The 69157-nt window shown below is 56.2% G+C and overlaps 2 protein-coding genes across 2 annotated transcripts; both read right to left on the bottom strand.

The window, feature by feature from the left end:
- Positions 1-259: 259 nt before the first annotated feature.
- HCK (HCK proto-oncogene, Src family tyrosine kinase) lies at positions 260-33372 on the bottom strand. Its single transcript, XM_044455466.1, has 13 exons — positions 33251-33372; positions 17722-17830; positions 16689-16740; positions 15989-16082; positions 14069-14167; positions 13015-13118; positions 11012-11164; positions 10603-10755; positions 9543-9725; positions 7220-7296; positions 5065-5218; positions 4552-4683; positions 260-3868 (listed from the first exon to the last, which is right to left on the bottom strand). Exons 2-13 carry the CDS (start codon positions 17827-17829, stop codon positions 3666-3668), a joined length of 1512 nt encoding a protein of 503 aa, XP_044311401.1. The 5' UTR covers position 17830; positions 33251-33372; the 3' UTR covers positions 260-3665.
- A 14286-nt stretch (positions 33373-47658) lies between these two features.
- Positions 47659-63949, bottom strand: CCM2L (CCM2 like scaffold protein). The gene is made up of 10 exons (XM_044455814.1): positions 63817-63949; positions 61071-61235; positions 59066-59149; positions 57381-57564; positions 55271-55767; positions 53359-53494; positions 51977-52040; positions 50472-50619; positions 48820-48958; positions 47659-48299 (listed from the first exon to the last, which is right to left on the bottom strand). Exons 1-10 carry the CDS (start codon positions 63844-63846, stop codon positions 48001-48003), a joined length of 1746 nt encoding a protein of 581 aa, XP_044311749.1. The 5' UTR covers positions 63847-63949; the 3' UTR covers positions 47659-48000.
- Positions 63950-69157: the final 5208 nt, after the last annotated feature.

Here is a 69157-nt window from a genome sequence, read left to right on the forward strand (position 1 = left end):
GCATGGCTTTCAGCCTCACAGGCATGCCAGGAGAAGCGCCCAAGCCTGGGGGAACTCAGCTCCTTGTCCCACCACTTGCTGTTCAGTACAATGTCTGAACACACCCGAAGAATCTGAGCGCACGGCTAAAGGATTGTACTGCTTTTCATGTTCAGTATCTGCTACGCTAGTCTTGTAAACGGCCATTAGGAGCACAATGTTTCCAAACCCACATTTCAAACACATCACTGCCCAAGCCAGAAAACACATCACAAGCAACTGAACTTCTCAAAGCCTTTTATCACAAGAAAATCAGTTTACGTCAAACATTTTATGTCAAAGCATTTTATGTTTACGTCAAAGCATTTTAAAATATACTAGGTAAATATAATTAAACCATCATATTTGATTTCTTATTGCCTTTCCTTTTTTCAGAGCTGTACGTTTATGTACAGTACAAACAAGAGGGTGCTTTGGTTAAACTGGCACCGCCTACACTAATGTTAAGAATGCAGGCCTCCCAGGTGCCTCACTACCCTATTTTGAGAACTGCTTGCAGAAGATACAGCAAGACAGACTGATAGGATGGTTAGAAAGTGCAAGGCTTACTGCTCCCATTCTTTCTTTCTACACTTGAACAAAAATAACCGGAACTTCAGATTTGCGACATTTGGGATATACATTTTGCCTTAATTAAAGAAAATTACAAACACAGAGAGTGAACTTGTAGTGTCTTTCCTGAAATATTCTTCGCCTATTTTGCTTATGTGAGGACAGAAAATTTGACACAGAATATGGATTTCTTTTTTGATTCCAAACAATTGCTCCTAGAAATAGAGATATGTGACCAGCCAAGTTCTGAAATTTTAACCTGCTCTTCTCTCTGCTATTTCCATTTTTATGCTGTTTCTGCACCCACTTATTTTTTGAGGAGCACAACATTTTAAGGAATGTTCTATACACATTCTCTGTGTTTTACTGTTACCGTCTTTGAGATGCAATAGTCGAGAAATTACCCAGATAAATAGATAAAACGGAAATGAAATAGTGAAAATGTGGTTCTGCTGTTGTGAACGGATAAGGCTGTTAAGTCATGTCCTTTCTCCAGTATCAGTAGATACAAATTTCCTGCTTCTGCACAATATTCATAGAAAGCTGTCCTCTAGTAGGATATCAGATCTGCTTGCGAAGTGTTTGCGAAGTGATGGAGGCAGTTGTGAAATGCAACTGGCTGGCTGTCTGTCTGTCTGTCCCGTTAAATTAAAGAGTGCCACAGCCGGTGTCCGTCCTTTGGGGATGGGTGCACCACCTTGAAAGAGGGTTATTTTTAACGTGATTGGATGAGGGAAGGAAAGAAATGGCTTTCTACCATTTGGAGACTTAAAGGGGTGGGGAGTAGCTGAAAATGCCAGTGTTGCAATACAGAAGATCCCGGGGGGGGGGGGGGGATCAAAACCATTAAATCTGCCAATGTATCAATGGCACAAGCTTTGCAGGAAGGAGCAGTGAGCGAATTTACTTAACAGTGCTGGGGTTTTCCTTTTTCCAGAAAAAGGAGATCTCTAAAAGACGCTGAGCTGTTTAGCAAAACTGCCTGAAGTCTTCCACATGTAAAATAGTCTTCCCCTATTTTGTGGTGTGTCTTTTCTTCTGCTCTTTAAATGCGGCAGCCATTTTGCAATTGGGAAGGGCTCCGTGGCAGTCCGTTTCCAGGACATGAGGGCCGTGCTGGATCAGACCACGGAAGGGTCCAGCTTGCTGTCCACACGGCGGCCCACCGAGGGATCGGCACAAGCAGAGGTGCAGAGCCCTGGGCAGGTCAGCCAGTCCGTGCTGGCGATTTCCCCACAGCAGCACAACTGACACTGCTTGAAGGAAAGCCTGCACTCCCCTGCAGCATAAAATATCGCGGGCCAGGTGCCGACAAGAGGTTGTTCCTGCACCAGATTTTCCAAGATACCCGATTTGCCAAGGATGTGTGAAGTAGAACCCCAGATAGATGGATGTGGCCACTCAGGATGAAACCTTTGCACTTCCTGCGGTCCCAGCGACGAACAAACGGTGCCAGTGGCACTGAATGCCGGAATCCCCGTGGCTCATCCACCTCGCCAGTCTGTTGCGTTGTGCAAGCCACTCGCCCAGCCACCACTTGGGGTTAGACTCCTGGGCATCACACGACAGCCCCCCCTCCACCCCCGGGGTGGCAGCGATGTGCACACCTGGTCGCTGACAACCGGCTGTGGATTTGTAATGTCACGAAGGCATCACCTGAGGGCAAATCCAGGAAGATCTGCAGTTCCCAGTTCTTCAAGAATTTGAACGCACACACACACACGGCACCCATCCCTGTCACTGCTGTGTCCGTTTCACCCAGAATGTTGTGAGCTACTGCGGGCGTGTCCCAAGGAAGAGCACGGAGGGGCTCTCTGTGTTTCTGCTGGCACACAGCTCTTTTTGTAGAATAGTAAACTCGTTCTCTCATGCTGGCTACTAACTTGGGGATTTGTAATTAATTAATAAAAGCTTCTCTGTCACCATGAGGCTTACCACCTGTCCCTCACTTTAGGGCACAGCTCCTTATTTCGCATTATTATTATTTTACTAAAGAAGGAATTGTCCCTTGCATTAGGAAACAGGTGGCAAGCCTCGTTACAATGCTCCTAATTAATGGTTAAAATAACAAAAGTCTTACAGACCACAGAGGGTAATGCGGTAATAGATTTGTTGGTCTTTAAGGCATGCCGAGACTTGTGTTCCCATTGGAACAGACGAACGCGAGTATAATGGACTTAAAGCATTACTTAATGAGTCAGTAAGGAAACCTGAAAGGACAGGCATGTTTAGCCTGGAGATGAGAAGACTAAGCGGAGCTAAGAGAGCACTTTTCAAATACCTGAAAGGCTGCCATGCTGAGGAGAGCTGGGAACGCTCTTGATCATCCCTCAGCGCAGGGCTTGCAATAGCAGGCTCAAGCGACAGGAAGCCGGGTTCTGGCTGGACGTCCGGAAGGGCTTCCCAGCTGCTGGGACAGCCCGGCAGTGGAACCGAAGCCCCAGGCCTCCAGCCGCCCACAGCCATCATGCCTCACCTGTGCTTTCGCTCCCGAGGTGTCTTCCGCCCCCGAGAGAAGCCCTCGAAATGGGGAGGAAAGGGGGCTGGGCACTGAGAGGTTGGCGGCCCCACCTGTTCCTCTCCCAGTCACAACGCATCCTGTCTCTCTCTCTGTGGCCCACTCCCATGTCTGGGGGGCCGGCGGTAGCATTATTTCTGCACTGGCAGCACGGGGGCACCGAAGCATCAAGGTCAGAGGACTGCGAAGGGCCTTAACAACGTTGGAGTTCACCAGTCATGCACTGGATGAGTCAACGGGTCAAATAAAGAACCTCCCCCCCATGCGCGCACAGGGTCTTAGAATAACACAGTGGCTTTCCAACAGTAAGTGAGACAAGGAGCACATGCCTCATTCCCTTTGAAATGGCCTCACCGCCTACAGTTTGAGGAGCTCAGGACACAAGACCCAGCCCGGCACTGACTTTGCTGGCAGGAGACAAGGCACCTGCTGGGTTGCTCCCAAGACGGTGCTGCCTCGGTAGCGCCCTGCTCCAGATTCAGCTGCCAGCGCCCCCCCGTCCAAACGTTTGCTCCCCGCAGCCTCATCTGGCAGGGCCGGTCGCTCTCCGCCAGCCTTAAGGCTGCTGCTGGTATTGACCTTCCGTGGCAATGAAGAAATCTTCCAGAATGCTCTGGTTGGACTCAAACGTGGGCCGATTCTCCGGCTGCTTTTCCCAGCACCTCATCATAACCTCGTAGAACTCTCTGGGGCAGCCCTCTGGGCAGGGCATCCGGTAGCCCCGCTCGAGAGCACGGATCACTTCCATATGCGACATTCCTGCATTTGAGCAAAGAAGGAAGAGGCCACGCGGTCTATAAAATCAGGGCTGCCAGCTCATAAATATGCTCCAGAAAGCAAAAAAGCCTGAACTTGGAAGAAGACGGATGCAGGGCACCTCGCTGATCTTCCTTGAAGCTCTCTGAAACGGAGCAGGTCCACCATTCTGTCTAAGCTAACGCCAGGGAGAACTTACCCCAGGGCAAGAGAGGAGGACGTTTATCACGCAGCCTTCCCTGACCTCAGCCCTCCAGATCTGCCAGACTACAATACCCATAATCTCATAGGCAGTGGAGCTGGGGATGAACAGGGGTGATCTGCTGCTTTTACAGCTCTCTTGGGGGCTTTCTGGAAGCCTGTGAGGGACCGCTAGTTGGAACATGACACACTAGTGGAACTGGCCTGATCTAGAAGGACTTTCGGGAGATGCGAGCTCACCAGCCGAAAGTCGGTTGCAGCCCTTGACTGCAACACAGATCTGCGGACGGCACAAGGACGGCGGAGGTGCTTTCAACCCCCTGCGCCCCTCTCTGAATCAGCAGCTTTGGCAAGAGGACTGAAGAGCCCGTGGGGGCCATCACCTGCCCCATCTCCCTTCCACAAAGTATTCCTGCTCTTTTTCTCCCTCTGCCAAGAAATGAGAAATGCAGAGGGACGGCAGGGAAACACTTGCCGCAGCTCACCTGGATACGGGGTCCGTCCGTAAGTAATTATTTCCATCAGCAGAACCCCAAAGGACCAGACATCAGACTTTATGGTGAAGGAGCCGTAGTTGATGGCTTCGGGCGCAGTCCACTTGATGGGGAACTTGGAACCTACCCAGAGGGGCCAAACAGAAGGCGAGACTCAGCAAGAAGGCGAGGCCTCGATCCCACAGCGCGCGGCTCCCTCCCCTCCCCTCCCCTCCCCTGGCGACAAGCGCAAAACGCTCCGAGCGGCTTCTAGACTGCAGGCAGGCTCCTTCCGGGGATGCACGGATGTATTTTTGCTCTGAAAATGCAGGGCCCTCCAGCTCCGGAATGGATGGGAACATCTCACAAACTGAAGTGGAAGGGCTGAGCACATTTATCAGTGGCCGTGTCCTGCCCCCCGTGTCCAACGGTGCGAAGCCTGAAGCCCAGTGTGTATCGCACACAAGCAGAGACGACAACTGGTGGAGTGTTTTGGCAAACAGCCCCGAAGGCCTCTCTACCCACCTTCCCGAGCCGTGTATTCGTTATCGTCGATCACTCTGGCCAAGCCAAAATCGGCAATCTTGCACACCAGCAACCCTGACACCAAGATGTTGGCAGCTCTCAGGTCCCGATGGATGTAGTTCTGCTGTTCGATGAAAGCCATGCCTTCTGCTATCTGCCGCAACGAGAGCAAAAGGACTGCTGTTATGGGGGGGAGGGGGTGGGCACAAAAGCCAGGCTTAGAGGGGCCGGGAGACGCAGACCCACGGCCCGCTGAGAAAGACACGGTAATCCTCTTAAATCAGGTGCTGGGTTCCGTGCCAAACTCAGCTGCAGCTTTGGGGCAGAGTGTCCCGATGCAATGTTGGTGGCGCTGCACCAGAGAGGACCACTCTCAGCTTTCCTGCTTTTCCCTGTCCCCCCGGCAGGCACGAGAGACGCCGCGCCAGCCTTCCCAGGGGCCGAAATGGCTCTTCCGGTGCTGCACCTCCTGGCCCTAAGAGTCTCAGGCTGAGCCGGCCAGGCGGTTTTGCCATCCCGAGCCCACCTCTCTGCCTTCGGTGCCGCCCAGATGGGAATATCTTCTCAGAGAACTACTCTGCCATTGTCACAACAGCCCAGCAAGGAAGGCTGGCGGTGTGCGGGGCTGAGGCTAAAACGGAAAGCCTTCCCCCCAAGCATAAGCCTCCCTACAAAGCCTTCTGCCAGCAGTCGCTTCGTGTTCGTTGTTAAGCGAAACAGGAACCGGCTGGTGTGTTTCCTCTGTTGCTCTGTTTTACCTTGTATCTTAATTTGATGATGTTTTAATTGGCTTCTCTTGTTATATGCTTGTAATTGATTTTTTACGGCTCTAATTGTGTGCTGTCTTTGTGCAGATTTTGCCGTTGTGAACTGCCTTGGGCACAGATCAAATAAGAAACGGATGAAATCGTCTCCCAGCGCACACCCTGAACGCAGCGCTCGGCGCGATCGTCGAAGGGAAGAGCAAAGACGGCCGCAGCGCTGGGGAATGGGGGGGTACTAAGAGGCTGAGCGCAGCATTTCAAAGCAACTGGAGGAGAAACGGCTTTGGTCAAGACCAAGTGGCCCCCAGCTGGCGTCCCCCAGATGCGTTGGATCTCGACTCCCATCAGCACTTCGCTGGCACAGCCACCTCCGAACGCTCCTGTGTCTCTGGAGGGCGCCAGGTTTGCGAAGGCTGATCTAAGGCAAGGGTGTCCCTTTAGGTGAGGTTGGACTGCACTGCGTGTCACCCTTGACCATTGGCCATGCTGGCTGGGGTTGATGGGACCTGGAGTCCAACAACATCTGGAGGGCCACCTGTTCTCCACCCCTGCACACCTGGGCAATTCCGCGATTTAGCAGGACATATTCGAAGTGGGAACGTCCTGGTTCAGGCTGTGCTGTGACTCGCCCGCAACAGGTCTCTGAGACTGTGCTGAAGAGAGCTGTGAGACCCTGAAGCCGAAGGGGTTGGAGCCACCCAAGAGGCACCCTGTGCTCTTTGGAATGGCTGATTCTGGCCAGCAGACCTTGGGAGTTGATTCCACAAGGCCCACAGGGAGGAAATGCCCGGGCCCCTTCCAGGTCCCCCCCCCACATTCTAGTGAAGAAAAGGAAGAAGCCAGCCACACAAGCGCCCGCCCCCCAGCCATACACTGTGCCCCCCCCCAGCCCGTGCCCAGCAAATTTGCCTAGTCAAATCTTGGCTTACACTCCGTGGCTGGGAACAGGGCGACCCTCCTCACGGCAGGCTCAAGCAACGCTCCACCTTCTCCCACCCCTTTTCTGTGGAAATCCAAGGCTCCGAAAGGCGCCTCCCAGCGCTCAAGTGGGGCTAGGAATTCCACTCGGGGGCTGCAGGCCAAAGGTGCCCTTCCAGGGGGGCGGAGGGGCCATCCCAGCTCCCCAGGCCACGCGGCCATCGCCCTGCAAACGGGCACATGGGCTTTGCTGGACAGAACCCGCTCGGCGCAAGGGCAGCTCCCTGCGTTTCTGGCACGGTCTTGGGGTGCATCTGCGCACGCAGCGGGTGCCTGGCACACCCGGCCTGCCTGCCTCTCCCAAGAGACGCCGCTCTGCATATGCTCAGGGGCACTCTGCAATCCCTCCCCGGGCCGGACCAACCCAGCCACCCAAGCGGGTGGGGGGGGGGGCGTGCAGACCCTGCGCTCACCTGGGAAGCGAAGTCGATCAGCCTGGGGAGCGGCTGTTTGCGCCCTTCGTCGCTTTTCAGGAAATCCAGCAAGCTGCCTGAGGGGAAGAAAGCCGTTCTTCAGGGAGGGTGCGCAGGTCTCACATTTCCGGGCCCTCACGCCTCTCCACGGAGAGGGACCAGAGCGCACACTCAGTCTGCCGGCAGAAGGCCGCAGGGTTCGACCCCCGCAGGCAGCTCGTCACAAACGGGAACCGAGGAGCAAAGAGTTTCCATAATCCCTCGTGAGCTCAGACAAATGTCGATCCTCAGAGACGTCTGGAGAATAAGGCTTTTTACAATCCCTTTCATCTGCATGGTGTCCCACCCCGCAACCCTCCAAGCCGACTCGGATGTTCACTGGCTCCAGCATATTGCCATAAATGGTCCCCACGTTTGCTCTTCGGTTCCCTCCTCACTTCCCATCCTTTTTCATTTGGGATCCTGTCCGTAACCTAAAAGCCTGAAGGAGGGACCGTCACCCGGCGATTCTCATACTTCGCACTCGTCACACCACACAGGCGCAGGGAGGCAGCGTTCGGGGTTTGCCTGCTCGGACCAGAGCCCTCAAACTGCCACTTGGAGCCCCAGAACTGGGGGCGGGGGGTGCTGAATGCCCTGGCTTTGTGCTCACCCACGTTCCACCCCCGGCTACTCCCGGTATCCTGGATCTTTCTGTTGCTCCCTGCATCTCCCGTCCCCATAACCCTTGTTCCAGACGGGGGTCTCCTTGGCCGACAAGATGCTTCCAAGGCGCCTGGAATGAGGCTGTGCTGAATTAGCGGATGCACTGGGGTGCTTTGTTCCGTTCCTCTGGCCCCGTGGGCCTGATCACCAGGTCCTGCTGGCCCCTGGCCCGGCCCCTGCGGTCCCTACGGCCGTGGAGAGGTGCTGCTGGCCCGTGGGGCACGAAGCCGCTTTCTGCGGAGCTCGACCCTCTGTGGGGCCCTCTGTCAGCTCTGCCTCGCAGCGCCTCTTCGGTGTCCCGGGAGGAGGCAGGCCGCCCAACCCCCCGCCACCGCTTGCCTGGATCCTTTTGTGTGAGAGACGCTGGGAGGGGACCCCAGGACTCCTGCACCCAGCGGAGGGCCCCCCTTTAGAGGAGGCAATGAGAGACCGAGGGCTCTGACCCGGCATAAGCCACTCCTCTTGTCCCCCCCACCAGCAACAGGGGGGCCTTCAGGCACCAGGGCCCCCGTGGCTCCGGGGACATCAGCCTTCCAAAAGTAAGGCGACCCTGAGCACTCTGCACAGCCCCTGGAGATAAGCACGCACAGCCGCTGCCTGGGTTCCCACAACACGACGACCTTGTGTGGGCTGTGGCCCGCAGGGGGTTGGCACCTCATGCAACCCTGGACCAATCCCTGCAGCACGGCTTGTCTGAGGGCGCCGTGGGGCTTGTCCTGCCCATGATGGGTTGTTGTGCCATCTGAACCAACCCTGTTGCGGCAACCGGGAATGGCTGGCAAGCCACCTGGCACAAGCCCGGCTTTCCTGGACACCTGCCAGTCTCAGGCACCCCCAAGCGGCCCTGGAGTGGGGGGGGGCACTGGCTTGCCTCCCTCCTCACCACGGCTGTGAGCCACCCCGGCTTGCTGAGACTCCCTCCCCTCCCCACTTTCTCTTGAGATTGCAGAGTCAGGCCGGACAGGCAGTTTCTGCAATCTCCGTTTCGACAGTCACTGACAGTTCCTTCTTAGAACAGTCATATCCTGCCCCCCTTCCTCCTGCAAGGAACCCAAGACAATCTCCCTCCGCTCCATCCAATTGTCACAACAACCCTGTGAGGTAGGTTAAGCTGAGAGTCAGAGACTGGCCCAAAGTCAAGACTTGAGGCTCTTAAGTCCTGCTGCCTCTCAGACGTGACATGGAAGTGGCCCTGGAGTCCAACTTTTCTCAGGAGAACACTGGGGTTCAAAGCAAATAAACCAATAAACTGCTCCCCCCGGTGTTTGGTGGAGTTTCTTCCCCGGAAAGCTGCACACGGGATTCCAAAAGTAGGAATAAATACAATTCCACCCCTTGCTTGTGACTGCGCCTTGGCCTCTTCTCCACAGGCCATATCACATCTTGTCTCCATCACACGTCCCCTCGGCTCTCCACCGCTCTTTCGCTGGCGTTGGCTGCTGCTTCCGTCGCACCTCTGAACGCGTGGGGCTCAGGCAGACCCAGAAAATGGCTGCACACTGACTGTCTCTCCCCCGGGGATGCTGAGAAGGGCACGCAAGGTGTCTGTCCAGCACCATGAAGCCACCACATCGCCAGGTCGATGCTGCCCGAAGCCAGCTCTGAGCGAGGCCCTTACCTTTCTCCATGAATTCGGTGATGATATAAATGGGCTCCTCCTTTGTCACCACGGCGTGCAGCTTGACCAGCTTGTCATGCTGCAGGGTCTTCATGATGTTGGCCTCTTCCAGGAAGGCTTCCACTGACATGCTCCCCGGCTTCATGGTCTTCACTGCCACCTTTGTATGCGTGTTGTACGTCGCTGCAGAAGCGGTAAAGAGATGCTTGAACACCACAGCACCCACTGAGCCGCATTGCCCCGCATTCGCTGCCCTCCTGCCAGCACCCCCCTGGATTTGGCGAATCCAGGCAAGCACCGGAAGGAAGAACCGGAAGGCAGTCCCTCACATGGAAAACCTCAATGTTAATGTGTTGTTTTTAAGTTTCCAGTCCTTATGACAGCAGTACTGAACCTTAGTCCCAGGGGAAATCAAGGGGCCAAGTACAGCCCTCCATGGGATGCCCCACTCCCTTTCCCCAGCTTTGTACAGTTGTTTATTCATGAGGAGAGGCAAACATGCTTCCCCCGAGGCCCAGCGTTGGAAGTAAAGCTTGTATGCTAAAATGTGCAAGTATCTGGGGCATCTTGACCTCAGCCCTTTGCGGGGTTCTAGCCCTGGGTCAGCCCTGGAACCCACCTGGTGACTTTGGGCAAGGCACCCATGCTCAGCCTAGCCAGCCCCACAGGTTTGCTGTGAGGATAAAACGAAGAGGAGAAGCGTAAGGTAAGCTGGGCGTGGGTTTCTTGCAGGAGTAAAGGGTTGAATGACCCACAGAGAGAACCCCTGGTTTGTTGTTGTGCTTCGAACTGTGGCTTGTTCACTGTGGTTTGTTATCTGGCTGGGTTCAGACAACACAAGAACCCACGTTTCAGTAACAAATCATGGGTCAATGACAACCCACTCGCTTCTGGGATGTGGGGTGTTGTGTTCTCCAGACCCAGTCAGTCCACCAAGCCAATGCCCCAAGGAAGAGGAATGTTGCCCTGGGGGGCGTCCCAGAGACCCTGCCGGGGGCCATGCTGGAAACAGGATGCGGGGCTCAATGGCCCTCTCGTCCGATGCGGCAGATAACCTTACCCATCCAGACTTCTCCAAACTGTCCAGCTCCCAGTTTCTGCTCCAGCTTCAGGGAGCTGCGGGGGATCTCCCAGGCGTCTTTCTCCCAGGGCTGCTGAGGCTTCGGCGCAATGCAGGGGAAGGTCAGTGTCTGGCACAGCCCGTCGCTTTGCCCTGAAAGGGAACAGAACAGGTCTCCCCCTCAGGCATTTCCACGACGCAGCACGCATTCTGGACAAACGGCAAACACAGGCCGTTTATTGCTGATGCTTTCGGGTAAGGATGCCCTGGCATGGCTGCCGGATTCTGGCAGGAAGGAGCCGGCAGCACGTGGATTGCGGAGGAAACTTGTGCGAAGGGCTGAGCCAGAAGACAAAAGACTTCTCGGCATCCCAGGAGGAGCCTCAGTGCAAGAAATCCCGGGTCTTACCCTTGTAATAGCTGACTAGTTCCTGCAGGCTCTTAAACGTGCTTCGCGGGGAGACGTAGTAGCCCCCACTGTCCAGCGTCCGGATCCTGTAGTGTTTCACCTTTTCCACTTTGTTCTGGCTGTCAAAATCTTTCACGGACAGGGAGTAACACCCTGCACCAAAAGGGAGAAATCGGGGCTTCAGCAGCTCCCCCAAACCGCCAGAGCTTCGATCTCACGTCCAGCTCATTGGGGGACAACGCGCTGATCTGTCTGCTGCAGCGAGAAAATCCCTGCCAGGACAGGGTCCCAGGCTGGGAACAGGCTCTGTTTCCCACAGGATCAAGCCACGTGTGACACAGACACGCTTGTGTCTTCCCCTGCCGCACCTGTTTGTCTTCAGTGCGGGGCGAGGGATGCTTTTTGTCCAGGGCCTGCAGTGCCCTTCCTGGGACCAAGCCAGCCAGCCAGATGATGTTGAGGGAGGTCACCGTGAAGGGGTGCTGCATGTAAGGCGAGCCCCCCCCCCCCAGGCAATGGGGCGTAGGGAGGAAGGGCTGGGAATCCCGTGCAGGCGGAATTTGGCCTGCAGGCCAGAGCATCTCTGACTGTTTTAAAGGAAGGCCTGTGCTTTTCTGCTCAAGATCGCCCTCCCCAAAGCTGCTTGTCCTTCTCATGGGAGAAATGGATTGTAACTGGGTGGGATGAAAGAAATTTTCTTGCCTCTAAGTAAAACATCCATTTTCTCTGTCCTCATGCATTAGTTTTAAAAGAGCCCCAAAGATGTCACCAAATGAATTACACTTTGGTCAATGAATCACAGAAGAATTAGTTAGAGAAGCAACTTGGTGTTTAAACCATGCAATCAACCGATCACCAGCTTTTAGCTGATACTCTGCACATGAATAACATAAATATTCGATCATGAAAGGGTCCTGTGAATGCATAGTTTCCAGGGAAACAGGTGGTTCATGGCCTCGGAAAGAATAGCCATTAACAAAGGGCAGAGAAGATCCCTGCATCTTGGGGCAGCGGATTCCTGAAATTGTAGGACCTCCACACATCCAGGAACCGCGCTCAGCAAATGTGAGGAGGAAGCGAGAGGGACAGCCAGCCCAGGCTGCGCACTTGGGGCCGTGGGCCCGAGCCCCTCTGCTCCCCGGATGCGCCCGGCTCCATGCCGAGAGTTTGTCTGGCGAGCAGCAGCCAAACCAAGCCAAGCCATGGCCGGGCAGGGCAAAGCGTGAGAGCCGGAGACCTTCTCTGCATCCCAGCCCTGGCCTGCCTGACCGTCCCAAAGGTCACCACCGGGGGTGGAGAGAAACCCAGGCGTCGGGCCAGTCAGCCCTTGCATGTCGAACGGGGAGGGGGCCATCTTATTCAGCCGCTCCCAACCTGCAGCCCTGGAGGTGTTCAGCTCCCATCATTCCCAGCCTGTGGCCATGCTGGCTGGGAATGATGGGGAAGGGAGTCCAACGCATCTGGAGGGGCCCAGGTTGTCGTTCACTTCGGGCTGCAAAACGCCCAGGGCTGCCCAGCTGGTTACCAAATCTGCTCGAGAAGCAGGTAAAGAAACGCCCCATGGGGGGGGGGGGCTGGTGGATTTAAAATCGTCTGTACTGGATTAAAAAAAGATACTCTGCCCCAGTTCACTGCTTCATGGTATCAAGAGATGGTTCGCTATTTTAAAGGCAAACATGTTTTGTCGCTGCATCGTCTCACACTGATCTTTTGCATTCATGTATCTTTCCCAGTCTGCCAAAATAGGATTTGGCCTGCTGAGCTCTGTGGAAGCACCTCTGCCAGGTTTGAAAGCTTACGCTGGCACCACATGCAGGCTTTCTGGCAGAGCATCTGGAGATTTCACAATAATCAGACAGTATATAAGAAATTATAAACAAACCAATAAATAATCAACCAGGACAGAAGGAGCTCAGCCCCAGCCACAGCCCTCTCTCCTGGATGCCTCCTCAGGCTCATGGGGAAGAGAGCACGCCTGGCGCCCGGCGCCCAGGAGCCCCTACCTTGGGTGGTTTCGCTGTCCCGGATCATGAAGGAGCCAATGGCGTTCCCAGGAGCCAGCAGGTATCGGTCGGCATCCTTCCGGCTGATGCCTTTGAAGAACCACCTGCAAGTCAAGGCCAGATGAGTGAGCAAACTCGCCCACAGCCGTTCCCTGAGCGGCTCCATCTCCAGGCGCACCCGGGCGTGGATCCCCAGTGTGCCCGTGGGTCCCAGGAAGGAATATTTGACCACGGCTTTGCATGGCCAAGGTGTTCCAGAGAGGAGACCAGCTTCGGCCCAGAGCAACCTTCCCCGAGCGGGGCATTCGCAATGTGTCAGACGACAACTTCCATCGCCCCCAGCCAGCACAGGGGGTGATGAGGGCTGTAGTCTGACACACCCGGAGGCCCCAAGAAGACTACGGGTGCTTGACCTAGTTTAAACAGCATCTTTGTAGGGACTTGCTGGAGGGGGGACAGGCGACCCCAGAGGGCGGCTGCCACCCGGGCACCTGTTTTGGCACCTCTTGCGGCCGGTCCTCAACACAGAGAATTGATCCGGGAGCCTGGCTTGGGCCTTGCGGGACTAGTGGGCGTTTCACAGAAAGCTGCCCGCTGGCTTGCCATCCGCCCTCCCCAGCGGGGACCCTTCCAGATGTTGCAGACCACCACTGGCCATGCTGGCAGGGGCTCATGGGTGCTGGGGTCCAAAATCCCAGGGCAGACCGGGTTGCAGAAGTCTGAATGGCAGGGCCTCCCCAGGGCTTCAGTCTGGGACCCTTCCCAGCCCCCCGGGGGGGCTGGGGACTTTCTGCCCTCTGGGCTTGTGGGCCAAGGCCCCTTCTTGGTTCACACAGCAGACTCGAGGGGGGCATTTATGCCATGTGTAGAAGCAGCAGCATCTTCTGGAAGAACGGGGAGCGGCAGAAGGATCCAAGTTGGAGGAAGCTGCCCCGGACCAAAGTTCTTCTCTTCTCTTGAGGTTCGTGGCCATGCAAACCTGGGTCCAAGGAAGCGGGACACACAGCTGCGCCATGGGGACGCACTCGCTCTTGCACGCCCCGGGCAGACTTACTCTTCCGTCTCCAGGGTGTTGACCCTGGCCACGTAATTGTTGGGGATGTACCCTTCGTTCCCAGTCGAGAGCAGCCTGGCCTTCCACCACTCGCCTGACCTGCGGAGAGAGAGGGGCAGACAGTGAATCGCAGCGCCCCGTGGCAGCTGCGTCTGCGTGGCAGGTCGGAAGGTGGATGCGTGGCGAGGGACCCACTGGCTCTCCCGAAGCCCTGGCCTGTTTCCAGCCTGATCTGAGGCTATGAGCTTGGACGGGGATTCATTTCACCGCCGTGCAGAGTTGAACTATGGAGTCCTTTCGCGCATGGTGTGAAGAGGGCCACTGCTCTGGGTGGCTTTAAGAGGGGCCTGACCCCCTGATGGGGCAGCTCCTGAGGACCCCGAGTCCGGAGGGCTCTGTGCTGCTTCCAGGATCGCAGGCCAGAGGCTCCTCGGTACCAGTTGCTGCCGGGAGCACCGAGGGCCCTGTGGCACTCGTGGCTTGCCCCCGGACTTCCTGCTGTGGCAACTGGCTAGCCCCCCCCAAATGGCCGGCTGAAGGCTGGGAGCCCCTGGGCCGACCCAGGGCGGCGCTCCTCCCATTCTTCTGCTTGCTGGAATACGGCCAGGGCTGCTTGTCGCCGTTGCTTTACAGCATTTCCTCCTCTCACAAGCCATCGGACTGTTTCATGACAAGCTAAGCTCTGCACCCCCCGGGACCGCGAAAGCCACTATCAGACCAGCGGGGGCAAGTGACGCGCCAGCCTGCGCCCAGAGGTGGATCCTGCGAGACGCAGCGGCGCATCCGCCTGGAAGCCGCCCTGCACCCGTGCCTGGGCAGCGGTCTGGATGAACCTCAGCAGCACACCTGCGGATCGACAGCCTTCTAAGCCACAGGCGGTCAGCCCCACGTCCCCGTGAACCCAGGGAATGGTGGCTCTGTGTTTTCGACATGTATTCCCTCGTCCCTGCTTCTTCTGCAAGGAGCCCAAGGTGCTTTCCACAGACCTCCTCCTCTGCATGTCATCTTCACAACAGCCCTGTGAGGTGGGTCAGTGATTGGCCCAAAGTCCCCAGTTCGGGGCCCAGAGCCTGGCTCTCCCAAGACCAGCACTCCAAGCCCTGCACCACACTGTCCTCAAATGCAACACCTTAGCATCATCCCCATACTTGCAGATGTGTTGCACTACAGCTCCCATCATCCCCAGCTATGCAGCGTTCCGACATCAGGAGGGAGCTGGGCCGAGAAAGGCTGCCTGCCATGGCAAATTCCCGGGATTCTTTCGAGGAAAAGACCACAGCGGAAGCCCCGCAGGGTGGGCCACGGCGAGGGGCGACTCGAGCTGCAGCGCGTATCCAGACGTGTACAGACGTGTCACCCCGGACTTGAACGAGGCCGCCTGAGAAAGCGGTCCCACGTGGGGGGGCGCTGAGCTCCACACGCCTCCATCTGTCCTCCTCCTCTTGGACTGCAGCACAAAACGCAGATGGTTCTCCCACCCGCTGACCCGAGCCGAGTTAAGCGCTTGGGGCCAGACTGTCGGCCAAGGCTGTGGCACAGACCAGAGCAAAAACGTCTTCGGAGAGCCAGTGTGAATTACAAGTGAGGATTACAGGCCTGGGGCTCAGCAGGTCCAGGTTCTGGTCCCCGCTCAGCCACGGAGGGGCCCCTTGCGGACTCTCCACCCCGTCTACCTCACAGGGCTGTTGTTGTGAGGATCAGAGGAGAGGAGAATGGTGTTAGCTGCCTTGCAAGGAACAAGGCACACTATAAATATCGTACATAAATAAAATTGGGGGGTGTGCGTGCAAAGAGGAGTAAACTTCTGCTGGATTTGCAACACGGCGTCGCTGCATTGAACTAAAAGCAGGCAAAAACAGCCCTGCGAGGTTGCCTCGAGACGCCCAAGGGACGGGGTGCTGGGCAGGGCCTGGCACTTACCTCTCCAGGACTTTGAGGTGCTCTCCCTTCTGGAAGCTCAGGTCTTCCGCATGGATGGCGTCGTAGTCATACAGGGCCACCACGAGGAAGTCCTCTGGCCGGGCGGAAGGAGACAGGAATGAGGGTGCAGCCTCAGCTATCCAGCGGGCCCCGGGAGCCGGGGGCCCCTCCGCTCGGGGGACGGGCTGGTGCCGGGCGGGCGCCCACACTGCCCTCCCCTGCAGGCGAGCTTCTCCAGGCTGCTTCTCCCTCAAACGAGAACTGTTGCTGCGGCATCGCCTGCACTTTGACGTGATCCTGCACTGGCCCTTTCATTCCTCACAAGGCCCAGGAAACCCCCCACGCAAGCCCACCTGCCGCGTTTTCTTTGCTTACAGCAAACTGGAGCACGGGGGCTCTGCTTTCGACCCAGCGGATCAGGCTGAGGTTGTGGGGAGACACGTTACCCCTTTCCTTCTTGTGCTCTTTTTCGGGTGCAAATTCCTCCCTCGCCCTCCCCAGGTAACCCTCCCCAGGTGAATCGTGCCTTCAGAAAGGGGCGGCTCGGGGAAGAGAGTCGAGCACCTTCCCTGCCCCCAGAGTCCACTTTGCCAATCAAAACTGGGTGCTGCATCTGAAGATTAAGACGAGTTCGCACAACCTGTGCGGCCCGAGCCATCCCTCCACCGGACCGGACCGGACCGGACCAGACCAGACATACCGTCATTTCCTTGGGGCTGAGGCACTCGGGGAATTTTGCTGCCCTGGGGTGGCTGGGAAAAGAATGGAAGAGAAAAGAATCACTCTGTTGTCCAACCAAGTTATCCTCGCAGAATTTTTAAACTGCACAGGCCTCTTCAGCTCTGCAGCGCACTTCCAGATGAGCTTGACTACAACTCCCACAATCCCCAAACTGGGGGATGGTGGGAGGTGTGATCCAACTCCTCCGGAGGGCGGGCTGTTCTGTGGCTCCTGCACTCATCACGGCAAGGGCGCTGGGATGATATGCAGCTGTGTGTGGTCCAGAGCTACAGCTTGTTCAGTTGTTGGAAAGGGGACGGACTTCTGGGGGTTGGACTGCACAGCATCTGCAGGGCACCACGTTACAGAAGGGTGCTGTACATGGTCAGAGGCACTCTTGTTGAGCAGGATTTTTTACAGCTCCCTCCTGAACGGGACAACTTCTGGAGCTGAGACCTGCTTCGTACCAAGGCCTGTTCCACAGGCAAGGAGGAAACACCAGAGCCTCCCACCGGTTCTGGCCTTGCTGGTGGGGAAGGATGGGGGATGTAATCCAACACTTCTGAAGGGCAGTAGGTTGGAGCACAGTTCAGTCAGGATGCCGATGACCCTCCAGTCTCAGACGGGACGGCCATCTCCACCTCCGCGCCCCCTCCGCTTTTGGCTGCATGGCTGAGGCACTCCAGAAGGGGAGTGGCGAGAGGCGAGCACCCTGGGGTTGCATCGCAGACCCTCTCTCCCTCCTCCGAGGTCACCCTCGCAACCTCGGAGAAGCAGCCGGCAAAGTTCCACGCATGCCGGGCAATCCAAGTGCCGATTCCCAGCTCTGGCTGGAGGTCTTCCCGTGCTCAGTGCCGGGGAGACCGTACGACCCCTTAGCTGGCTCTCTCTTACTCTCTGTGGATTACGTTATGCTTGGAGAAATCGCCCCACCCTTCCGGCAAGAGACCCCCCTGCCGCTGCACCCGGCGAAGGACCGCTCCTTCAGTCCCCTCTCCCGTCGCTGGACTTACTCTCTTGATCGTGGGGTCTGTCACGTAGTGGCCATCGACACCGGTGCCTGAATTCGTCCTGGACACCTTTCCATGCATGCCCAGCTCTTTGGACTTTAAGCAGCCCATTCTGGGAGGAGAGAAAGGGAAGAGAGAGAGCGATTCCTGAAACCAGAATCTGGGGGAAAGAAGAAACTACTCACGGCACGTTCATTTCATCCATGCTGCCGACAGGACCTCACTGAGTTCTCTGCCCAGAAAAATTGCCACCCAGGGCCTAGAGGGCCAAAGCTTTGGTTTTACTCCCCTGCTTTTTCAGTGGTGCATTAAGACACTCCCTCCCACTGCAGCCCCCGATCTCGGCTCTGAGCGGAACAGTGGTAGCTCGGCTGCCCCAGCAGCATCCCTGGATAAGACTGGAAAACCCCCTGCCTGGAACTCTGGAGAACCTCTGCTGCCAGCCCACCTTGGCACTCCGGGGCCAGAGGGGCCAGGGGTCTGCCTGCCGCCACTTATATTCCACCAGGGTGATGTTTCCCAAGGTATCTTTGCCCCCCCCCCCCCAGCAGCCCTGCGGAGTCCCCTTTGTCATTCCAGCTAACGCAGGCGTGTCCGACATCTTCCGGAGGGGCGAGTTACATGCTCCAGTGGCAGGGGGCTCAGTCTTCCCCAACCTGGAGCCCCCAGCTGCGTTGGACTACAACTCCCATCTCCCCAGCCAGCATGGCTATGATGGGAGCTGCAATCCAACAGCAGGCCGGCCATTTACAGCTGACGGAACGAACAGAATTGCGCTTTGGACTTGAACGGCCAGCAGCATCTTGGGCAGGGCGGGGCTGGGCTGGGGTCTCCCCAGAGGTCTGTTGTGGGAACAGCTCCTTTCAACCCGCTGGGGGTGTCCAGCTTCCCACCCCCACTCATGTTCCAACTGCTCCTCTGGAAAGAAACACAAATATAAGGAAACCCAGCCCTGTTTCAGCGCTCCTTCCAAAGCGATCCAAACCCAGGCAAGGGCTTGGCCCCCAGGACTTCTCACCGCACTGAGCATTTTACCCCTGGAACTGGGGCCAAGATGGCTTGCTGAATTCTCCTGAACTTGGCTTCGAGAAATATCGCCGTCTGCCGCCAACGCAGTGGCTGGGCGTGCACCGTAAGTCCGCACTTGGAGCTGCGCAGGGTGGTTAAAATGCCAGAGGCCTCGCAACGAGCCCAAGCAGACCATCGGGCGCAGTGTGGGTGGGTTACGGGCCGCTTCCCCCAGTCCTCGCAGGAGCACCCCGGGAGCACTGGGGCTTCGCTCCCTCTACCCACAAGCCGTGGACAGCAGCAAGGCAGGCTGATGCGAGGCGGCGAGGTCTGCGAGACAGGGAGAAGGGGCTCCCTTCGGTGTGCGGCTTCGATGCAACGTGCTCCGCCTGCTTGCTAACTCACACATTTAGCCACTGCGCTGACAGCTGTCAAATCCCTCCACATTTCCTGCAAAGCCCCCGTCCATGCTCTCTTGCCGCCCAAAGCAGGCTCTGCGGAGAGAGCTTTCTTGCAAACGCCACTCAGATATCTAACTTATTAGCGTGCGTCGTCAGCCAGAGAGGAAGCAAGCAGTCTCAAGAGATGCCGGCGGGCGACCGGGTGATTAAACCCTGCAGGCGCGTTTTTACTGTCCGCCAGAGCCCATCGGCTGCGGCCTTTCCCTCCGTGTGTCTACAAACCCGCAGTGCAAAAACCGGCACATCTGTATCTGCTTTGCATCTGAGCAGCTATATTTTCTTATCTCCATGCAACCCGAACAATGACATTTTGAAAGTTTCAAATTCACGCTCCATCCATGCTATGCAAGCATTGTTAGCACAGGCAAAGCAAGATTAAAAACAAAACAGAAACACCTTTCGACAAAGAGGAAACAGGCGGTGCTCCCACAAATGTTCTTAGCAAGGACGTGGTGCAGGCAGGACAGTTATTTTTCTCATAAATGACCAGCACTGCCAACACTCCAGCTTTGCCAAGCGAGTGAGGAATCTGGGATTGAAATCCAACCCCTTCGCACAGAGAAACATAGCACTTCAGGCATCTCTCCGATGCCTTATTATTTTGGATAAGAAGGCAGGTATTCATTGCACTTAATTTTAATAAACAGGGGAGGTATTCAGTCATGCAAAGGTATGTCCAGAAGTGCTGTAGTCTAACAAGGGCTGTGCCGCATGATCCTGGAACTCTGCCCATCCAGACAGGGGTTATGATCTTGGGATGTCAAACCAGCTTTGAGTTTGCATTGTGCAAATAGGGTGTTTACTGACGTACATGGTGTTCCGTGGAGTTTCAGCCACATATGCAATGTGCCACTAGGGATGTTTACTCAGAACTAAGTCCCAGTCCAAATGTGGCTTGCTTATTTATTTATTAGATTTATATCCCGCTTTCTTCTTATAACAACCTCAACACAGCTTACATCAGTCTTTTGCTGCTTATCCTCACAACAACAACCCTGTGAAGTAGGTTGGGATGAGAGTCTGTGACTGGCCCAAAGTTACCCAGTTGGTTCCATGGCTGAGCGGGGACTCGAACCCGGGGCATCTGTGTCCCAGTCCCACTCTCTTCACCACCACACTGGCTCCTGGGACTGCAGCCACAATAACCACATGGATCATGGTTCGTACACCTGAGACCCCACCATCCTGTTCCGGTGCACACAACCACTGGCCAGGGATTCTTGAGAGGGTCTTGCATCTTTGGACACCCACTGAGCGCTCCACAATGAGAAGGTTTTTGAGGGGAAGCTCTTTCAAAACCCCAAGCTGTTGGCAGGGTGGCCTCGGGGCTGCCGTGTAGGCACTGCGGGCCACTGGATGCGTGGAACGCCGGGCCAGCTGTCCCTTGCGTCTGACGCAGCACTTTCTTGCTTTGGGCTGTAGCACAGAACCCAGGATCCTGGCACAAAACCAGTGCAAGCCTTGGGCACCGTTTTGGAGGCAATCTGAGTGTGAGTGCGTGCGATGGGGGTGGGTGACCATTTCCCACAACTTTACCCCTGGCAAAGTCATTTTCGCACTTTGGGTGGTGGCATAAAACTTGCGATTTGTGGCACAAGGCAGGCGCAGAACTTGGCACAGGTTTGAGAGTGGTGTGTGAACGTGGGTCTGGCCGTGTGTTAACTTTGTTGTTAGTTGCAAAGTCGTGTCTGACCCATCACGACCCCATGGACAACATTCCTCCAGGCCTTCCTGTCCTCCACCATCCCCTGGAGTCCACCTGAGCTCACACCCACTGCTTCAGGGACTCCAGCCAGCCACCTCATCCTCTGCCGCCCCCTCCTTCTTCTGCCATCAATTGTTCCCAGCATCAGGGGCTTCTCCAGGGAGTCCTTCCCTCTCATGAGGTGGCCAAAGCATTTGAGCTTCATCTTCAGCATCTGGCCTCCTAAAGAGCAGTCAGGGTCGCTCTCCTCCAGGACTGACTGGTTGGGTCGCCTTGCGGTCCAAGGGACTCGCAGAGTCTCCTCCAGCACCACAATTCAAATCCACATTTGATATTTCAGTCACACTGAGACGGGGTGACAGCACAAACCACAGCGCTTGCAGAACAAAACTTTGCTATATGTCTGGAGGAGTTCTTAGAGTCGGGAGTATGTCGTTCCACAGGGCCATCCTTCCCAGTTTGACTGGCGGGGAAAGATGGCAGTTGCGGTCCAACAGGTTTTTAGAACTCTTTGGAAGGCTGCCCTGGGATTAGACAAAAACCAAAAAGCCGGGGGATCTTAGCGAATACAGGATGTAATAGCTCCTCTCTCCTTCAAGCTGCTTCAGCCTGTCCACCCAGACCAAGCCAGCTGAGCCAAGAACCACCCGACTATACCGCAGAGGATTCTGGGATGTACGCCAGGTGCACGCGCAGGGCAGGGCAGCGCCAGGTGAGCCTGCTGAAATTCATTGTGACCTGGCTTTGTGCCAGGCAGGGGGAGCCCAGGAGTGGTGGGCAGGTGGTCCTCAGGGAAAGAGCCCCCCACCCTTTGAGTGCAATCTTTGAGAACATGAACTCTGACGCCTTCTAGCGACCACTTTTGAGATCCCATGGTTCCATCGAGAAAGCTCAAGGCAAAGGGAAGGGCTGTAGCAGCCCAGTGGTACAGCCCCTGCTCGGAGGTTGACTGTCCCAGTTTTGGTTCCCAGTGGCATCTGCAGGCAGGGCCCAGCATGACTCCGGCCCCAAGCCCCAGAAAGCCAACACTGCCGGCCTGTGTCGACGGCACTGGGCTGCCTGGACCAAGGGGCTGGCTCCAGCATGGATCGTGCCCTCAGCTGCTCTGTCCTCACAGCAGCCCTGTGAGGTAGGCCAGTCTGCGGGGTCATGGCTGGTCAGCACAGGCCCAGCAGCCTTGAGCGGCGTCCCCCAGCCTGACCCATACGCTGCACCGCCTCTGAGCAGGCAGGCGCCTGGGAGGCAACTGAGAACCAGGAGGCTCAGTTCCTAGTTCCTGGGATTTCCCCCTTAGCCCCTTCCGCATAAAGCGCCCTCCTCAGGGCCCTCGGAGCAAGACCAGAGAGCGCGCAGAAGGGCTGCGCCTTTCCGCTCTGAATCAGCAAGGAAGCGGCAGGAGCGGGTTGTGGCCTCGGGGAGGGGAAACTGGCGGAGGCGCCTGGCCGGCATCTGTCGCCATGACACTGGATGAGCAGAAGGGAGAGCCATTTCCCCAGGCACCCGCGGCAGGCGGCGGTTCCGTAAAACTGGGGGCATGTCGTGCTCTGGCCTCCCCAACACGCATGCGCTGCCCGGTCCCCCAGGGACCGTCCACTGGCCACGTCCAGAGACCCTGCCAGCGGGGCAAGACCATTAGTCAGCCCCAGCAAAAATAAAAGCCAGTGTGGTGTCGTGGTGAAGAGCGTTGGACTGGGACTCGGGCGATCCGGGTTCTAGTCCCGCTCAGCCATGGAGCCCACTGGGTGACTTTGGGCCAGTCACAGACTCTCAGCCCAGCCTACCTCACAGGGTTGTTGTTGTGGGGATAAGATGGAGCAGGAGAGATGATGTCAGCTGCCTTGAGCCCTTTGTAGGAAAAAGGCAGGATATAAATCGGGAAGACCGCCAGAAAAGCCCTGCTGGATCTCTTTGCACAGCAGACAACCAACTGCCCACACGGAACGGCCAACGGCACCCTCTTCCCCATGTTCCCCAGACAATGGGGTACATGGTCATTGTGCCCCCAGCACTGGCGATAACCTGCAGCTATCAGGACTAGCAGCCTCCGACAGCCTCGTCCTCCATGAATTTGTCCAACCCACTTTTAAAGACAACCAGAATTGATGCTCCTCACTCCATCTTGTGGAAGTGAGTTCCACAGTTCATAGAATCATAGAACAGTAGGGTGGGAAGGGGCCAAGAAGGCCATCGGGTCCAACCTTCTGCTGGTGCAGGACTCCACGTCCCACCATTTCACACTCTGCTCAGCTCTGAAGAACTCTTTCCTTTACCACCACTCCGCTTCATGGGGTGACCCACCTGGGGGTCAAGCATAATAAGAGAGGCGGAAAAATGTCTCCTATTCATTTCCCCCCACCTTGCACAATTCTGGAGACCTCTATCGTGTCTCCCCTTCCTTGCATTTTTCCTAAGCTAAACTCCTCGCAGGGGAGTTGCCCCCTTATGCACTTTTCCCAACATTTACTGGTGTGCGGAGCAGAACTGCACACAATATCTGAAGTGTGGCGCGCCAGCGTCTGTGTGAGGGCAGTACAACCGTGGCGGGTTAGTTTTGAGCAGAAAACAACCTCGTAACACCTTTCCTAATTCTGCCTATCCCAGTTTGCTTTTTCACGGGGGCTGTGTACTGGGCAGCGGCTATGAAACGAAGAGTTTTATGGTTCCCGAAGGCAAGCAAATGTATTTCTGTATCAAATAAATTAATAGATAACCCAAACACACACACACACATAGAGCCACAGAGCAGCCGTGCTGGTCAATGACAGGGACTTAAAAGAACCCCGAAGCCATGAGGGCCAAGGCGAATCCACAGCACGGGGCAGTTTCAAGCAACCCAGAATTCTGTGTCCAGCGGGCTGGTGCAAAATTCGGGGGATGTGAGAAGAAACAGAAAGGTGCCGTCGCTTGGGCAGGAGCTCTGGACATGAGGCCTGCAGGCTGGCTAACCCGGCCTCAAAATGGAAGCCCGAGAAAGGTCTGGACAAGTGATATCCAGATTTCATTCCAGGCATCTCAAGCAATCTGCCCAAAGATAAGCAGCAGGAGAAGTAAACAACGTTTGCGATCAGCCAAAGAACGGAAAGGGCTGCGCTTGCTTCGGGAAAGGGCTGCGCTTGCTTCGGGAAACCAGAATGCCCCAGAAAACCCAGCTTGCTCAAGCGAGAGAACAAGGCCACGTGTGACTGAGCTCTTGGGCAGGGAGAAAGCGGAATGGCTCGGAGGGGAAGTTCCCCTCCAGGCCCCGTGCCGGAAACGTTCAGAGAGAATCCAGGAACAACGACCACAGCCTGGCCCGCTTATTATCTTTCCTGCTCAGACAGGGAGATCCCAGGAGGCTTCTCCCAAAGCAGAGGCAAAAGCAGCTGGCCGGGGATGATGAGAGCTGAAGTCCAACACAGGCAGAGGCCACCAGGCTGGGGGCAGGCGGGGCATAACTGCCAGGAAATATACATCCAGACATTACTAATGGGGGACCGGCAGATGCTCACTCCAGCATAGGCGTGGTGGTGTATCCACCCCAGGCCTCAGCCCGCATTGCAAAGGAGTTGTCCATGGTGCTGAAGCTCCTGCCCTGCTTCCCCCCATGTCCAGTGCCACAAATAGCCCCTCCAAAGTCAGGGGTGGGCGCTGGAGCCACCAGCTTCCCCCGGAAGCCACAATGTCCCTTTAGCTGCTCAGCTGGAGGGTCCCTTGAGCTGTTTTGACACCCATCATTAACAGGCCTCCGTGTGCGATGCCTGCAGTGACCGCAGCGTAAACCACAGAGCTTCTCGACTGCTTGCTAAAAGGTTCCTGCAGCGAAACGGTTACCAGAGGGGTAGCCAAGCAAGCGGGCTGCAGACTCAAAGAAAAGCGACAGCGGCGACAGCAAAAACAAAGCAAGAACGGAAAATATGTTAAAGCGTCCGTTGCAGACTCTAGCCCACAAAACTCACACCACCGTGCGTGTGCTAGGCAAGGCGCCACTGCCGAGTGCCCTCAGTTGTGAAAGCTCACGCACAGAGAGGCCCTGAGCAGAGGCCGGCGTGTCCCCGTATCTGGTGCATCCACCAAACCTGATGCACAAACGAACTGGCTGAAAGTGTGATCCTGCGCACACTGGTGCAGAAACATGCAGTGCTGACGGGAATGCTGGAAGCCCTCAGACCCTTCTGCTAGCCAAACTTGCCTAAGAGTGCACTTGAACCAGTTGTTACTGGTTTTTCGGCGCCAGGTAAAGACCTTTGTATTTAAACATCATTTTAATTGTTAAAACATATGATCTGGCCAGGGCAACTTCTTCTTCCTTCTCTTTTCTCCTCCTATATTATTTATTTACTTATTTTATACTGATAATTTTAATTTTATATTATTATGTTTGTAACTCAGTGTATTTTTTGTATTTTTGTATTTAATGGTAATTTATTATGTTCTATTGTATTTCAATGTATTTTATTGTGTTGTAAGCCGCCCCGAGGCTTCGGCAAGGGGCGGCATAGAAATGTAATAATAACAACAACAACAACAACAACAATAATAATAATAATAATAATAATAATAATAATTTAAGCCTCCAAGGCATCTTAGCCGATTTTGCTGCAAGATATTAATGGGCTGGCCCCACTGAAAATGGTTACAGATGGGACACTGACGCCACTCCAGGTAGGTAAAGTGACTGTTGAACCAGCTTATTATCGCCTCTTCGATCCGGCAGCAGCTTTCCAGGGATTCAGGCAAGGACGGGTCTTTCCATGGCCTGGCTCTTTTGGGAGGAGCTGTGGGGCCCTGGGTGCCCAGGCCCACCGGGCGTATTCCCAGGCCAAGAGAATGGACCCTCCTTTGGGACCTGGAGGGCCTCATCTGCATGCAGGAAAAGCAACAAGTGGTGCACTAGACTTGGCCACGGTGTCCACCAATGATTCAACCTCATCCCAGAATACACCCGCCACCTCCGGAGCTCTACCAGGTTGTATCCTGTGTAAATCTTACTTAGAGTAGAAGCACTGCAACGAGTGGGATGCAGTTAGAGGCACGGTGGAAGCAGCCCAGAGTGCTCCCAGGATCCTGCTTCAGGCCCCACCAAGGGCTGCCCGGGAAGCAGCACATGGGGAGCAAGGATGCGCAGCTGCCCCGGGTGATGTCGGCGCACGCCAGCTCCCCCCACATGGCAGCCCTGCCGCCCTGGCCCACGCTCGGGCTGGGGCAAAACGGGGACGGCTCACGGCAAAGGCCAGACAGCAGAACGGCGGCATTTTCGGTGAGAAAAGGGAAGTGACCTGCTGGGCAGACGCTGGCAGAGGCCCCTTTGCAGCAACGGGAACCGCAGGCCAGCCCTGCCTGAGCACGTGCGTGCAGCAAGACATGTGCTGCTGACTGAAATGTGCGTGCTTTGAGGAAGCCGGTCCAAGGCCGCCTGCCCCACTGTGTGCAGCGTCCTGTCGCTGAGCCGTGGCCGGGCTTCTGCAAGCTCTGCACAACCCCCGTGGCAGCTTTCCAAAGTCTCGGGCAGTGCAGGGTCCTTCATGCATGCAGCAAGCACTTCGCTAGCGAGCGGCACACCTCCCCATCACAACCCAGGTCTCCGCCAGTGCTTCTCACATTAAAAGCGGTCTTGAAAAAGCTTACCTATGCTGCTCCATTAAAAAAAAACGTCCAAACTCTGCAGTTGGGAAATATCTTTATGATCGACGTTTCAAATTCCACAAGCTTTTGAATTCTTCAGAACTCTTCATCGGGTTGTGGGTACAAAAAGCAGACGGATGGGGAAGAACGGGAAAAGTCTAATGGAGGCGGGTTCCTAGTTTGGATTTCTTCATCTTCTGGATTTTTTTTTTTTTTTTGGACTATATAAGAAGATTTCTGGAGAATTTGAAAACATGCACATTTCTGTAACCGTTTGGGGGTTTTTGGTGATTTTTCTGATATTATGGCCCTTCTGTGTGTTGCTTTAAGGAGCACAGGAATGAGATTCCCACAAGGGGAGGCAGGGGATTTGGGAGAGTATTAATGTTCACAGAGGGAAAGATGGACTTGACGTGCAGACACAATCCAGGGGGACGTTCTCCTGCAGAATTTGCACTGGAATGAACAGAAGCAGTGCAAAAGCGGAGAGCCAGGGTGGCGTCGTGGTGAAGAGCACGGGACTGGGACTCAGGCGATCCGGGTTCGAGTCCCCGCTCAGCCATGGAGCCAACTGGGTGGCTTTGGGCCAGTCACAGACTCTCAGCCCAACCTACCTCACAGGGTTGTTGTTGTGGGGAGAAGATGGAGGAGGAGATGTAAGCTGCCTTGAGCCCTTTGTAGGAAAAAGGCAGGATATAAATAGAAAAATAAATAAATAAAAGTGGCTGCCCCCCTGCACAGCCTCTCTGGTTTCCCAGGGGTTTGCCCAGAACTTCCCAGTGGATTGTGCTCCTTCTTAAATACTTGGAAGGCAAGCAGGCCATTTGGATTATCCCTCTTTGGTGCCAAAATGACTGGATGAGGAAATGTCTGTGCTCTGGCAACCTCTGAACTAGATTACTGCAATGCATTTTATGCGGGGCTGCCCTTGAGGACGGTTTGGAAGCAGCAGCTTGTGCAAAATGCAGCAGCCAAGCTAATAACTGGGACCAGAGAGTCCAAACATAAAGCACCAGTTCTGGGCTATTTGCACTGGCTGCCTCTAAGCTCCCAAGCCCAATTCAAGCTCCTGTTTTGACCTAGAAAGCCCTGCATGGTTTAGGGCAACAAGGCTGGCTGGAAAGCCTCTTCCAACCACAATGCACCTACGTACTGGGCTCCATGTCTGAGGCTTTCCTCTGTGCGCCACCCCAAGGGACACTCACCTGGTGGCAACAAGGAGGGGCTTCTCGGTGGAGCCCCTAAACTCTGGAATGAGTTCCCTGTTGAGCCCTGCCTGGCACCAACTTTTATATTTTTGGCATCAGGTTACGACAAAAATAGGAATGCCAAGGCATTCACCAACTCCAAAGAGCGCGGGGTGGAGCAGGGGCAGAGCTCCAGCTGATATTTCAGCAGGTGCAAAACTGGCTAGTTTTAGTCGTTGGCATGTGGCTTTAATGTTTAATTTATAGATGCCAGGGGTTGATGTTGTGTTGTTGTTTTATTTTATATGGTATGCTCTCATATTCAAGAATTGTTTTCACTGCCCAGAGAACGCCAGTGGTTGGGTGGATAGAAACTGGATGGACGGACGGAACGAGCTGCCAAGCGCCACGGCCGGCTGCGACAGGCTGCAGGATCGGACACTCGCCCACGTCCTGGGTTCAGGGTTAGGCTTAGAGTGGGGAAGATTTTCGTCAGACGCTTTGGCACCAACCTAGCCAGGCCTTCCCCAAGCAGATGCCCTCCAGATGTGCTGAGCAGCATGTCCTATCATCCCCAGACAAACGATGGGTTGCACACCTGGAGCCAGCAGGAACCGGGTGGGAGGTGAGCGGAGCAGGCAGCAGCCTGGTTGTGGGGGGCCCCTGCCAGGCCGCTCCCCAGGGCGCAAGGGCAGCTGAAGGACTGCTTGGCCGGGAAGCAGCTGCGTTCTGGAGCCCAGACCGCCCCCCACCCCACCCCACCCCGCACTGTTGCAAGGAAGGCGGGCAGCAGCCCCCAGAGCCGCTCACTGCAGCAAACCGTCCAGGGCTGCCTCTAATGCACTGAACTGAAGCGCAGGGCCAAGCGGCAGGTCTGCGCTTCACGGCACACAGTTTGTACCCTTTAAATCCGCACTGCAGGGCAGGAACTCCGAGTTCCTCCTGTAACGGGTTCCTACATTTCCTCATCAGCTGTGGGGAGACGAGACCAGAGGAACTGCCACAGCCCTTTTCTGGCAGCCCCAAGTCCGCCCTTCTAGCTGTCAAATCATGATCTGATGAAGCAGCAAAAAAGCAGGTGCTGTTTTAGGCTACGTTAATAAAAGTATCTGCTCCAAATCCCATGAAGTACAAGTTCCCCTTTACTCAGCATTGGTTGGGCCTCCTTGGGGGTCCCATGTCCAGTTCTGGGCACCACTGTTTAAGAAAAATGGAGACAAGCTGGGAAGGGTCCAGAGGAGGCAACAACGATGATCCAGGGACTGGAAACAGAGCCCTGTGAGGAGGGATTGGAAGAGCCCGGCCTGTTTTAACCTTGAGAAAATGGAGGGGCGATAGCAGAGCATTCTGCAAGTACCTGAAGGGTCATCAAAGAGAGGAGGGCCAGGATCTCTTCTTGACCATCCCAGAGTGCAGGACACAGAATATCAGGCTCACGTCACAGGAAGCCAGGTTCCAGCTGGACGGCGGGAACAACTTCCGGACTGTTGCAGCGGTACGGCAATGGAACCCATGGCTTGGGGCGGTGGTGGGCCCTCCTGCCCTGGAGGCCTTAGGAGGCAGCTGGACAGCCATCTGGGAGGGATGGTTTAACTGGGAATCCCGCACTGAATGGGGGATCGGACCCGACGGCCTTTTGGCCCCTTCCGCCCTGCTATTCCAGGATTCTGTCAAGTGTGCCGGAAGTCACACGTGCTTGCTGACACTCTCAAGGAACTGTAAAAAGCTGGCGAGACAAGGGTCGGCTCCGCAAGAGCCACAGCGATTAAGGGCTCAGCACGGCGTGAACGAACGGCTGGAGTACGAGAAGCCGTGCGGTTGTCCTCTTGTGGGCCAAGCGGCCCCGCTCCATCCTTCCCGGGACTCACACATTCATCACCCGTTTTGACAGAGGAGGTGTGCTCAGCTCAAAGACCGGAGTGGTTCAGCCTCCATGTGCAGCTGATGGGGGGCAGGGTGGCCACAGAGGAGGACCCGTGGAGGACCCGTTCCTCCCATGCCAGCTGCAGCAGGGGAGGGGTCATGTCCAGGTGTGGGCTGCCAGCTCAAGGGCTGGAGTGATTCTCCAGCTCGGGGCTGGGAAGCGGAGCAATCCAGTGGGTGTTGAGACACAGTCTAGGGGCCACAGGCCCGTTCTGCCCACGTCTGCTTGCATTTTGTCCCTTGCTGTCCTCTTCATGTGGGCATGAATCCCACTGCCTGACGGAAGACCCCTTTCCTCTAACGGCTTCCTCCATGCTGCTCATTAACGGTCCCACTGACCTCCTCCTGGACTCCATCTCAGCTTTTCTGGCCGGTGTTTTGAGTCTGAGCTGAGCTTCTGTTATTGTGGGCTGAGTAACCTCCCGTGACTCGAGGGAGATCTGCCCTCTTGAGTTTCCCATCCAACTTCCTTTACACCAGTTCCCTCTTTCTCGAGAAGTTTCCTGTTTCATCGTCAAACTTCAATTTCTTTGGCAATTTTCTAGTCACACATCAATCAAGTTTGGTAAGACTCTCCCACACTGGAGACATTCAAAACGAAACTGGACCTCCCTCTGAGGGGGATGGTGTGACTTGGTGTCCTGCAAGAGGAGGGGGTCGGACCCGATGGCCTTCTTGGCCCCTTCCAACTCCGCTGCTATTCTATGATTCTATGCAGACGGTGGCCAGTATTCCCCGTCTGTTCAGCAATACTGTCATCTCGCACTGGGTCTCGGGTGCCATTAGAATTAAATCCATGGGCAGCTCCATGATTCCTGGGACTCGTGCATCGGGATGGCTGGGATCCTGCACCCCATCCCACGGTTCACAGTCCTTTAGGGTATCAAGACACTTCCCGTCTTGTGACCAGAAAATCTGGTTCCCAGCCTAAGGGAGAGTCCCTGACATCACCTGCCACTCTTCCTCTCTGATGGCACCTGCCATGGCCCCGTGTGTGTTTTGCAGGATCTCCTCGCCCTCACAGAGGCCATGGCCCAGTGGCGTAACACAACAGGTGTGCAGAAGGTCCCTGGTGCAACCTCACACTTCTCCAGGTCAGGCCAGGACACATCCCCGCCTGCCACCACAGGGACCGGTTGCTGTTCGTTCATGCTGTCGGTGCTGGAAGGGCTGATGCCACCCTCTGTGCGAGGCAAGTTTCTTGGGTCCCCAAAGCATGTCACCAATATTAAATTAGTCTGGAGCTTGGTGCAGTTTGGGAAGGACCAGAAAACAGAAAGGAAGGGGAATCAGAGCGGAATATCTCCATCTGGCATGATTTTGGGCAGATCCCAGCTGTTGCACCAAAACAAAGGGTCAAAATGGCCTGGGCACATAGGATGTGTTTGCCTGGCTCCAAAAAGGCATGAGAGGCACCTTCTGTGCCAGGGAAGCCTCGACACTGGAGAAGTGCACTTGGGTACAGGAATAGGTGTCATAAGTGCAGCCTGGAGAAGAGGAGACTCAGAGGGGACCTGTTGGCGACACACAGGTATGTGAGGGGATGTCACACGGAGGAGGGTAGAGACCTGTCCTCCCCTGCAGAGGAAGGCAAGACGCGCTCCAACGGAGCAAAGCTCAGGGAGCCAAGGTTCCATTTGGATGCCAGGAAGCGCTTCCTGACAGTCAGGACCCCGAGGGTGTGGAATGGGCTTCCACGGAGGTGGCTGAGGCCCCATTGGTGCGGGTGTTCAAGGACAGGCTGGACACGCACATAGTGGGCATGTCGTTAGCAAAGTCAGCTGGAGCCGGGGGTCAGACTAGATGGCCCGGGAGACCCCTTCTGACTTGCTCTGTTTCTAAGTTTCTATTGTAGGGGTGCCACCACTGGAAAAGTCCTGTCTTAGGGGGCCACACATCGCCTTTCCCAAGAAGGGACCAAAAGAAAAGCCTTGGAGGAAGATTTTGTTCCCCGGGCAGCAACATGTGGGAGGAAGCCAAACTTAATGTACACCAGTCCCAAGCCCGCTGGGTATTTAAGAGTACTTGGGATTTTGGAAATGGTCTGGAAGTCCGCGTTAAAATGGGTGCGACATGTGCTACACCCCTGGTTAAGCACATGGGCTTGCCTTAGTCCTCGAATCGGTGCGACTCGTTCCAGCCCTGTGCCCAGGAGGAGTCCGGCGCTGCCCCATTGCGGCCTGGCGCAAAGCCTTCACGACTGAGGGTGGGCCCATGTGCCGCCCTTGGGACACCGGCGAGCAAAGAGGCAGGGGCCGAAGGGCTGCTTCTGACAGAGAAGGGGCTGCAGAAGGCTGCCGGGTGTGCAGCTGGTGTGCGGAAATGCTGCAGCTCCACAGCTCAGTGCGGCAGAGGCTGGGTGCTTGCCAAGTGCCCTCCCATGAGAAATTCACTACCGGTGGAAAGTCTCCAGAGCCAAGCAGGAAGCGGATTCTGTAACGCAGTGATGGCCAGGGTGGTGGGGCCCCACTGGTGATGTCACTCAACCCACATGGCGGGGATTCCATGAGTGGAGCCGGATGGAGTCAGGGGTCAGACTAGATGGCCTGGGAGACCCCTTCTGACTCACTGTGCTTCTATGTTTCCACCGCCTTGTGCTTCCACTGAAATGCACCATCACTGGCACTTTCACACGCTCCCAGAATAGCGCAGATGTGAGACATAATTTACTGATAGCACCACAAGGAGGAAGCAGAGAAAAACCACCTTCTTCCGTGCCCCTTGCAAATTCTGGTGTTGGTCCAGGTGTGCGGAGAGGAACTTTTCTGCAACAAAGCCAGCTTGATCAAAGAGGCCCTGCTAAGCAGGACGGGCCAGAGAGCGGCTGCTGATGACAAGGGGTCCTCGGGGCAGAGGAAGGCCACAACCCCGAGAAACCTGTTGTGAAAAGCACCCACACACACACCACACCGCACGGCCGCTTGCTTACACGGAGACTGGGAAGAAAAGCGCAGCTATTCGCCTCTCTTGCCAAACGGCTCCTGAATCACATCGGGATGGTCAGGATCCTGCGCCTGCTTGTGGCAACATGTTTCAGCAGCAGCTCTGGCAGGGCCATCTCTCCCGAAAAGCTCCAGGAAAGGAAGAGACTGAGCAGGTCCTGAGCCTCACGGCAAGCTGGAGGCTTCACTCCCCGCCAGGGAAGTCCAGCGCCTGAGCTCCAAAGCCACCAGTCACTGACCATTTTATTTGACCCCTTCATTTCTGCTCCTCCGTGGCTGCTTCCTTGCTCCACTGCCCTCCATCTTTCTCCTCACAGCAACCCTGTGAGGGAGGCTAGGCTGAGAGTCCAGGACCGGGTCAGGGTCACGCACTGAGCATCAAGGCCAGGTGAGGAATGGAACCCACGTCTCCAACTTCCAGTCTGGCACCACAATGCACATTTTAACACGCTTTTTTAATCTGCTCTTTAATAGTTTACTGTTTACCACTTTGGAATCTGTTGAGCTGCGGAGCAGGTGCCGGGGTTACGTCTAAATTACCACTGGCCCGCGAAAACGGGGCTCAGCAGATGCTCGAGGCCTCCCTTACGACTCCACCTGTTGCTCTTGGAGGAACGCGTGTTGGGGGGCAGCAGAACCGGGGCTAAAGCCCACCCAAGGGCCCCGCTTCGCCCTGGGGAACTCCAAAGCGCTCACGCGGCTCACCTGCCCAGGTGGCGTCACCGGCCGCACCGGTCTCCTTCCTTCCTCCCTTCCTTCCTGGCGCGGCGCTGCTCCGCTCCCGCCTGTCGGGGCCGCTCGGCGCGGCTCGTCCGCGGCGAATGCCTGCGGGCGCGCAATCCAAAACCGCGCGGCAGCGGCAGGTCCCTGCCCCGCGCAGACGCCGCTCTTGCCCAGGCGCGCCCCGCGCAGCAGGCGCCCGCCCCGGTGCCTCGTCGCCCGCGCGCTCGGCTGGATCGGACCCTCGCCGCGCACGGACGCAGCCAGCCAGCCAGCCAGCACGCGAGCGAGCGAGCGAGCGACTGGGCGAGCAGCGAGCGCTCAGCTGGCGAGACGCGGCGCAAGGGCCGCCCGCTGCCCGCGGCCGCGCCCCCTCCCGGAAGTCTCGCCCGCCGCCCCCGGCTCCACACTCCCTTCAAGGGTTTGTGAGGGGGGGCTCTTTCGGCCGCGAGGCCGCGCCCCCCGCCGGAGCCCCCCCCCCTCGCGCCGCCCCCGACGCCCCTCGGTGGCCGCCTGGGCACGCTTTGGGCTGCCGTTGGAAGGGGCAGGCGGGCGGGCGTGGGGGGCGAGGGACGCGGGGAGGGGAAGCGCGCGGGGCGGGCCCGGCCAGGTCTCTGCCCGCGAGGCGCCTGCGGGCAATGGACGGGTTGGAGGGGAGGGAGGGGCGCGGGCCAGCCAGCCAAGGGGCTGCGCGGATGCACCTAGGGTGGGAAGCGCGAGGGCGCGAAGGGAAGCGAGGGCGGCGTGGCCTCCCAGACCTGCCCGGGCGCCGGGAGAGGGCAGGGGCGGGGGGAGCGGACGCTGCGGGCCGGCTTCCCCGGCTGCGCTGCGGAGGGTCCCGCCGGCCCGCCTTTCCACCGGCGGGCACTGGCCGCGCTGCGAGGCGAGCGTGCGACGGGACCACCGCCTCGCGCCCCCGGGAACCGCGCCGGGACGGGCTGCCTGCGGGGCTGCCCGGGTCGGGCCCTGCTGTGGTCGCCTCTGCAAGGCCCTGGCGCCCTCGGGGCCCCGGCTGGGACTCGCTCATGTTGCGCAGCTGGCAAGGGCCTGGGCGCTTCGCAAGCGGGCGCGGGCGCAAAACGGCCCGAGAAGCGTGGCTGCGGAGTTCCGGGAGCAGCGGCTCCCCCGTGCTGCGCCCTGGCTGGGCTTTGCCTCGGATTCCGTGTCCCATTCCCGGCAGGGCGCTTGAAGGGGGCCTGGGAGCTGGTATGGTGCGGGGCGCGGCGGGACTCCGATTCGGGCGACCCGGGTTCTCGTCCCCGCTCAGCCATGGAGCCGGCTGGGGGGCTTGGGCCGGGCACAGCCTCTCAGCTCGACCGACCTCCACGCTTGTTGTGGTGGAGAGAAGACTGAGCGGCAGGCGCAGAATGACGGAAGCCACTTTGAGTTCTTTAAAGAGAAAAAAGCAGGATATAAATCTAATAAATAAATATAAAGGAGGATTCCAATACATTGACCTGAGCTCAAGAAGCGCAAGAAAGATGAACGGGACTAGAAACCTCATCCTATGCGGAGAGATTGAAGGAACCTGGGGTGTTTCGCCTTGGGAGGAGAAGTTTTGGGTAGCACTACCTGCCAGCTCCAGGTCCAGGCAGCATCCCTGTGTCCATGAGCTACGGGGGGGACAGGGGGTCCCGTGCTCCTGCCCGTGGGACCTGTGGGCAGCTGGGCAGCACCGTGTGGACAGAATGCTGGACAGAATGGACTGTAGTTCTGACCTGGCAAGGCACCTCTTGGGGTCGTCACCCTGAAGAGGGCTGCCACCTGCCCTCTGCCAGCCAAGACCACAAAACAGAAATAAAAGTGTTCATCAGAGTCATGGTTTTCAACCTTTCCACAGCTGGGGGCCGACAAAAACAGGAAAACCACCTTGGGAACCGCTGAGGCAGAAACAGAAAGCACCATACACATAATTCAATATTCTATGTGTTCATTTGCAAGCAATACCAAAAAATGAAATTCTGCAAAACAACCAGAAACTGAGCAACAAAAAAGGTCAACAAAAGATCGAAATGCCAAAATCGGAGCGGCGTGGCTCCCAGCCAGCTCCCACTGAGCCGTCTCTCCCCTCCCTGCCCCCCTCCATGGCACCGGTGCACCGAACGCGAACGCGAGGCCGACCGAGGAAGAGGTGGTGGAACACAGCCAGCTCCTGCGTGAGTCTGTGGCAAGCAGGATGCACTTCCCCTGCCCCACAGCTGGCAGGAAATCCACAGACTGGCCCTGGTCCACGGACCGGGGATTGAAAACCACTGCCTCGGAGGAAGACCTTGCTTTAACGGGGAGAATTTCTGGCTCCCACAAGGGGGCGGTCTTTCCGGGGGGGGGGGGGGTCTCCATTGAAGAGCCTGGAGAGCCATCTCTCGGGGCTGCATTCCACCAGATTTCTGAGCGGTGGGGGCCTCGAGGGCCCCCACCGACCCCTCCAAGTCTAGAATTCTAGGACAATCCAAACTGGCAGGCAGCTCCGATCATTCCTGTCAGCCACTGGTTCTCGTGGGGGGGCACGCGGGCAAGTGGAGGACCTTCTTCCAGCTCATCACACCTGGGCCTGTGCACTGGTGCACGTGTGAAGAGGGGAATTGTGCTGCCGGATTCAAATGCGCTTGGGCAGTGTATCCGATAATTCATCAGGAGAGGGCCCCCGTCGTGTCTGTGCTGAGGTGGAGAATGGCAAAGCAACGCTCCAGACCTTTGGGAAACAACGAAGCCCAGCAGGCCTGCATCAGGCTCGGTTTGGGGTGGATTTTGGGGGTTTCCTGGAACAGGCAAAGGTCTGAACTGCACCCACTCCGGACAAGTAACTTCCGCCTCTCTTCACTGCCCTTCCCACACAAGGTCAAACCTCTGCGATTTCTTGGAGGTGTCGCCCTGTTCGTACAGCAATTGAGCTGGTGTTTAAACCGTGGGTCCAGCTGGTGGGTGGGGTGGGGGCAGGGGGGGTGGGGTTGAACCATAATTCTGCAGCACAAGCAACCGTGGATTCTCGGGGGAGAAGAAAAGAGGAAACTTTTCACTGAACTTCCCTCTTTGGCTTAGAAAACACGCCTGCACTGGAGTACCTGCCTCCCCAGCGAGTTCCATCTTTTGGGCAGAGGTCACTGAACGAGAGAACAACACCTCGAAGTGCCGAGAAGCACAAGTTTGTGTGTGTTTTCCTGGAAGTCGGTCCCTAGGTTCAAGGCCCTGTTCGAGGAAGAAATGTGGAATGGGGCCCTTCTCCCCCATTTATTCTGTGGTTTTGTGCCTGTGTCTTCAGAGTTTGGGACTCCTGGTACAAAATTCGGTTGGCTGCGCATGCTTTCTCTCCAGCGGGAAAGCGCAACAGAGCACATGGGGGCAGCATGTGCCTCCCCCAAAGTTGGGGATGGGTCGGAGGGGCATCCCCAGCTGGTCCAGGGCTCATTGCTCTATTTTTACTTTTTAAATTTATTTTCTGATTTATATCCTGCCTTTTTCCTGCAAAGGGCTCAAGGCAGCTGACATCATTCTCCTCCTCCATCTTATCCCCACAACAACAGCCCTGGGAGGCAGGTTGGGCTGAGAGTCTGTGACTGGCCCAAAGTCGCCCAGTTGGCTCCATGGCTGAGCGGGGACTCGAACCCGGGTCCTCTGAGTCCCAGGCCCATGCTCTTCACCACGACGCCACCCTGGCTGCTTAGCTGTTTCCCATGAGAAGCCAAAGCAGGGCACAAGCATATTTAAAATAGGCAAATATGGGTGCATTTGCTTAACAAGAAAATATGGAAAGCACGGACTGGAGATTAATTTGACAGCGAAACATCATACATTCGGCTCAGTGTAATTCTGATGTCAATACAGGCCTTTTGTATGCCATCTTAGGAGAACTGGTATTTTGAAAGGTGATTTATAAATGTATAAAGCACAAAAAATAAAATGGAATATTTATACTCTTCAGAGAAAGGGAAAGACTGGTTTTATTATTATGCAGATTTAACTGAGCAAGTTAATCTGTAACGAGAATGGCTTAAGATTTCTGGAATGAACTGTGGACACGGATGTTAACAATAATGCAAAATGACTCAATGCATCAGCCTTGCACGTGCCGTTCTACAAAGCGAACTATCAAGCAAGCTAGTTCTGCGCTGCAAGGAACTTGCGAATAAAATTTTAAGAGAGGAAAGCCTGGGAGGATGGAAGCCGAAAGGTACCAATGGACAAATAAGGTGATTGCGTCCAAATACCAGTCAGCCAGCGGTTTCCCACTCTCGCCACAGCCTCCCGCTTGCCTCTGTTGGTGCCTCTTGTGCTTGGCAATGACTGCAGTTCCCCTCCGTTGGTTTGGTTTCCAAGGGACCGAGGGCAAAGTTCCTGTATGTGGAAGGTCCTGCACGGCCCGGCATCTCCATGGCCTCGGAGGAGGGAGGTTGGTGGTGCGGAGGAAAGTACGGAGTTGTCCAGCGGAGCAGGAGACAGATGGAGGCGTGGCCCGCTAGCAGGCGGAGGGGAAATTCCCAGGCGGCCAGTGATGGCATCCAGCGGGTATCAGTCCTTAATACACACAGCTGTGAAATGGGCATTTTTAAATTTTATTTATCAGGGTATTTCTATCCTGTCCATTACGGTCCGTCTCTGGATGGCTTACGATATAAAACACCTAATAAATACATCAGAATTACACACGCCTGAGGATAAAAACATAATTAAAATATTTAAACTTTAAAATATTGGGTAAATAAAAAGGTCTTGACCTGGTGCTGAAAAGCATGTAATGGCAGCACCAGGCATTCCAGTGCCGGGGAGCCACCCCAGAGGAGGCCCTGCCCCCAGTGTTCTCTCTGCAACCCCCCCCTCCAGGGAGGATTCCCGGAGCAGGGCCTCTGCTACGGATCTCAAGGGGCGGGCTGGCACATAGGGAAGAAGCCGCTCCTTCAGGTATCCTGGTCCCAAGCTGTTCAGGGCTTTATAGGTCAATACCAGCACCTTAAATTGGGCCCAGACTTCAATGGGGAGCTGATAGAAGACCGGTGTAATATGAGGCCATGTGGCCACCACTGGAATGTGGCCCCCCAGAGCTGCTCTGGAATTGCGTTCAGCCCTTGGACCAATGGGGTCCCCACCTGAGGTACAGGTGGAGAGAAGAGGAACCAACGCACAGGTGCTCTGTGAGGCAGTTTCACGCTCAGAGGCAGTGAGGGAAAGGCGGCCAAGCGCAGCCGCATCGCCCCGAGTGATCGCCCTGCGATACTGCTGTGGGTGTTTTGCTGGAAAAGTACACCTTGCGCAATTGCACTGGTGCAAAGCCCTCCCACGCCCCCAACACTCCCACATGTGTCTTCCATGTGCAGTCTTAGGAAAGAGAGATGCTGGAACCCATGAGCCAAAGGCCAGCAGATCATTTAAAGGGGTTGCACTGAGATGCGGGACTCAACCTGTGCTTGGCGGCGCCTCCGGTCTCCACCACACCAGAGCTCTCTTGCATCAGCAGGGGGTGGGGTTCGCTGCTGAGGCAGGGCTCCAGCCGCATCTCCCTCCCCACGAGAAACTCTGTGAGCGACTGAGACATTAACAGGTCTTTCTGCACAGTCTGGCCAGGCAAATACACACTTGCTCCCTTTGAAAAGAAGGAACTGGTCCTTTTCTGCCGTTGTGCAGAAAAGAGAGCAGCTGTACTGATGCTTTTCTCTCATCGCCCTCCGTTTGGCCACTTCCAGTTTACCGTAAGTTTAAGATCTGGAACGGTGTCACTTTAGCGCATGCAAACACGCCTGTAAGTGCTCCGGTTCTAGTCCGCTGCGGTTGTGCTTTTCCGCTAAACAACCAGAATAAGAAGCAGGTGGCTCAGGAGACAGGCCTGCTCAGACCCCTCTGCCGGCTGCACCCCAGGACGGGAGCGGCGGACTCGACCGGAGGCGTGAGTGACGCCAGCTCGCCTTGCGGCTTGAACGTGGCCGCCCATTGCCGGCCGAACACAACTTCCCGGCCGAGCCTGGGTCCTTGGCTGCAGTGTGTCAAGATCTGGCGAGTCTCGACACACAATTGACGCGCTTGTCTTGCATGGCGTCCACACTCCTGACCCATCCGCAGGTTGCAGGCCAGCCGGAAGACTTCCAGGTTGCTTGTGGAGTCTTGGTGGGCCTTGTGTTCCTTTCACGTCTGGGGGGACGGATGTTGCTCGCCACGCGCCTGGGTCTTGCACGCCTGCGTGTCGCGTGTGCATGAGACCAGCCGTGGCAGGGAAGAGGGTGAGCTGGGTGGGGGCAGGGCAAGGGGTGGTTGGAGAGAAGCGTGAGCCGATCTTGGTTTGCACCTGATATATGCGCTGTCCTTCCAGCGCCTTTTCAGCTCTCCAGTTTTATTCAGAGGCACAGTGACTGTCCTCAGGTGTACTGGACAACAACGCCCACCGCGTGCAGCCAGCATAGCCTTCCATGATGGCTGGAAATGATGGGAAATGTAGTCCAAGTGTAAAGTAGTGTGCCTCACACGAAGCGTTCGGACACGAGCTGATCAGCTGCGAGCCATTGGGAGCTGGCCAAGAAGGAAGCCGTGGGCGGACGGGCCAGTGAGAGCGTCATTTCAATATGGCGGCCATGAAAGGGGCACATCCCGTCCGCAGGATCCTTGGGAAAGGAATAGCAGTGAAACCGTCAGCACCCCACGGCTCTCACACAGATCCATGGGGTGCCTGTACAGAAGCAATGATACACAAATGAAGGGCTTTTTCATCCCTGCAAGCGAAAGAGCAGAGGGTCAAGGCGAACAGTTCTCACCAGACAACGCTGGGAGTGTTGGGCCAGGTGGGCCTTTGTTCTGTCGATCCGCACACAGGATTTGCACGCCGAAATGACTTGGGACCCCGATATCCAAGGCCCTCTTCCCCCGTAAGCTCCACCCTGTGCACCCCGATCGGCCTCTGAGGTTTGGCAAGCGAGTGCATAGACAGAGTCTTCTCAGGAGTGGCAGCCCTTCCCGCTTTCTCTAGTCCGTTGCCCTGACTCACTGAGAGGTGGCACTCTGCGGAGGCTTTCGCTGAGATCCTGTTCTGTTTCTCCGAGATTTCTTTATGTTTTTTTAAACTGCAGTATCACTACTACTGTTTGCATTGCTATTTTTAGTCAGGGTTTGTTTAGTTTTGAAGTATTGTGTAGTTCAGCCTTCTCTGATCTGGCCCCCTCTGGACATGTTGGTTTTCCTTAGCCAAATTGGGCTTTGTGGTTCTGAAAACGCACGTGTGTGGCTCCTGCCTCTTTCTGTCGGTCCCATAGCTTTGGAAGAGGAAACACACATGGCTTTGCTCAGAAATGCTTCTCATGGTTTGTGTAATTTAAATAAGGATTTTGTCACTTCTGCTTACTCAAACTGGGCCTGTTTCCTCTGAGTATCCTATAACCTGAAGAGAGGAACCCTCCCCCACCCCATTTCTGTCCCACCACTCAGGTTAGCCAGCAGCCACAACTGGTTTGCCGGACCTTCAAAAATAATTCAGTCAGCAATGGGTAGAGGTTGGATCCCTGTGACTCTGGAGATTTGGAAATGAAAAGGCATCCCAGATTAATCTGTAGGTGTCCGATCTCTGGCAACACACCAAGACTGTGCATGGGAGAGCATTTCTGAGCATACTGGGAGCAGTGAAGACTAGCATCTTCCCATAAAAGGTTTTGTTTTTGTTTTGGGGTGGTGCAACGTTTGAGGGGATGCCCACTGGGTCCTGGAAGCTGAAATGGTCCAGCCCAAACAAAGATTATCCAGTTCAGGGGCAGACAGACCCATGCCTGAAAAGCCAAGCTAATTACAGAGCTATTAAGTCCTTAAGCTGGATGAGTTGGACCCTTAGAATCATAGAAGAGTAGAGTTGGGAGGGGCCATGAAGGCCATCAGGTCCACCCCCCTGCTGTTGCAGGACACCAAGTCCCACCATCCCACTCAGAGGGCTGTCCAGTTTCTTTTGAATGTCTCAAGTGTGGGAGAGCCCATGACCTCTCCAGGCAGCTGGTCCCACTGCCATGTTGCCCTGACAGTGAGGAAGCTTTTCCTGATGCCCAGCCTGAATCTGGGTTGTCGCAGCTTGACTTGATTATTCCGAGTTCTACACTCTGGCATCAGCAAGAAGAGATCTTGACCTTCCTCTTTGTGACAGCCCTTGAGGGACATGTAGAGGGATGGCATGTTCCCCCTGCCCCCCAGTCTTTTCTTCTCAAGGCTGAACACGCCCAGTTCTCTCAATCTTTCCTCATAGGGCAGTGTTTCCGAACCCTGGATCCTTTTCGTTGGCCTCCACTGGACCCTTTTAATTTTCCTGCCTCTTTCTTAAATCTTGGTGCCCAGAACTGGACACAGCATTCCAGGTGAAGTCTGACTAGTGAGGAGTATAGAGGAACTACTACTTCTCGTGATCTGGAAGGAATACTTCTGTTAATGCATCCCAAAATAGCATTTTCCCTTTTGGTGGCTGCATCACATTGTTGGCTCATATTTAGCCTGTTGTCCACAATTGCTCCAAGATCTTTTTGTGAACATAGAAGGGTATCACCTTTTTAGAAAGGACAGGAAGGGAAAGAGAGGTGGGGTGTGGCTTTATACTTCAGGGAAGGGACAGGATGCAGTGAGATAGAATGCAGCACAGATGAGGATTCGGTAGAGGCAGTCTGGGTGAAACTTAGGGGTTTTGACAGGGAAAGAGACCTGACTGGGGGAATGTTATGGCCCTCCAGGTCAACTTGAGACCCTGGATGATGTCCTGACAGGCCAGATTCTAAGGATATCTTGGGGGAGAGACACAGTAATTATGGGAGATTTCAATCTCCCGGATATTACTTGGGAGACTCACTCAGCGGTGACAGCCAGGTCACGTCGCTTCCTAGAAGCTATAGAGGGAGGGTTTTTCACACAGAGGGTCCGAGAGGCGACGAGGGGGGAAACATCCTTGACTTGGTCTTGACCAATAGGGAGGAGCTGATAGATGAAGTACAGATTAGGGGAGCTCTGGATGCGAACGATCACTCCATCCTTTGCTTTGAGATCAGGGGACTGCGGATGGGCAGCAGGTCGAGCACTAGAAGCTGGGACTTCCAGAGGGCCAACTTTGGCCAACTGAAGGCCAGACTGGGGAAAGTCTCCTGGGATGGGTTACGGGAAGGTAAGCGAGTTGAGGAGGGGTGGATAGCACTCAAAACGGAGGTTTTGGAGGTGCAAGGCTTGACGATACCTCTGGTCAGTAAGGTGGGGAGGCAGAGGAGAGTGCCACCATGGATGCGAAAGGAGGTGGTTAGAGGGATTAGACGAAAGAGGAACCTCCGTAGGAAATGGGTACTGGGGGAAATAGACAAAGGGTATACCGGGAGGAGGAGGCCCGTTGCAGAAGGATTCTTTGCAAGGCTAAGGCTGATTACGAGCTGAGACTTGCCAAGAATATCAAGAGCAACAAAAAGGGCTTCTTTCAGCATGTAAATAGGAAGAGGAAGGGGAGACGAGTGGTGAGACCACTAAATAAGGAGGAAGGAGATCCAGTGACTGATATGAGGGAACAGGCACAGATGCTAAATGACTATTCTGCCTCTGTGTTCTCCCCAAAGCAGGAATGGGGAGATCCGCATAGGAAATTAGACTTAGGGGGACTTAGGGGCACAGATTAGAGTCACCCCCCCTTGAAGTCGAGGGGCTCCTCAGGGCATTGGACATTACAAAGGCACCAGGCCCTGACGGGCGACACCCGAGAGTACTTAGAGAGTTGGTAGGGGTTCTCTCACGCCCGCTGGCCTCCATTTTTGAGACCTCATGGAGAACAGGTGAAGTTCCAGAGGACTGGAGGGTGGCATCTGTGCCCCCAATTTTCAAAAAGGGTAGTAGAAAGGACATGGGGAATTATAGACCGGTTAGCCTTACGTCCATTGTAGGAAAAACAATGGAAAGGCTCATAATAGAGAGAGATCTAGTGATGCTAGATAAGGAAGGGAGGCTGGCCGCCACACAACACAGCTTCCGCAAAAACAGGTCCTGCCAGACAAACCTTGTGGAATTCTATGACAAGGTTTCGAGATGGCTAGATGGAGGGGATGCAGTGGATGTGGTATAACTGGATTTCAGCAAGGCCTTTGACAACGTGCCCCATGATATCCTGGTGGAGAAACTGAGGAGTTTTGGGATACACCAAAGCACTGTCCGGTGGATTAGGGCATGGTTGACTGACCGAAAGCAGAAGGTAACCATTAGTGGGTTATCGTCGGGATGGCGGCCAGTGACAAGCGGGGTCCGACAGGGCTCTGTCCTGGGGCTGATCCTGTTTAATCTTTTCATTAATGACATGGAAGAAGGGGTGAACAGTCTGCTGATCAAATTCGCAGACGACACTAAAACTGGAGCAGTGGCCACAACTGAGGAGCAGGTACTCCAGATCCAAAAGGATCTGGACAGACTATGGAAGTGGGCAGGAGACAACAGGATGGCATTCAATGTGGATAAGTACAAGGTCTTGCACTTGGGGCACAGGAATGGGTGTCATAAGTACAGGTTAGGTGACAAGTGGCTGGAGAGCAGCACTTGTGAAAGGGACCTCGGGGTGCTGGTTGACTGCAGGCTGAACATGAGCCAGCAGTGTGATGCGGTGGCCAAGAGGGCGAACGCCACCCTTGGTTGCATAGCCAGAAGTGTGGCTTCTAGATCAAGAGAGGTATTACTACCACTCTATATGACTCTGGTGTGCCTGCAACTGGAGTATTGTGTTCAGTTTTGGGCCCCTCATTACAGAAAGGATATAGCCAGGTTGGAGTCAGTGCCGCGTAGGGCCACAAGGTTGGTGACCAGTTTGCAGGGGATGCCGTATGAGGTGAGACTGAGGGAACTGGGCCTCTTCAGCCTGGAGAAGAGGAGACTCGGAGGGGGTCTGTTGGGGACATACAGGTATGTGAGGGGATGCCACACGGAGGTGGGTAGAGGCCTGTTCTCCCCTGCAGAGGAAGGCAGAACGCGCTCCAATGGAGCAAAGCTCAGGGAGCCAAGGTTCCATTTGGATGCCAGGAAGCACTTCCTGACAGTCGGGACCCTGAGGGTGTAGAATGGGCTTCCTCGGGAGGTGGTAGAGGCCCCATCGGTGCGGGTGTTCAAAGATAGGCTGGACATGCACATGGTGGGCATGTCGTGAGCGGAGCTGGCTGAAGCTGGGGGTCAGACTAGATGGCCCTGGAGGCCCCTTCTGACTCGCTCTGTTTTCTATGTTTTCTATGTTTCTATGTTTTTCTTGTTCATTTCTGCTGAGCCACTTATTCCTCATCTTGTATCGATGCCTTCGGTTTATTTTTCCTAGATGGATGACTTGGCACTTGTCCTTATTGAATTTCATTCTGTTGCTTTCAGCCCGGTATTCAGGTTTATCAAGATCGCCCTGGATCTTCATTCTGTCTTCTAGGATGTTTGCTATTCCGCCCAGCTTTGCATCATCTACAGATTTGATTATCTTTCCTTGTACTTCCTCATCTTTATTTTTCTGATGTGTTATGAAAGTATTTTGAGTTTTCCCCAGAACTCAACGCAGTGAACCTCACACTGCAGAAATACAAGGTTTTGCTTGAAAAGTTAAAGATATCTCTGTGGATGCTGGAAATGTGTCTTCATCCCAGACTTTTGGTGATTACATTTCTAGCTGAGTCCAACGCTTTAAAATCCCCCCCTCCCAAAAGTCTGCGTGCTTCTCAGAAATTGCAGCTGCAGAACTTCCTTTTCTGAAATGCAAATTGCTCCATATTTGCAATTTTGATGCAACACAAAATCTTCCCCATCCTGAGAATTGGGAAAGAGAAGCAGCCCCAGCGAGAGGTAGTCATGGCTGCAGAACTTCAGCCACCCAAGCAGACGCTTTCGCACTCCACCCACGATCCTCCGGGACGCTGTGGCAAAGCGCACGGCCCTCAGTCGCCACGTGCTGTCAAGGGGCCGGGCGGCAGCTTCCCTGCCAGACACATCGCTCATGACAGGTGCTCAGCAGGCACCGTGGTGGCGCAGAGAGATGCAGACAGTGGCCAGAGTGTGGCACTGCTTGATCGGGAAAGCACTCGCCCGCGCGTTCCTGCGCCTCCTGCACCAAGGATTGACTGCTGAAGCCGCGTTGATGCTCGTCTCTCACGGCACAAATAACAAAGAGGCTCGTGGCATCTTCGGGCAAAGGGCTTCCTTAGACTGGAGCCCCCTCAGTTGGCAATTCCGTATTGCAGAGGTGTTGGAAGAGTGCTGTGAGAGCCGGACCAGAAGGAAGGCTGAGCGCCGAAGGACTGAGGCCTTTGGATTGTGGTGCTGGAGGAGACTCCTGCGAGTCCCCTGGACCGCAAGGCGATCAAACCGGTCAGTCCTAGAGGAGATCGACCCTGACTGCTCTTTAGAAGGCCAGATCCTGAAAATGAAACTCAAATACTTTGGCCACCTAATGAGAAGGAGGGACTCCCTGGAGAAGAGCCTGATGCTGGGAACAATAGATGGCAAAAGGAGGAGGGGGCGGCAGAGGACGAGGTGGCTGGATGGGGTCACTGGGGCAGTGGGTGTGGGCTTGGGTGGCCTCTGGGGGACAGTGGGGGACAGGAAGGCCTGGAGGAATGCTGTCCATGGGGTCGCGGTGGGTCGGACACAACTTCGCGACTAACAACAGCAGCAGCAGCAAGGAAGAGGGTATATAGAGGGGGGTCACTCCTGCCATCCGAGGCCCATGAAAGGACAGTCCCCAGAGCAGCCACTGGTTTGGGACCTTCACACAGAGACCACCTTCAAACCAAGATCTGACAACTCTCCAAGGAGAGGACTGCAACGGAGGCCCCCCGGCTCCCCCCGTTTGCCCACAGATAATTTGAGCTACCCCAGGAGTGGCTGCAGCTCGGCAGTCCGGGGAGGACACGACTGTCACACCGCTTTTCCCTCTGGCTCTGCTCCGGGTACCAGCCTGACCGTGTCGGTCTGCTTTTTTGCATTGGTGGGTGGCTATCATAAATAAAGGGATGCTCTTTCTTTCCTTCATCAACATCCTTAAGAGCATAAGCGCAGTTGTGCCGGGTTAGACCAAAGGTCCCTCCCGTCCAGCAACCCATGCACTCAGTGGGAAACCAGCTGCCCGCAGGCCAACACCTTTTTATTTTCCCAGTGTTTTAAGATCTGACTGTTTTCAGTGGGGTTTTTATGATTACAAAATGTTAGGACCCTCTGGTTTAATTAATTTTCCCTTTTCCTACATTTTATTGTTAAACCGTCCCAAGACTTCAGTAATGGGACGGTCTACAAAGGTTTTAAATAAAAAAAGTAATTGTGCTAAGGCGTATCATTTCTCTAATTTTGCATGATTTTCTTTGCATAGTTCTTTATGTCTTTTCTATTTTATTTCATTTAGTAATTTATTTCATTTCTATACCGCCCAACAGTTGCAGCTAGTCTTTGGGAAGGACAAAAACTTTGAAGGTCCACCTAGAATCCCTGGAAAACTTATTCAGTCCATTGGTTTGGCTTCTGACATTTCAACAGGCCTTATCCATACACTTTCAAGCATAGAAATGTTAATAATAATAATAATAATAATAATAATAATAATAATAATCTCCTCCCCACCATGAGGGCTAGAAAGTTGCTTTAAACCAAAATAAAAGTAAAGCTGAGTTTTTCAGAAAGCTGGATTGTGCCCCAACACTACAACCTAGTGGGTTTCTACCTCTGGAGTCAGACAACTCAATAACCCTCATTTCAACAACAATCAAAGATAGGCTGGACGTACACATGGCGGGCATGTCGTGAGCGGAGCTGGCTGGTGCTGGAGGTCAGACTAGATGGCCCGGGAGACCCCTTCTGACTCGCTGTTTCTATGTAACCCACACTCAAGGGTTGTCTGAACGCATCCATGCAGGCTCAGAGGCGCTGTGGTGCAGGATTCACTTAACATGGGGTTAAAGGTGGGCTGAAACATCCTTGCTCCAGCTGCCTACAGGGTAGCCCAAGTCAACGAGCCGTTCCCTTAACATCTGTGGTGGTTTCATTTCCCTCCGGCTTCCCCAGTTTGCAAATGCAGAAGTGCAAATATAGAAAATAAAGAAAGATCCACACGTGCGTGGGTATAACGCAGCCTCACCAGGAGCACGCCCCCCGCCCCCGCCCTCTGTGGCTGCCGGCGGCCTCGATTCACCCGCGGCAAGGGCCTTTCCCGACAAGAACTGGACGTGAGCTCAGCAAGGGTGGAGAAACGCCCAAGGGACCCAAGGCGAGGTGGCGGCTTGTCCCAGGCGGCGGCGAGGCGTTGCACCAGCAGGGGGCAGCCTCACCCCACTGCAGGTGGTGCGCAAGCTCAGCGAAGGAGGCATCGCTTCCCTGGGGCACTGCTGCTCCTATCATCCCCAGCCAGCAGCGCTGAGGGATAGGAACTGTGGGCCAACAGCAGGGGGGGCAGGTGCAGGGAGAAGGCGTGGCCCAGGTTTGTTCTGGGGGCCACTGCAGCGTCGCCCACTTATTCTTGATGTGTTTATTTAAAACATTTGCACGCCACAGCACCTCCAGGCGGCTCACAACACGAGATAAAACACAATAAAAACATAATAAAAACCATAACACGTTAATCATTAAAAACAACGAAATCCAGCAAAACATACAAAACAGAGGTCTGTGGCAACTAGTTAATAAAATGTTTTTTAAAAAGGAAGGTCTTAATGCCCCCCTCCAGACCTCGCCTTCTGGGAAGGCCAATTCAAATTGCTCCACCTGAGAGACTTCCCCTCCCTGCGTGCCCCCCAGCCCCCAAGGCCTGGGCCGGCACCCCCTCAGAGGTAGTTGTCTTCGTGGCAGTCGGCGTCACTGCCGTCATCCTCCTCTTCCTCGTCGTCACATGCCAGGGCCTCGATGTCGTGCGTGATGTCCGTGATCATGCGGTTGAAGGACTCCGTGCCGGAGCGCAGGGACCAGTCGTCATAGCTGCGCACGGCCGAGGCCGCGGTGCTGCTCATGCTCCGCTTGATGCGCCCGAAGCTGTCGGTCAGGATGCCCCCTTCCCGGATGCCGATGTTCTCCAGGAAGCTCTCAAAGTAGCCGATGTCTTGATCGGGAATGAACGGCCGCATGCCTGAAAGCATGAAGGACGGGGGAGGGTGGGGCAAGGCAGGATGAGGCCAGGGCACCGCGGTCGGGGGCGAGGTGTCCTGCCGTTTCGCAGCAGTGCGAACAAAGCCGCGGCACCAAATGGGCGTAGAGCTCAAGTGCTCAGGAAACCCAGCTGCACAATGCAAGTGACTAGATCTCATGCTTGCAAAGATGGCTGCATGCCAGCTCCGTGAACAGAAGATTGCGGAGCTGGATCCGTGCTATTCTGTATGCATGCATTTGCGCCAGCGATTGTGGGGAAGGTGGAATAGTTCAGGGACACACCGTGTGTGCTTAGCATGACAAAGATCCCGGTGTGAGTTGCTGGCGCTGCATTTCCAACTAGGCAAAATGGGTGTTGTGGGAGAACCAGGCAGGAGGTGATGAACTGGCCCTTCGCTGCCTGAGACAGGGACTCCCCCACACAACTGTGGGGTGTCGGGTCAGTAAAGACCCTCACTCCTTTGCCTGCCCGTTTTCCCCAAGGAGAGCTTAGCTTTTACCTAGCAGGAGAAACTTCCGCCTTTCCCCATAGAGGTGCAGCAGGCCGGCGCAGTATCCTTCCACGGCCAGGCCCGTCCGGTATTCCCGAAGCAGCAGGGCGAACTGCTGGATCTCCTGGGGAGTCAACTTGTTTCTCAGCTGTAAGGCAGAAAACAAGGAAAGAAAGAAAGAAAGAAAACCCAAAGGGCAGTGAGCAAGACAGAAGCGGGCAGCCCCACGATGCAAGAGCATTCGTGTTCTCCGGCTTGATGGGATTGCAAGATCAGCTGGAGGAATTTAGGGTTGGAGGGCACAGAACATATTTAAGCTTATTATTATGGCAACTGGGAAACAAGTCGTCCCCCCCCCCCACCAAGGTGGGCAGTTCTGCTACAACCCACGGTGCCTCCCACTCCTTTAATCGCAGTTTTTGACTAGGTAACCGCCAAAACAGAGGGAACACTGGGGATGTAACCTACCTAGACTTTAACAAAGCTTTTGACATAGTTCCCCATGACATTCTGATAAGCAAATCAGCAAAAACTGGACTAGATGGAAAAACTATTAGGTGGATCCAAAATTGGCTGCTAAATTGGACACACAGAGTGCGCATCAACAGCACCTTCTCAAACTGGATGGGGGTAGCTAGTGGGGTGCCACAGGGTTCAGTGCTGGGCCCAGTGCTCTCCAACAGCTTCATCAGTGATTTGGATGAGGAAGTACAAGGAAAGAAAATAGCAAATTTGCAGACCATACAAAACTGGGTGGAATAGCTAACGCCCTAGAAGACAGAATCCAGGGCGGTCTTGATAAACTTGAACACTGGGCAGAAAGCAACGGAAGGAGATTCCATAAAGGACAAGTGCCAAGTCCTCCACCTGGGAAAGAGAAGCCAAAGGCATCGAATACATGGCTCGGCAGAACTGAAAAAGAAAAAGATCTTGGAGCCATGGTGGACAACAGGGTAAATATGAGCCAACAATGGGATGCAGCCACCAAAAGGGCAAATGCTATTTTGGGATGCATTGACAGAAGTATTATTTTCAAATCACGAGAAGTAGTAGTTCCTCTATATTCCTGACTAGTCAGACCTCACCTGGAATGTTGTGCCCAGTTCTGGGCACCAAGGTTTAAGAAAGATGCAGGGAAATTAGAAAGGGTCCAGCGGAGGGCGACAAAAATGAACCAGGGTTTGGAAACACTGCCCTGTGAGGAGAGACTGAGGGAACTGGGCATGTTCAGCCGTGAGAAAAGAAGGCTGAGGGGGACATGATATCTGTCATGTCACAAAGAGGAAGGCCAAGATCTCTTCTTGCTGATGCCAGGGTGTAGGACATGGAATAATCAACTCAAGTTGCAACAACCCAGATTGCGGCTGGACATCAGGAAAAGCTTCCTCACTGTCAGGGCAATAGGGCAGTGGGACCAGCTGCCCAGAGAGGCGGGGGCTCTCCCACACTGGGGACATTCGAAAAGGAACTTGAAGGGTGGGACGTGGTGTCCTGCACCAGCAGAGGGTTGGACCCGATGGCCTTCTTGGCTCCTTCCACCTCTACTGTTCTGTGGTTCAGTGAGCGCTCGAGATGCACGGCAGGCATGCCCCGATCCCAGGCCGGGGCAGTGAGCACCCACGGGGGCCACCCCTTCTCGCCCCATGTGCCACGCTACTCGCCGTGGTCATGTAGTCCTGCAGCTGCTCCCGGCCGCTGCTGCTCTGGTCGCTGCCGCTGCAGGCCGTCGCGAGGCTGTGGTGTGAGCGGTGGAAAGACGGAGATGAGCGGCCGCTGCAGCAGGCATCAAAGGTCTCGTGGGAGCCGTCGCTGCGAGAAGATGGAGGATCTCAGAGGCGTGGCATGTGTGGGCATGCTGGACCGGCCCTGGGGGGACCCCAGGCATGCCCCCCCGGGCCATGCAGCTCCCTGGGGGAGTCTGGGCCAGGCCGTGCCCTTCATTCCAGCCTACCCTACAGGGCTGTCGTTAGGGCAAAACGGAGATGTGGGGGGCCGTGGGAGGGGCGCTGGAATGCAGGCTTCGCAGGGGGTTGCGCAACAGGAAGGAAGGCAGCTGGCTCGGGGCAGCGCTGCTTTCTCTGCTCCGCCCTTAGGCAAGAGGAGCTGGTGTGAGCGCCCAGGGAACCGCGCTCTGCGTGCGACCCCAGCTGCTCAGCCCAGGGGGTGGCCGTCTGGCTGCTTTTCCTCTCTCGTGCTGGAAAACGCGTCGGCTGACTGACTGGGAAACCGCAGGCTGGACTTGTCTTACCTGCCCCCGCCCCAGGTGGGTGGAACTACGCTCCCCATCATCCCCAGCCAGCACGGCCATGCTACGCTCCCCTTTTGTTTTCCGTCTTTAAGACTTTGCTGGTGAGAGCCGGCGCTTGGCGAGCCCAGCACACTGCTTTGCCCAGCAGCCCGCTGGACGCTTTCCTGGGAAGCCCGGGGCCACAAGGGCAGGCGCACCCTTGGCTGTTCCCCAGCAGGGGGCGCTGCTCCCAACCCCGGAGGAAGGGCGAGCCACACGGCCCGTGGCCCCAGGTTGCCTCCTCTTCCCACAATTTCGCCCAGGCCGGTTTCAAGCCACCTGCAAGCACATTTTCTTAGCGTGCTCCTAGGACTGAAAAATGTGGTCAATTGTTCGGAGACTTGGCCAGCCAGACTACGGAACCGTTGGGCAGGTTGCTCTCTGTGCAGAGGCAGCTTCAAGTGGGCCGGGGCTGCATAGCGGGGCTGCCCCATCATGGAAACCTCAGCCAATTAATGGCATGAGCTTTAGTCCCCTGATCAGTCAAACCCGCATGCCTTTGTATATGAACAAAGACATGACTTCAGAAGGGGAAAAGACAACATACTTTGCTTTGTTTTCAGATTATGAATCCCTAGGATGGGGCAAGCGCTGCTGCAGAAAAGGCGCTCCATCCTTTCGGAGAGGAATGCCTTTGAAGAAGAGGCTTCTTCTAAAACTCCACCCGCAGCCACGGATGTCAAATTCTTTTCAGAATGGAACTGGAGGCGGGACAATGCTTCAGCGCAAAGAATGGGTTCTCTCCCAGGGAATTCTGGGAATCGGAGTTCTGAGCACTGCAGGGGCACTTGGGGCCCTAGCAGAGGTCCCACTGGAAGCCTGGGAAGCGGCCCGACTCAGCCTATGGCACGCGAGCGCACTGCAACCCGGAGGACTCACGAAGAGCTGCAGCAACTGAAGTCGGCGTCGTATCCGTACGTCCCGTCCGTCCGGCAGCTCTCACCTGGAACGAGCGAGGCGAACGGCGGCGTTGGGGCAGGGAGCAGACGCCGTCCTCCCTCGCCCCGGCCTGTTCTGTCCTCTGCAGGTTTCCCTCTAGCCTCCCTGGTGCTCATCACCACCCAGCCAGTAATAAATTTATTTTCAGCCTTTTCACCACCCACAAAGTGTGATTTTTTTTTAGCAAAGACTCCATGCTAGGGAACGGTTATATGAGCAGGCAATTAATTAGCATCTTCAAGAAAATGCAATTATCTCCCCTTCTTGATGCAAAGTGGCTAGATATGTGTACGCTGGAAACACGCTGCTGGTTTGACACTCATGGCTTCTCCCAGAGAAACCTGGAGAGGGCAGTTTTGGTGAGGCCAGGGGAGCTTTCCAGTGGGGTCGCTGGCTTTCCCCGCACAAACGGGCTGTTGCCAGGGCTCCTTGGCTGTTGTGGTAAACGTTGCAATGTTCATGATCCTCCTCGGCCAAAACTTCAGACTGCCCTTTGCTGACCCACCTCATTTCCTCTCCGGTGGGCACAGCTCTGTGAGCAAGCCAGAATCACCCCCACCTATTTTATGGAGAGGTCTTCCACCACACTCAGTGGGAACAGGGAACAGGGGCAGCTGATCAGGGCAGCAGCCCTGGGCTGTGGAAAGGGTTGCTTCGCCTCCCCCTGAGCTCCGCTACAACACAGCAGCGAGAAGGCGCAACTACGGAGCTGGTGGAAGAGAGGGATGCAGTTAATGTGCCATCTCAGAAAGATGCTTCCCATCATCCCGGCAGAGTATGTAACACTCAGCAAAAATTGAGATGCTTAACATCATGTCTCACGCCACTGCTTCAAGCAGCCCATCACCATCCATCGTATTTTGGCCTCCCCGCCGACCAACGCAACCCAGCCTGGTGGATTAAGGGGAGTTCATGACGAAGGGAGGGCCGGAGAGGATTCCATGGCAGGGGCTGAAGAATGCGGGGGGATGAAATCCACTCGATCTGACAGGAGACCCCGGAAGGCGGCACCTTGCTCACAACGGGTCTCCCCTGCACATTCATGTATTGCTCTGGCCTGGCACCTGAGCTCTGATTCAGGTATCACGCCACACGCCACAGTGGGCGAAAACGTGGCCCCAGACTCGGCGAACGAGCACGTGGCCCATGAGCCGGCACTGCGATGCTGTGGCTCAGAAGGCCACGCTGTCTGAGTTGCCGCATGATGCGGGAAACGTCGGCTCTGCTCCACCCCGTGGGAGCCAGCTCTGAGGCCAGCGGTCCGGCTGCTGCTAGATGCCGAAGACCACGCAGAGGCCAAGGGCGGCCGCCGAGGTACTCACTGCGGCTGGACAGCCACGGACGCTTCGGCGTGGACGTGTAGTGGTAGCCGGCCCGGTCCACGCACTCGATGGTTTGGTCTCCGTATATGATCTGGAAAACCTGGCAGATGACGGCACAGCACTCCTCAGCGGTGTCCTGCCCCAGGAAGAAAGAACAGTCAGACCTGCAGGCTGGAGCTGCACGATGGGCACCTGCACTGCAATCTTACACCTGTTCACCTGGATACCTGTCCTGTGCAGGCCGTTAGCCCTACCGCTTAGTAGGACTTGCCTTGCTGGCATGGTGCTATGGGGTGGGGATGTGGGGGCTGAAATCCCCCATTTTTTCTTCTGGCTTCTCTTCCCAACACAGAAAAGAAGGAGACAATTTACATACCGTATTTTTCGCTCTGTAAGACGCACTTTCCCCCCTCAAAAGTAAGGGGAAATGTCTGTGCGTCTTATAGAGCGAATGTGTGTGTCCCGACGCCCGGGAAGCTGCCGGCCCGCCTGCACCACGTGGCACCACCTGGCCGGCACATGCGCTGCTCCGCCCCCCTCCCCCAGCACAGGTGAGAGCTGTTAATCACAGGTGGGTGGGTGTTTTCAAATGGCAATCTGTCTTTTAATGAAACCCATGGGGAAGTGATGGGGAATGTGCCTGTGATTATCAGGAAGCTTTCCATGGATCCCTCCTCTAAAAACTAGGTGCGTCTTATGGTCAGCTGCGTCTTATAGAGCGAAAAATACGGCAAATGTTTGCTGATAATGAAAAGCAATCCAGGAATTGCTTTCTTTGCTGCAGCTGTCTCCCAGTTCTTCCTGATGCACTCAAATCCTACACATGTTTGGACAGAAAAAGGGCCCACGACTGCCAGGCCTTGCAAAAGCACCAAGAATTCAAACCCGACCGATCGTGGGAAGAATTCATATGTCCTGAATGTACGCAGCAGAAAACTGGCACAAGATGAGACAAGCTGCTCTTTTGGTTGTGGAGGGGTGGTGATTTAATATTTAAAAAGGGCTGGCGTGGTGTCGTGGCTAAGGGTTCTGGGACTGGGACCCTGGGTTCTAGTCTCCACCTGGCCATGGGGTCAACTGGGTGGCTTTGGGCCTGTCACAGATTCTCAGCCGAACCCACCTTGCAGGGTTGTTGTGGGGATAAGCTTGAGAGCAGGAGGAGAATGAAGTAAGCTGCTTTGAGTGCTTTAAAAAGAAAAAGGTGGGTGATAAATCTAATAAACAAACACATAAAAATATTTGGGGGCCTATTCCTAATACTATCGTGTTTTAAACAAGACCTGCATTCAAAGGCTTAGAGCTGAGTGTACATCCTGGGCCAGTTTAGACGGAATCAAGTCCTGCAACGCTCAGTATTCCTAGCCATCCCATAGTTGAAGGAGCTTTTTCAGTCTAAACATTTATTTATTTGACTTCTATACCGCCCAAGAGCTGAAGCTCTCTGGGTGGTTTACAACAACCCATTAAAATACAATCTAAAATATACCATTGTGAAAAAACAGGCAAGCTTGCTGTGCAAAATTGTAAACCAACTTTAAAGCCAAATGCACACATTTAACATCCCAATAACTTACACAAGATGCATCTTGGAATCTGATTAAGCAGCTAGCAAAGCCCCGGAAAGCCAATTAAAGGCCTTGAGGTAGAGGCCAGTCTGAACTGGCACCAAAAAGATAGTCAGGCCGGTGCCGAAATTGGGGGCCACCGCCGGGAAGGCCCTTCTCTCTGGGGCCGACAACAGAGGCTGGCTCGGAGCTGGCCGTCGGGGCGGGGGTCCCAGCGACCGGCGGGATTACGTGGCGCCCCCGCCCCGCGCTCCAAAGGGCGCACGGGGCAGAGGCTGGCCGCGCCAAAGGCCGGCTCGCCCCGGGCGCTCGGGGACCCCGGGCGCAGCCGCGGAGGCGGGGCTTACCCTGTCGGCCACGGCCAGGACGATGAGGTTGCAGTAGGCCTCGGGGCGCGGCTCCTGGGGGTCCAGGGGGGTGCCCCCCACGTGCCGGCGCTCCCAGCTGCCGCAGGTCTTGCCCCTCTCCCAGCTGCCGCTGTAGGCCTGCCGGCGCTCCCAGCTGCCGCCCGCCTTGGCTAGGCCGGCCCGGCGCTCCCAGCTGCCGCTGTAGGTCTGCCGGCGCTCCCAGCTGCCGAAGGGCCGGCCGCCCGCGCCCGGCCGCCGCTTCTCCCAGCTGCCCGCGCCCTGCTGGCGCTCCAGGCTGCCCCCGCTGCCGCCCGGCCTCCCCTCCGGCCCGGCGCTCCGGGCCATCTTCCAGTCCAGGCTGCAGATGGTGTGGCGCCGCTCCATGGTGCCCCCCAGCGGCCGCTTCTCAGCGGGCCCCCCGGGGCACTTCTTCTCCTCCGTGATTCCGGGATAGACGTCCAGGCTGCCCCCGGCGGGGACCGGGTCCACCCCCAAACCTGGAAACGGGGAAGAAGGACCACCTGTGTCCAGGTACGCAACGCAGCGTCCGGCCGCGCTGGCCGGCCTGCCCGCCTGCGAGGAGCGGGGGAGGGGGCTCTCCCCGCCTACCCTCCCAGCATCCCGGACCCCCCCCCCCCCGCTGCCGCTCCTCTCCCCGCTGCAGCCCACGCGCCCCGCTGCCCCTCCAGGCCCAGGCGTGGCCGGGCTGGGGAGGAGTCCTCCGGCCAGGCCAGACACCCGCTGCTTGACCCTGTCCCGCCCGGGAAGCCCCACAGCTGGCGGGGAAGGGGAGGCGGGGGGGGGGAGGGGGGCGGCGAGCAAGCGCAGTGGGCAAGCGGACCCCCAAGGCCCCCACGCGGCTGGGGCTTCACCGGCAGCTCGCCTGGTGCCCCGCCGGGCCTTCGCCCGCCCCCGGGGATTTCCAGCCGGCCCCCTCCCGGCGAAGCTCCAGCGCTGAGGCCCCCGCCCTGCCGCAGCCCGCTGTCCTTGACTCAGTGCAGCACACCCGGCAAACTTGTCTTTGGTTTGTTTAATCAAGTACTCCAGGTAAAATAAGCTTTTAGTGTTTAATTAAGACAGCTTGCTGATTCTCTTTTCCACCCACTTCTCATTTGCTTTCAAAGCGGGGCTTTGAGTGCCTGCTCATTTGCATAATAAGGCGCTCTTGCTAACTGTCACAGGAAGGAAAAACCAGGCAGAAATATTCAGAGCAGGCTCTGCTGTAAGAGGAGCTGAGCACAGGCGCAAATCCTGCTCGCACGAAGCGGGGGTGGCTCAAAGGAGGGGGAAATGGAAATGTGTCTTGGCCGCAAGCAGAGGGACCACAAACTGACGGCTAGGACCCCCAGGGAATGGAATGGGCTTCCTCCAGAGGTATTTGAAGCCCCGTCAGTAAGGATGTTCAAGGATAGGCTGGACGTGCACATGGTGGGCACGTCATGAGCAGAGCTGGCTGCGGGGTCAGACTAGATGGCCCAGGAGACCCCTTCTGACTCGCTCTGTTTCTCTGTTTCTGTGTTTTTATGAGCCATGCAGTGCAAGGAGCGTGAATCAGACTCAAGCTATCCCGAAACCCGCTGCCTCTTTTAACCCTTTTAAAAGCCCCATTGGGACAAAGCGTCTTGCTAGCCCTTCTGAAGGCAGAGCAGGTGGAATGAGCCACCGCTCCCAGGGGAGGCTTTGGAGTTTGGGAGCAGTGCAGGATAAGGCCCCCTTCCCGCGTGCCCAGCCCCGGGGCTCTGCAGCAGGCCCCCAACAGTTCTTCCCTGCAGCTCCTAACAAAGGAGCGCCTTCGTGCAGCTCCAGCGTGCCCCGGGCATCAGGGGCAGGCTCTTCTTCAGCCTCAGCGCGTTTGGATCGTGCCCTCAAAGGTGAGCACCAACTCCCTGCGTGGAGGCCGGAAGACAACAGGCGACCATGTTGGGCTGCTGGGCTCCCAGTGCCATGCCCTGCGTAGCTGCCACGTTCGGTGCCAGGGCAAGCTAGGTGTGCTCTGGAAGGGTAACACCACCCAGCGGGCACTGCACTGGGATATCGGCGAGGCAGGATCGGTGCCTGCAGGCGCCGGGAGTGGGGCCGGGGGCCCCGCCGTGGGGGGTGCGCACCACACCTGTCTTGAGCACCAGGAGCTGCAGGGCGTCATCCCTCAGGTAGCAGGCCGCGGCGATTTCGTGGGTGGGGATCCTCAGGATGAGCTCCTCGTTGTCCCGCCAGGTGAGCAGCAGGCAGCGGGCCGAGAGGCTCAGGATGCTGTCCTGCTCGGGGGTCGTCTTCAGCGGAAGCTCTTTCAGCTGCTGCAGGAAAGCCGGGACAAAGGCGCATCGGTTAAACCGTGCCGGGTCTGGAGAAGGCCATGCGCTTCGCTAAGGCAGGTCCGGCGCACTCTTCCCTCCACGGCCCATGGGAGGTGGCCCTGTCCAGCTAGCCGGAGGGGCCCAGGAGGGCGCGCAGCAGTGCATCCCCGAGCCCACCCGCAGAGCACCTGAACCACTGTGAGGGCGGCTGTGTAGCCCCTCCGGATGTCGGCCTGAGCTGGGAAGGAGCTGCCCACAGTGCTGAACCATGTGGGCCAGTGCAGTGCTATGGACGCAGCCCCAGCCCTGCAGCCACGGTTTCCGCCGCCGTGGAGCGCCACGGGCTCTGCAGTGCGCCTGGATGTTCATGCGGGGACAGAGGGTCTTGCCATTGCTCCGGGGTCAAAGTCGCTCTGCTCGGAATGGCATGTGTGGGGCAGGACCCCTCCCCACAGAGAAGGCTCCCCTCCCCTCCGTGTCCCGCTAGTGGGCATCTCAGAGGGACCCAGCTGGCCCTGCGCAAAGCCGGGAGGGTGGCCCAGCGATGCTTTTGGTCAGGCGCCTGCTTCTGCGCATCGACAGAGCCCGCATCTGCAGGCTAGAAGAGCGCAAGAGGGGTGTTGCCTCCCACCTGCCGTGCCACAGAGCCACCCCCAGACTGCCACATTTGGGCGGGCATGCGAGGGGGGCACCGGCGTGAGCACCTCTGGAGGGCTGGTTTTTTGAGCGCATTCATTTGTTTTAATGAAATGAGAGGCAGTGTGGCATAGTGGTTAGGGACTGGGTTCCATAATCACTTGAGAACGGGTTTCCAGGCCCTGCATAGCCATGAGGAACACCGGGTGGCTTTGGGCCAGTCATGGACTCTCAGCCTGACCTACCCCGCAGGGCTGTTGTGAGGAGGGCAGGATTACGCAACCCACCTTGGGTTCCTCGCAGGAAAAATGGTAGGATTTAAATAGAAAAAATGCATAAGAAGAAGGCGTGCCCAGACTGGCACACCATTTTGCAGCCCATGCTTGGATGGATCAGGAGCGTGCGGCAGGTAGGCAGGCATTCAACAGGTGGGCAGACAGGACCGGAGCCTGCGGGGCACTGGGGCAGTTTGATGGCTGCAGCTGGACAAACTTTTTCTGAGTCCGAAGAGCAACAGCTCAGGTTTACCCAGAACAGACAAGGAAGTTGGGTGGCTGCTTCCTTCTGATTCCCTAGGACGGTGCCTGGAGACCCCTTCCATCTCTTCTCTGGCCAGCAGGCCTAGCAGCTCAGCAAGCAAACGGTTGAGCCTGCCTCTGCTGGGTTCTTTCCCTCATCAGACTAGAGGAAATGACTTTGATGAAAGAAAACAGTTGGGGCAACCCTAACTAAGGCCCTAGGATCAAAATAGCCACCCCTCCTCCCAGGGTTCTTTTCCTCATCTGACTTGCAAAATTCGTTGCAAAGGCACTATTGTTAACTGAGCAACGCCAAAGCGCATTGAAGTGCATTGTGCAGTTGTTACCCTCGCGGTATCCAGTAACTGCAAGAGTTCATCGCGGCTGGAGGGATTCAGGGAAGCCGTCACCCAGGTCAGGTGACCTAAAAACTGGAGAGGAAGACAAAGTGAGAGGCGATAAATGCAGCAGAGGGTTGGGCAACATTCTGCGCTGAAAAGAGAGGTGAAATCCATGGTCAAGATAAACTGAAATTTAAGCCCACAGGCCTAGTTTTGCTTCATTTTATCCTGCTTTCTTTTCTGCTGTCCAGAAATGCATCATTTGAGGGCCTGAAATGTGTGCAGGGGCAATTTTATGGAAAAGATGTTCATTTGGTATATATTTAGAAACATAGAAACAGAGCGAGTCAGAAGAGGTCTCCAAGGCCATCTAGTCTGACCTTCAGTCAGGCCATCTAGTCTGATTTATTTCAACATCTGTGGCCACCTTTAAGGGAAAATCACAGTGTCTCAGAAGCGTGAAATTCACTACATAGAATCAATGTTTATAAATTGCAAAATATAATTGACCACTATAATATCAAGGCATTTTGAACAAGCTGCGATTGAAGCAATCTAGACCATGTCAAATGTGCTACTCCGTGTGCCAATTCATAGTCAAAGCACTTAAAAAATAAGAGATTACAGGTACAATCCTAAATTGGTTTAGACAAGAAAAGACCTCCGAGTTTGAGGCTACAATCCTGTTCACCCTTCTCAGGGAGTAAGCCTAAGTTTAATAGAGCTTACTCCTGAGTAGGCCTATGCTTGCAGGGCAGCAAAGGAGAGAGAGGGAAGGACCCCTCTGGAAAGCGGTGTGTTTGAGGTGGGGGGGGGGCAGGCAGCAGTTCCTTGGCTCACAGCCCCCAGTGCATCATGGAATTCAGTTTCACATTTATTCCCCACCTTCTGCTGGTTAGTAGCGCAGCTGCATCTGTCCTTGAAGTCCAGAGTTTGCTATGATTTTGTTCTTGCTCGAGAGAGACAATGTAATGCATCTTGGGAGAGCTCTGTGGACTAGTGGTTAGAGCACTGGCCAGGGACTTGGGAAATCTGGGCTCCGGTGCCCATGCAGCCCTGAAGCCCTCTGGGCGGCTTTGGGCCAGTCACCCACTCTCAGCCTGGCCCACCTCACAGGGTTGTTGTGAGCATCACGCGGAGAGAAAGGGGACCATCTACACAGTGCAACCCTTAAGGAAACGCTCTTTCTGCAACCGTTGGAGCAACCACAACCCTGCAAGGTGGGCCGGTGCTGTTCCATAGGGCAGCTGGAGAAACCATGGTGGGTACAGGATTCACTGGGGCCTCCCTGGACATGTCCTTAAATCTACCCCTGCATGTAACAGGCAAGGGAGGAAAACTGCCTTCTCTGCCCTGTGCCTGCCCCACCCCCATACTTAGGGGGAGATTTAACCCTTTCCTTGCCTGCAGGGAGCCTCAGTTGCATCGAGAGGCCCCTTTTTGCAACCTTTCTGAACCCAGCACCCTCCAGGTGGGCTGGACTACAACTCCCATCACCCCCAGCTGGCATGAGCCATGAATGGGGGGCCTGCTCAGCTGGCTTCAATGGGAGATTCCATCTCCCTGGGTCCTGTCCCGGGAAGTTCATATCCACTCTGGTCCTTCCCGGCACAGCAGGGGTGGGAGTCACTTCCGGTCCAAAGGCAGGATGCAGCATCAGAGAAGATTCGGGGCTGGGGGCTGGCCCCTGGGGGGGCATGGCCAAAGGCAAGAGGCAGGTGGGACCCAAGCACCACATGATTCATCGCTTCCATCACCGCCCCCCCACCACCGTCCATTTCTGTGCAGCCCCATAGCTGAGGCACTCTGGGGGCTTGTGACAGCAAAGCTCTCCCTCGCAGAAAGTGAGCCGCGGAGGAAGGATTTCGGGGGGAGAGCAACGCGCAGAGAAGCCAGGAGGCGCCCAGCAAGCGCCCCCCGAGGGCCAGGCCGCCACCCCACACTGGCCCACCGGCTCAGGGTCCCACAGCCCTTTCCCGGGGATGCCCACCCGGCCCCCTTCGCCCCTGACCTTCACTTCCTTCTCGACATAGTCGAACAGAAGGATCTGGGGGTCTGCGAGGAAGTCCGGGGGGTGGAGCGGGACGGAGTGCAGAGGCCGCCGGCTGCTGCTTCTCAGGGGCTGCCTTCGGGCTGCCTTCGGGAACACCAGCCGCTTGATGGGAGACACGAACCCCTGCAAGAGGGCAGACAGGGAGGGGAGCTGGTGAGGTCCTGGCAAGGAGGAAGCCGTGCCCACTGCCGGTCGAAGACACGTTCTGCGTCAAGAAAACAAAAACCCGTCAGCCTAAACTAAATGCAGCGCGCAGGCCATCGCTGATTTCTGCTTTTCCACTAGCCAGGGAAAGAAACAGCGATGCAGCCGCGGGGCCCAAAACCCGCGTGACTGGGAAGGACCCTCCCCTCTGAGGCTGCAGCGAGCGTCGTCCGGAGACACTCTGGTCCCTCTGCCCCGAATGGTGTCTTCACCCCAGCCACCTCCAACCTGGTGCCTTCCAGAAGAACAGACTACAATTCCCACCTGCCCCAGCCAACATGATGAGAACTGCGGTCCAATACCTTTGTAGGGCACTGGGTATTCCCTGCTCTAAGACCTGGCGGACATCATTTGCAGGCCAGGAGAGAGGAATCCCCCAGGTGAGTCCCCTTCTGTGGCCATGGAAGAAAACACCAGCACACCGACCGACCAGCAAGCACGCCACCTCACAAAGGAGCTCAGTCTGCGGCCCTTAACGCCCGCATCGCTCAGCGCTGGGGCCAGAATCTGTGTCCCCGTTAGCAGCAGGTTCAGAGGGATGCCCTTTCGACTGTGGCGAGATCTGTCTTTCTCTGGCTCCCTTTTAAAGCTGCGTTATCTGGAGCATTAAGGTTCCAGTGCTCTGCCCAGTGCCATCCATTAAGCCTCTGCCGGGCCACTCCGTATAAAAGCAAGATATCCATTTTCATCTGCAGGACTCCATCTCTGTCCTGGCTTCTGCCTCTCCTGGCTGAACAGATCTTGGTGTGGGCACCACTGGGCGACTTGGAGGCAGCCCCAGCGTGGAGCCAGTGGGGTGCCCCCCTCAGGAGGGTTTCCGGGGTCCCCTGGACACAGCGGCGCTGGAGTTGCACTGTGCAGAAACCTTGAGAGGGGTCCTTGCACAGCTCCGCTCCTCTGGTGCTCAAACAGGGCCCTTTCCTGGTGAATCTGGTTGGCTTTGCTAACTTTGCTAACTTTGGTTACTTGCCCCAGGCACTGGCATGTTTTAAGTTTCTCTTGCGGGTGACAGGCAGTTCTTGGACTGCTCCCAGGACGGGCTGGTGGTGACTCAGCCAGGCTGACAGCTGGGCATCGCCGGAGGCAGCTGGAGGGATGCGTGTCCCAGAGGCTTGGGATGGCCCTGGAGCCGTGGCAGGGTGGGCAAAGGCCGCCGAGGCCCATCTGCTCAAAGGGGGGGCTGCAGGAGAGAGAGCGCCTCCCGGAGCCGAGCCGAGAACTAGCCTGTCACTTTAGAAAGACAGCAGGTCTAAGCGAGGCTACCCACCCAGTCACTCCCGCAGGGAGGCATTTCAGCTCCAGTGAGCCTCAGCCTTGGGAGGGTTCCTCTGATCATGTGCAGAGAGCATTTTGTTGCCCCCAGGACTGCCTTCTCCACAAGAGGCACACTACCGGAGAGAGTGACAAAACACAGAGCGAAACTGTAGAGACGGTGGGATCCTTCTCTCCCGCTCCTGCTCCTCTTTTGTTGCTCTGGACAACGCCAGCGCAGGCCATGAAGCTCAGTCCCGCACAGCTCTGGGCTCCCACGACGGCAGCCGCCGCCACCTGCCAGGTGCTGTGCATTCTGCCCAGCGTGAGCCTCTCAGCTTCGGCAGCAAGCCAGCCCGATTCTTTCAGCAAGCGCGTGGCGTGGCTTGCTTAGGAAGCAAATACTAAGCGTTTCTGGACAGAAAACGGCCATCGCGGGCAGGGCCGTGCTAGGAGGGTCAGGTGTTTTCTGACTAAGCATGCGCAGGATCGCGCTCTTTCTCAAGTTGCAGACAGCTGGTCTCCTTACCAGAATCTGGGGTGCTAAATAAGCCTTGCAAATCAATCAATCAATCAATCAGTCCCAAAGCTGTTTACAACATGAATGTTTAAAATGCAAAACTGTGAAGACATTGGAAAATAGAATGCAAAACAGCTTAACCAAGCGCATTTTAACAACTGTTATTGTCAACCGAAATAATTAAAATCTAGGAACGACAAGCCAACCGACTTGGCAGGACAATCCGTGAGGGAAGCCAGAATGAAGAGGAAGCCCTGCAGGTGCCACAGCCAGCGCCCCGCAGCCGCGTCTTGCCGCCGGGCCCCCTTCTCCAGCCTTCGCGTCATCCCGGTGTTGTTGACCACAACCCGCGGCAGCGCAAGGAAGCCTGTGGAGGGCACCACGTTGGAGAAGGCTCCTGCAGGCCGTGCCCATTCCCTGGCCCCTCCCCCTTTGCACAGGCCATGTCCCCCCGTCCTCTTCCCCTGCACCTGTGTGTTGGATTGCAACTCCCATCATGCCCAGGCATCGGCTGCCGTTCCTGTCCCTGCTGGCAAGGCCAAAGGCAGCGGCTCTCCCACGGCCGAGGTCACCGGGGTGGCTCTGCTGGCCGAATGGACTGAATGAATGCGGCCGAGGCAGCTGTGCCCTCCGAGTCCTGGGGGGGCAAAGCGCCTGCACCTACGTGCACAGCACCCTAAGAGACCCCCGCGTGCCCCCCCAGCGGCACCCGGCCCCTCTCCCACGCACCTTCTTCCCTTTCTTCGCCTCGTACTCCATGTCCCGGCCTCGCTCTGCGCTGTCCCCAGGATGTTGCGTTTCCCTCTACGCCAGCGATCCTTTGTTTTCCCATCCTGTGTCGGAAACTCCACCAGTGACCGGCCCTGAAGTCATGCTGCCGAGTCCCAGGACTGATAAGCGATGGAGCGGCCGAAAAAGCGGCTCTGGGGGCGGAGGGACAGTGCCGCACGGAGGCCTGGAAGCACAGGGGCGCTTCCTGTGGGGCTCGTAGCCACAACGGATGGGGTGCGGAGAAGACTGCAAGCGGCACCCCCGCACGGCCAGGCAGGGGCAGCGAGAGCCCCTTGGGACCCCCCCCCCATGTGCCTTGCCTCTGCCTTGATTCTCCCCTTGTCTTGGGAGGGGGTAGCCCAAAAAGCGGAACCCGTCGCCCCCCAGGGAGAACAGCACTTGGCAGCAAATTGCACGCACCCATCAACACGGCGATTTTGATTTTTGATAGCGATGCGGTGCATGCTGCCAGGGGTGGAAGGCTGTGATCCCCTGAGCCACAAGCCTTTCTCTGCCCATGAACAAGTGTGGACTGGCAGCTTCGAGGCCTCTGCTACCCTCGAATCGGGTCGGACTGCCCTTCAAGCACAGGACACCTTCAGACAGAGGACTGTCCTGGAGACATGCATATGTAGACCGAGTGCAGGGTCCTTTTAATCCAATCGGCAAAAGAATCTTCTCTTCTCACATGTCAGCACCCCATAATTTCTTGCAATTCCTCTTTTGCACTTGAACATTTGCGCCTGAACAGTGTCAACGTTTGGAAGGCCGCCAGTCCCGACGCTGGCTCTCGTGGCATTTATTTGCACTGTCCCCACGAGCGTGGAGGAGAGGTCACCATTTAGCACTGAGGCACATGAGAAACACCCTGGGTTTCCAGTGGTGGGAGTCCCATTCGCCACTGGACAGCTCGGGGTGGCTGCATGAAGCACCAATGAAAACCAGACAAGGGGGAAGCCACACTGTGGCCTCTCTTGAGCCTCCGTGGCCACAGGGCACAGGCAGTGCCCTTGAACGGCCCTTTGTTGCTCAGATCCAGCAGTCTCCAACGCTTTATTGTTTCTCTGATGCTGCTGAGATTTCGAGCATCCCCTAGCAAAGCAATTTTATAAGGCAGCTAACAAACAAACCAGACTGGAAGCTTTCCTTGCACACGGCTTTGAAGCAGAGCATTAACCTGTCGAAACAAACGCCTGTAGAAGTCAGGGCCCGTATCACAACATATGATCTAAATGAAAAGGCGCTTTGTGGTGGAGCTGCTGCTGTGGCATCTGGCATGCCCGGCCCCGGAGGCAGAGGAGGGGGCTGGCCCTGGCACCTCCGCCCACCTGGAATAATAAAGGAGAAGCAGGTGGAGAAGCAGCCTGGCCTTTTCGTACGACAAAGAAAACCCAGTGCGGGTTCCACAGCTACCAGACAACGTGCGGGGCAGCCTTCTCCAGGCGGCACCTCCGCGCGTCGGACGGTGCCTCCCAGGATCCCCACCAGCAACTCCCAGCACTCAAGGGGCTGGCCGTGCCGACCGGGAATGATGCAGGGCGTCTGGAGGACCTGCGCGCAGGGCGGTGGCCCAGATCAGAGCAAGGAAGGCCACCGCAAGAAGCGGCACCAGGTGAGGGTCGAAGCCTGGAGGCGACCAGACGGGCCAAGACACGCAGCTGCTGCTGCGGCTGCGGCTGCTGCGGCTGCTTTCGTTTCTGTGGCACTCAGTCGAGGAAGCTTTTGGAGCAGTTTAAACAGTTTATTAAAACCCCATACAACAGAATATCAGAAAAGCTTTCCAAAGTACAATGTTTAACACAAAATTAAGAACAGCTAAAACAACGTGCGAGGAAGCGTAGCCCTGTGGAACCCGGCAGGTCTCTCTTCAAAGGCCTCCGCATCAAGGGCGACCCTGGTGCCGAGCCGATCGCGAGGCCGGTGCAGGCGACTGGGCCCTCGTCCGGCCGCAAGGCGAAGGCCCTTCTGTCGCGGTGCCTCTCTAGCTGCACGCGTCCCGAAGCGCCCCCAGCACAGCACAGCGAGGCGATGCGTGAGGGTGCTGGAGTGGGGACCCCGAAGGAGGGGCTTTGGGCCAGCCAGCGCCTCTCGGCCCAACCTCCCCCACAAGGTTGTTGTGGAGATAAAAATGGAATGGCACAAGCCGCCCTGGGTTCCTTGCACAAGGAAGACGGTTGACGTCTCGATGTAGCAATGCAGCTGCTTTCCTTTATTAGGGTGAAATCCCAGGGGAAACACACACGATAATCGCAAGCAAAATAAAGCAAACCGGAACCATGTTGTGGTTGCTGTGATGTGGCATCACGTGGTCTCCGAGTGAACGTCCTACACAGTCCCCTTCCGGTGGCCGCCCTTCTCAGCTCTTCCCAGCTCAAGGCCATGGCTTCCGTTCTGGAGTCCATCCGACTCTTACTTGGACTTTCTCTCCTTCCCCTGCCTTCTCTGGGGTGCCTGCCCTTGGCCAAAACCGACTCCCTAAGAACCAGCTGCCCAGAAACGGGTCAGAGCGCAGCAGAAGACAGGAAGCCGCAGTCTCAGGGAGGGCCGTGGGGCTGGACGCAGATTCGCTCGTGCACACAGCGGTCCCACGGAAATCAGTGGGGCTTCAGTTTGGCATGACTTAAACCCCATTCATTTTAATACGATGATTACATTCATCCCAACCTTTCTTCTCCTTGCAAGGAATCCAAAGCAGTTTACAAGGTTGTCCTCTCCACTGTGTTGTCACAACAACCCTGTGGGGCAGGTTAGGCTGAGTCTCGGACTCCGGCCTGAACAAAGACACGCCAGGCAGGGAAGCTTCCGGTGCCTCGCCGCATTCATTCCCAGCCAACGTGCCTGCTGGATACTGCACAGGACCGCGTCCTCGACCAGAATTAAATCCTCGGTGGGGCCCAGGATGTGGAGGAGGAGGGGGCAACAGACCGCAGGGGTCCTTCCTAGCCTGACTATCCCAAACCCTTCTTGGCCCAGCCACATGTATCACGAAAGCCGCTGGGACACTGTGCTTGCAGAGCAGGTGCTCCTGGTCCCAGAGCGCTGGCTTCTCCCGGCGCGCCTTTCGTGCTGACAGACTTCAGATGGCCGGCCACCGAGCACCACGTGTGCCTCAAGAAGAGAAGCATCGCATGGCACATTAGCACGTCCTGGCCCTAAGCGGGGGGGGGGGGATTCTCCCTCCTCCGTGCCCCACCCGCCCCCAGCACTTCTGCGGTGGGGGAGAGGGAAATGCTGAGACCCTAGTGTCCTCCGCACCCACACACTAGCAACGGATCTGGGCCATTCCTTGGTCCGAAGCAGACACGGCTCTGGCGCAGCTGGAAATTTGCATGCAATGGCCAGTGGCCTGGGCAGTGGAAACACCGGCCGGCCGGCCAAGAGCTGGTCAGGTGGCCACGCTCGCCGCAGCGAATCGTCCCCAGGAGATCATGCGTGCAGCTGCTGCGAGCTGGAACGAAAGCCCGCGAGCTGCTCACACATCACCACAGCAGAACAGCCCTGCAGGAAGGACCAGCGCGCTGCATCGCCCAGGACTGAGGCCGGCCGGGTTGTTTCCCGTGGCACGTGGCACTTCCTCCAGACAGAGACCCTCTTTCAGCTAGCGGGGCGAACCACCATGGAAATATCTAGAATCCGTTCCGTCTGGTTTACAGGCATCCGAGCAAGTGGCCGGCTGAGACGACGAATCCCATGAAGCAGGTACAGCGTGAGGAGTCATAGTCCCCCCGCCCCCCATTTGCACTGGGTAAGTAGGACCCCGTTGCTGTTCGGGGTGGAAAAGAGCCCTGGAATGCTGGAGGAAGGAGGAAAGGAAAGAAGGAAAAAAGACGCCCAGCGAGAGAGGTTTTATTGAAATGAATTTAATATCATGTTGCAGCAGAATTAAAAATATACAAAAAGTTTGTGGTATACAAAAGAGTCTCGGTACAGAACGGCTGCCTCTCCTCACCCCCTGTGTCTGTGTGGGGCGATCCGTAGAAGGCGGCCTATTTGATGTATGTACAGTACATGGTGGACGAGTTCACCAATTCCAGGAGGCTGGGAGGGAGAAGGGGGGGAGGGCAGGGTCCGGGGGGGGGGGGAGTGTCATGTGACATCCCCTGGGGTCCTTAGCTGGCCAGTGGCCGGCCCGGTTGGACAGGGCTCCGAAATCGAAAGAGGGCAGCCAGATGGGCTGGTGCTTTACCTGGAATGTCCCGACTCCATCGCAGCCTTCTCGGGCCTGGGCTCTTCGGACGGGCCGGACTGCTTCTCCCAAAACCCCTTTAGATAAAAGCGGTCGCAGTCCTGCTCATCTGGAGGGCACCCAGTTGGGGAAAGCTGTGCTGTGGAATATTTCAGAAAGGCTTCCCTTCAGAGCATCATAGCTATGGATTAACCCTTGTGTTCCTTTCTCAAACTGCTTGATCTGGCAGCTCTAATTCACACCAGTGCAACACCAAAACCTCAACACGCGCATGTGAATGTGCGGGTGTGTTGTGTGCAAGGCGTTGAGCACCTCCGACCACACAATCCTCCCTAACCAGAAGGTTCAGGATCCTGCATGTGGGCCTTTGGACGGAGCCAAAACGCTTCAGTTCTGGGGTCCACGGTGAGCTCGCATGGAAGGGCCAACGGGGCGGAGCACCAAAGTAGAGCCGGGTCCTTTCTCACGGTTCGCCTCTCTCCGTGGCCGAGTGTGGAGTGTCTCTGGAGCGTGGGAATCCACTCTCCCTCTTCCGGGACGATTCAGGAACCAGGTAACAGTGAAGCATCATTGCATTCTTTATTTGGTCGATTCAGCCCTATTTTCAACGTTTGTGATAGTTTTAAAAAGTTACAGAGAGAGCCGGGCGGGATGTGGGGAATTCCTTTTGGAAGGCGGCTCGGCTGTGTCCAGCCAGGCCTTGCGGTCTCTCTCTCACACGCACACAGGTGTGCAAGAAACGGTCCGGCATCAGGAAGAACAGACTGGAGCAGTGCAAAGCCGCCACACGGGACAGGACCATCCGGGGAGGGGGGAGGTGATGCTTCCTTGTGCGCTTCCTGAACCACCCACCCGTCGCTGCCCCCCCTCCACACATCTGTGCGCCATCCCCCCCCCCCCGCATCTCTGCACATGGTTGAGGGAGAGACGCCAGCTGCAGGGTTTCCATGTTGCATCTACTCTTAAGATTATTGCAAAGGCTGTGAGCGCCGCAGCCTCAAGGCGGAGAAGACCGTGGCAAGAGTGCATAGAGAGTAGCCCCTTGGGCAGCTGGTCGCCCCTTTCCCCAGCGCAGGCTCCGTCCGCAGGGCCGCGTTGCTCTCGCTGTTGCTC

Source organism: Varanus komodoensis, unplaced genomic scaffold, assembly GCF_004798865.1.
Source record: "Varanus komodoensis strain SLA01 unplaced genomic scaffold, ASM479886v1 scaffold8, whole genome shotgun sequence".
In the NCBI taxonomy this organism is placed as follows: domain Eukaryota; kingdom Metazoa; phylum Chordata; class Lepidosauria; order Squamata; family Varanidae; genus Varanus; species Varanus komodoensis.

What these genes read in the sequence shown, in the direction of transcription:
- CCM2L (XM_044455814.1), bottom strand. Translation starts at nt 63,846, where the DNA reads ATGGAGTACGAGGCGAAGAAAGGGAAGAAG. An exon ending in TCCTGGCCGTGGCCGACAGG is followed by an intron (nt 53,495 to 55,270) that starts GTAAGCCCCGCC and finishes TTCCTGGGGCAG; the next exon opens with GACACCGCTGAGGAGTGCTG. An exon ending in TGCAGGACTACATGACCACG is followed by an intron (nt 48,959 to 50,471) that starts GCGAGTAGCGTG and finishes TCTGCCTTACAG; the next exon opens with CTGAGAAACAAGTTGACTCC.
- HCK (XM_044455466.1), bottom strand. Translation starts at nt 17,829, where the DNA reads ATGGGCTGCTTAAAGTCCAAAGAGCTGGGCATGCATGGAAAGGTGTCC. An exon ending in CACCGAATTCATGGAGAAAG is followed by an intron (nt 7,297 to 9,542) that starts GTAAGGGCCTCG and finishes TCTTCCCCTCAG; the next exon opens with GCAGCTTGCTGGATTTCCTG. An exon ending in TGATCGACTTCGCTTCCCAG is followed by an intron (nt 5,219 to 7,219) that starts GTGAGCGCAGGG and finishes TCGTTGCGGCAG; the next exon opens with ATAGCAGAAGGCATGGCTTT.